Source organism: Gekko japonicus, unplaced genomic scaffold (assembly GCF_001447785.1).
Source record: "Gekko japonicus isolate JY-2015 unplaced genomic scaffold, Gekko_japonicus_V1.1 scaffold1315, whole genome shotgun sequence".
Lineage (NCBI taxonomy): Eukaryota > Metazoa > Chordata > Lepidosauria > Squamata > Gekkonidae > Gekko > Gekko japonicus.
Genome location: NW_015170927.1, coordinates 392,869 through 464,957, shown reverse-complemented (window position 1 = coordinate 464,957; position 72,089 = coordinate 392,869). Strand labels below are relative to the sequence as shown.

Below are 72,089 nucleotides of genomic sequence, written 5' to 3'. Positions count from 1 at the left end.
ATATCCCTTTGATCCAGACTCCATTTTTCATTGTTAGGCTCATGCTAAGATGTGCATGAGTACAGGGATCCAAAATGGAGGTCCTCTGTGAGCGGGAGTCCTGTGGCGTCACAATTCTGGGTTGGGAAATAATTGGAGATTGTGGGGGTGGAGCTTGGGGTTTGAGGGGGACAGGACCTCAGTGGGGTATAATGCCATAGAGTCCCACCGAAAAAGTAGCCATTTTATCCAGGGGAACTGACTTATGTTGCTTGGAGATGAGTTCTAATTCCCAGAGATCTCTAGGCCCCACCTGACTGTTAGCAACGCTAAGAGTAATTGCATTGGTCTGCAGTAGAAGAGCTAGATTTTAGTCCAGTGGCACCGTTGAGACGAACAAGATTTTCAGGGCATAACACAGGGGTCCCTGGCCTTTTTGAGCCTGTGGGGAGCTTTTGGAATTCTGACACAGAGTATTGCAAAACGGCTGCTGCAGGAGGTGGAGCCAGCCACAAAATGACTGCCATAGCTTACCTTTAGTCTCGCATTGAAGTACCTGTGCTCTGGTAGTAGCTTTTGCCAAAACAATGATTTTAAAAATCTGCACAGCCAATCAAATTGTATTGCACTAAAACATCAGTGCTAGAGGAAGGAGTGGCTGAGATTGTGTGTCTGGTCCAAGGTCACTCAGCAATCTTTCTTGACACACTGGGGACTTGGACCTGGGTTTCCTTGATCCTGGTGTGACATTCTAATCACTACACCAAATTGGCTCTGATACCTCAGGAAAGTTCTTAATCCCCCCTTTTGTTTTGTAAAGGAGGGGATATTTTCCACCCTCCCTGTTTCTACTGCCTTATCCCCAATAGATTCAGTAGGGTAGCTAGGGTTGCCACATGTTACCCAAATACACATACGACCCATGTAGCCAGCAGAAGTGTCCTCCTGCTAGCAAAGAGAAAACGTATGTATTATGGAGTATTAATTATTGAGTCCGTAACCTGTGTATATAGGGGTCAAGATACAGACCAACACTCAAAACAACTGAAGAGGAATAAGCTTCTAAAACAAGAAAAAAAAATGTATTGGATTAACAGGGGAAAAACGTTAAATCAGGTAAATGCAAACAGAGGTGCTACAGAAAGGAAACCAATGCATGTGTGAAGTACAAATGCAATTTAAACCCTTTCTCTAACAAACTACCTTTTACTAAGGGAGGAAATAAAAGGGGGAAATTGAAGACATACAAGCTTGCTTCCTGAAGACGGTGGGGCAAACCTGGAGAGTGAAATGAACCACACTAGAGAAGCACAGCAGAATGGCATGGAAAAGTAGAGAAGCCAACCATGCAATTGGGGTAACAGGCCACTGAGGCCAGTATTCCAAAACCTGCTACAAATTGAATGGATGGAGGGATACATTTTTATACATTTTTGCTAAGATTGAGGAGGGAGAAAGGAGTTGGCATTGGAATGTGATAAAAAGTCAATCTCTCTGAAGATGAGCTAATTTGAAAAGGGGGTTTTGTGTGCATTGTGGAGGGGAGTTTTCCTTCTTTTGCACTTCAGGTAAAAGTATCAAGAATAAGTGTTCTTTTAGGGAGATTGAGAGTTTAGATAGGAAAGTAGATGGCTGAGTATTTTACATGATGGACACCTTTATTCATACGTGTTTTTTTACTACTAAGTTTGTAGTGTTTCAAATGTTAACTGCTGGCTTCGGCTGTAAATAAAACTTTATCCTATCATGATGGAGTAGGGGAAGAAATCTTCCTGTCCAGCACTTAAGATAAAGAGGAAATGGGGGAGACCCGTTGCTCATTGTCTTGATTATTTGGGTCATTATTAAGGCCAGACTATCAGGGAGGTCCTTGGAGGAAAAGACCCTTCCCTTGACTCCCACCAGATGTGGCTTTCACACAATTAATGGAGGAGTTGCTTCACATTCTTTGCACGCCCTCAGAGTGAACTCACTGTCATTTTGATATCCCTTTGATCCAGACTCCATTTTTCATTGTTAGGCTCATGCTAAGATGTGCATGAGTACAGGGATCCAAAATGGAGGTCCTCTGTGAGCGGGAGTCCTGTGGCGTCACAATTCTGGGTTGGGAAATAATTGGAGATTGTGGGGGTGGAGCTTGGGGTTTGAGGGGGACAGGACCTCAGTGGGGTATAATGCCATAGAGTCCACCCTACAAAGCAGCCATTTTATCCAGGGGAACTGACTTATGTTGCTTGGAGATGAGTTCTAATTCCCAGAGATCTCTAGGCCCCACCTGACTGTTAGCAACGCTAAGAGTAATTGCATTGGTCTGCAGTAGAAGAGCTAGATTTTAGTCCAGTGGCACCGTTGAGACGAACAAGATTTTCAGGGCATAACACAGGGGTCCCTGGCCTTTTTGAGCCTGTGGGGAGCTTTTGGAATTCTGACACAGAGTATTGCAAAACGGCTGCTGCAGGAGGTGGAGCCAGCCACAAAATGACTGCCATAGCTTACCTTTAGTCTCGCATTGAAATACCTGTGCTCTGGTAGTAGCTTTTGCCAAAACAATGATTTTAAAAATCTGCACAGCCAATCAAATCATCAATGGCCAATCAGAACACTTGGTGGGCAAAAGCCTCACCAGGCCACACCCTCTTTCTAAAAAGAGACACCATGTTGGGGAACCCTGGTATAAGATATAAGCTTTTGAGACTCAAAGGCTATGGTCAAACATACCATTTGGTGTGCTCCTGTTTCATCCGTTGGTATTTGGCATGGAGTTGCTCGATCAGACATCCCAGTATAATCTGTTTCACAGCCCATCACTACACAATCAGACGGCATGTTTGGGTGAGTGGGGGTTTGTTTTGCCATTTTGTGCGCATTCGCAAAAATGAGGAATCAAACCCCCACATGAAGAGTTTTCCATGGAGTTCTCCATGGACCGATTATGAATGAATTTTATTGTTACAGCGCATAGCCAGCAATATAAAAACCATAAAAGTAAATTACAATAGCCAGATGGTACAACTTCCAGAGTACAACAAGGTTAATAAGGGACGGCATTGTACAATCGTTTTGATCACTAAAACCAGACTTAAGAATACGCTGCAATAAAGCACAGTAAAAAAGAATAAAATAAAAATGACAAAAGTAGCAGTAGAAGTTAAAATCAAGCAGTCCTAACCAATGTTCCCTCTAAGCTGTGGAGTCTTGTGAGCAAAAATTCTCCTATGTGAGCTACTGGCATTAAAGTTGTGAGCGAGCGATCTGGCTGCCGCATGAATTAGTTTGCTCTGGAGCCATCCTTCCTGAGCCAGGACAAAAATGTGTGAGCCAGAGGCTAAAAAACTCTGAGCTAGCTCACACTAACTCAGCTTAGAGGGAACACTGGTCCTAACCCAAGTGACAACCAGAACACTGATGAGCTTTTACAACCAAGGAGCAAAATTTCGCAATCTGATGGAGCGCTGTATGTTCAAAGTTAGAAAACAAATTCTCTATCTTATCCTGATCTGAAGTGCCTGCCAAAAAAGATCAATAAGTTTTGTACGAGCCTCGTCAAATAATTGGCACCTCAGGAAAACATGTTCCTGGGATTCGATCTCCCCCGACACACACATACATAACCTCTCAATTCGGGGAAGTTTTTTGAATTTACCCTCAAGAACTGCAGTAAACCGATTATGCAGTTATGCGCATATCGCTACGTTGGGTGGGGGATGGCACCAAGTCAGGATGGACTGAGTGCACGCTTGAGTTATCAGACTAGGGGAAATCTGTCCATGGCCCATCAGCAAGTTTTAGGACCAGACTTTCCTCAGTGTCTTTTAACTCTGTTTCTGTGGTGGGGCAGCTCTCATGATCATCCTGAAGTTGGTGGCCAATTTTCAAGTGTCTGGCTATATTTTCTGTGAAGTTATGCTGCCACAAACGGAGAACCGTAACTTTCATTGCAGACAGAATGGGGGCAGGGGTTTCTGGAGATAACTTGGACCAGGATGTTTCCATGCCCTTCATATGTGGATCAAACGATCCTTCTGATTCTGGTGGCCAGTTTGGAGACTCCTAGCTTTATTTTCTGTAGAGACTGACAGACGGACAGGCAGACAAATCCTTTTATTATTACAGATGGATTTATATTTGTGGCCATCCTAAACTGGGTCTGCTCAGAATCCTACTCAGAACAGTTCATTGGGGCCTACTCCCAGGAAAGTGTTCTTAGGATCAGCCTGTTAGATTATTATCTGTCCTACCTGCAAAGGCAAGGCAAAAATATGTGTTATATTCAAATTAAGACATGTCCACTGTTTTAGAAATGAGGATTCTAGCTTCTTTATGCCTCTTCTCCTCCAAATGCACTAAAATTGAATCAGTATATCAGAGATTCTCTCTCTTTTTTTAAAGCATTGAACCAGCTGCTAAACCTGGACAAGAAAGAACATTTTCTGTTTTATCTTTTTAAATGTGTTTTTGTTTTCCTTTTCAGAACAACCGTGACTTTCACAACTGGAGTTTGGTAAGCTTCAAAAGCTTGCAACATGCTTTTAACATCTGGTTGATCCAATTTTTAAAAAGGGTTTCTTAAAATGTTACTTATAAACGTTGTCCGAAAGTCTTGTTATTCTATAAGAATCTGTGAGAGGACTTTGCCAGGGAATTCTCTTTCTCATCTCAGTGTAGCCAGTGAACTGCAGACGTGTACTCTGTCAAGGATATATTTCAAGAGTGCTCAAAGCCCCTTCAGGAACAAGAACAGTGATATAGTATGTACTGCATTTGACTGGGAGGTTAGAGAGGTCCTTTTAGGTTTCACCACTCAGATTACCACAGTTAAATGTCCCAGGATACAGTTAAGCTATCCGAGGTGTTACAGCAGTGAAATCAATAGCCACTTTTTTATTTTAGCCTCAGTCACATACACACACGTACATACATTTGCGGCCTTTGAAGATAGATGATGATGAAGATGACAGACAGACAGACAAACAGACAGATACAGAATTAATTGGGAACCCCTTACAACTTACTCATGATTGGTTGTAGTATCAGAGGTTTCCATAAATAGCTGAACGTTTTTTCAAAAATGATTCTAGTGATTCTTTTGGGGTCTACAGTAGTTTGACTCAGGTACTTTTTGATAATTTATAGTAGGGTGGGCAACTGACCAGGAGAGGGAAAAAACACAGCCTGAACTGCTCTTCTCCCTTTAACAGTCACTTGATGAGTAGCCATCAGCAAGCAAAACTTTTCACAGGATAAAAATAAACTCTGGCACCGACAAATGGTTACACATCATGTTGCTGTTAAAGGCACAGCTATGGTGGTTAATTTAAAAAATGGCAATACTTTTTCCCATTTTGAGCAGATATAAATGAACATTATTGTCATCTTTGTAGCTTTCACAAATAAGCCAACTGGATAGCAGGGTTGCCACCCCCCCCCCATTGGGGGGGATGCCCTGCCTCTTATTTCATCGGGTGGGGGAGCCTTTGGGTTGATGACATCACTAACAGGAAAAATTGAGAAGTAATGTCAGTCCTCTCTAGGAACTGCCAACAATTTTATGGTTCTAGCATGGAATTTCTGGTGATTTCAAGAGAGGTATGACATCACTTATGGGTTTTCGCTGGAAGTATCGTCACACTGTCACCAGCAGCTGTCCCCCTACATACTCCCCTGGTCTCCTGCTGGTTCCTAGGCCAGGCCTGGCAACCCTATGTACATGGTTGCATAACCATTTACCTGATGTGATTTACCCATGTGATGAGTGTGCCACAGTATTACCATAAATGGCTGTCAGTGCCTCAACGATTAATGTAGGCAATAGCCGTGTAATATACACCACAATGGAGAAGAAGGCATGCTGTTTCAGAGATAGGTTTGCAATTTTTCCCCCCAGGCAGGGTTTCTTGTGCTTTCTAATAGCTGCATGGCAGGCCAGGCTCTTCTTGCTAGAGATGCAGCAGCAGAATATGTTGGGATATGCAAGTGTCATTCCTTTCTGGCAAGAAAGAGTTAACCTGTTTGTTTGTGTATGCTAATGCTAGTCAGTTAGCTTAGATCCAATTAGACGTTAGGTATATATTTCCCACCAGAGAAAGGGAGGTACTATTCCTAATGAGATGGTCCTAAGCATAGGCGTAATCTTCGTGGGGGCGGCGGGGCTTCAGCCGCCACCGAAATTTTCAGGAAGGTGCTCAGCCTCCCCTGGGGGCCACCCTTGCTCCTAGCACAGCAATGCTTCTGGCCCAGCCCCAGCCCCCCCCCCCTGGGAAATTGGAAAGTCTACACCCTTGGTCCTAAGATCAGCTATTGGCTAATTGATATATTGGATAAGAGTACATGTTATTTGTCACCTACAGAAGAGGTGGGGGTTTTGGGAAATGCTCATTATCCTTTGTTCTCATCCCTCACTTTTCTGTTTTTCTTTGTTCTCATCCCTCACTTTTCTGTTTTTCACACACACAAGAGAGAGAGAGAGAGAGAGAGAGAGAGAGAGAGAGAGAGAGAGAGAGAGAGAGAGAGAGAACTAACAGCTAGGCAAGATGGAGCTTAGTTAGGATGTTGTTATTTTTACTCCATGTAACCCTTTCCTAATCTTACACTTGTGTGTTGTTGTTTTTTACTCTGCTAGGTATGGAACAGAAGGAAAGCTCCACCTGTTGAATTTCTTTGAGTCATACAGCTGCTAGGATCATAGGATTCTTGGCAGGAAAAAAAGACAGCAACTTGGGCCTTTCATTGGGAGAACAGTGAGAAATAATCAGTACACACTGGGAATGTAGCCCCCTGCTGCCAAAGTTGTATCTGATTCATTCCAATCAGGATACAGTTTTCACCCTCTCCCCAAGAATGTTTGGACTTCCTGGCTTATACTTCTTCAGCCTCCCATGTTCCTTGGCCATATTGCCATAGTCCTCTGTGAGGTCATTTCTGGAGAGCTTTGCGCTCTTCTGAACAACATCTCCTGGTGGTCCCTGGCCTGAGGGACATCCACTTAGCCTCAACCAGGGTGAGGTCTTTCTCGGCCCTCCCCCTGGCCTGGTGGAACATGCTCCCACTTGAGATCAGGGCCCTGCAGGACCCAGCACAGTTCCACAGGGCCTGTAAAATTGAGCTGTTCCACCAGGCCCTTTGTTGAGGCAGCGGGCGTTCAATCTATTCTGGCCCCCCTGTCCTGTCCACTGCACTGTTTTTTTACTTTTCCCCCAGTGCCCTACTGTTTCTGGACACTAGAGTTTTTAGGGTAATTGTAATACATGGGCTTGATTATCTGCTATTGTTTTTTTGTTTTTATTGTATGTTGATTATATGTTGTGAGCCACCCTGAGCCCATTTGGGGGGGTAAGGCGGGGTATAAATAATTCCCTTCAACTTCTCCCTGAGGATTTTTTTGCCCCTTTTGCAAGTGTATCTCTACAACAACTAGCCTGAGGAAACAAATGCTCTTCAAATTTTGGAGCATTTGCTATCCTTTGAGCCATTTTCAGTGCTGTTCTGTGCATGTTTATTCAAAAGTAAAGTCCTATTTTAGTCAGTGGGGCTCCCTCCCTGGCAGGTGTTCTCAGGCCTGCAGCCTTTGTTTCCTGAAAAGATCTGAAATTGCCAGTGTAATAGTGGGAGATCTCCAGCCACCACCTGGAGATCGGCAACCCTATGACTTTCTGCCCAGTCAGGGCCACCAAGGCAGCAATGCAGAGACAGGATGTTTAACCCTTCCCACATATCCCATTTTTCATACTCAAATGTTTTTATGTAAAATGATTGAGTGCGCTGGTCGCAGACTGTAAAAATAAATTTTATTTGAACCCTTCCCCCATGCAGTTACAATGAATTACAACACACACACCCTGCCATACTGCTGTTAGCCCTAGGAGGGAAAAAGGAAGACAGGGGATGTAGATATTCAAGGGCTAATGGGGGTTGATTTTGTTTAGGGGGGGAAAAGATATGGTGAGAGGGTTAAACCACCTCTACACTGCACCATGGCCTCAGTCCAAATCAATGGGAAAGTCAGAGCAATGTTGTCCCATCAACAGTTTCCACACTAGAGGTGTGAAAAGCCACCCCAACAGCCAAAGTAGCAGCAAGAGGGTGGAGGGTGGTTGGGGGTGGAATCCACATGTTCTGTCCCCACAATACTCACTGGTGTACCCACCCCACCCCACCGGTCCATCATTTCAGCCCCAGTAAAAAGACATTATATTTTACTGAATACAGTCTCTGTGTCTGTTCTGGTGTTTATAGCAAAGGTGAGACTTCTGTATACATTGGTGTGAACCCTAATTTGCCTATTGCCAAATTAATAATCATAACTTCCCCTAGACTAATTAATAATTCAAGGCAATTTGGCTAACAGTAGCCCCTCATCGCAGTCTATTCAGAACCTAAGAGGGAGGTGGGAGAGTTTTCCTCAGAGGAGGCGCCCATAGCTATTGACCAACTCATGTGCCTGTTCAATGTGGACAACTATTATTCTCTCTTATCCAAAGCCATCCTGGCCGTAGACCTCACATAAATCACTGACCCTGGAAAGGGACTCTCAGGGAGTAAATCCAGGCTCTAATAGAACAAGGAATTTTTTCCAGGGCTTTTTCCTCAGAAAAGTCAGTTTCCTTTTTCCAATTTTTTTCGAAAGGTTGATCAAGGAAGAGTGGGCCACATGGGGGCCAAAAGTTCTATTCCTTGACTCCTCACGCTATGGTATTCTTGCAGGTTCCCCTAGTGGATGCTCCGGTAGCAGTGCTACAATCCAGTGGCCTGGTCACAGAGGATGGTGTTGGATCCACATAGGATGGATTGGATAGAAAAGCAGACTATGCACTGCAGGAGTCCCATAAAGCCATGGCAATGACCGTCAGGGCAGCAGCTAACTCTGCCTTAATCTCTAGAGCAGCCATTGTATGGGCCCTGCAGCTGGCCCAGCTCACTCCCAGCAACAACAGAAGGGCAACAGAAGGCAACAACCATGTTCTCAAAGCAGTCACCTTCCTAACAGATGCCTCCATCAACACAGTGGCCTTTGAATCCTATTCCATAGCGGCTGCTCTATGGCCAGGTGCACTCTTGGCTTCGTGCATGGTAAGTGGATCCCCATTCAAAGTCTACAGTAATAGCCTACCTACTCCAGGGTGGAAGGCTATTCAAGAACTGTCTCAACAAGATCCTGGTGGAAACTATTGATAACAAGAGGGCCATGCCCAAGAGTCTGCGGAGGACAATAGGAGATCCTTCCTTCTCATCCCTTTCATTCCCATCACGATTTATCCCAGATTAGACCAGATCCAAAGAGGGCCTGGTGGTCAAGCACCTGAAGCTCCTTTCAAGAGGCCCCCATGCCAATAGATCATCCCACCTTCAGTCCTACAGGTTCAACAAGACCAATTAGCTGGCCAAGCAAGGGAACCATGAGGCCAGGGACATTCGAGTGGGTGGCTGCCTTCAGGAATTCCAACACAAAGGTTTTATGCTAACCATCCAGTCTGGCTATGCCATAAAGTTCCACAGGTTTCTCAGACTGCCTCCTTCAGTCTCCCAGATCTCTCCCACTCTTTCAAAAAAAAAAAAGTCCCTTCCTACAAGCATCACTCAGGAATTTACACTGTATTTTTTTTAGTTCCCAAGAGAAACGGGGACTGGAAAGCCACTCTCAACCTGATGCATGTGAACAGGTCACTTCCATATGGAGGCCCAATGATCCATCAGACCTCCACCTATTTCACAGAAGCCTACTTACACATTTCCATCCTCCTAGGTCATTGCAGGTTTCTCCAGTTTGCCTCCAGCTCAGGGATCTACCCTTTGGCCTAGCACTGGCTCCTTGGGTTTTATCCAAGGTCCTCATAGTTCTAGTGGCCCTGATCTGCCAACGAGGAATCCAGATTCATCCTTAACTGGATGACATCCTGATCCCATTCAGGAGCTAGCAATCAGGGACATCGTCAGAAGTATTCAGCTCCTGGAAATCCACAACTTCACTTTAAACAAGGAAAGGAGCAGTCTTACCTCATTTCAGAGGCTACAATACCTTGGCATTATCATAGACATGCCAGAATATGCTGTACCACCTCACCCTCCTTGAAGACAAGGTCTCCAGGTTTGGAGTTTGCCCAAAAGATCTGATCAAAGCCAAGACTACCCAGCTGATGTTCCTGGGATGCCTCCAGGCTTAATAACCTCCTGCATAGGGACAGTTCCATAGGCCTGGTTACATGTTGGATCACTTTAATGGTTCCTCTGGCTCTATCAACTAGAGATCCTGCAGAGGAGCTACTTAACCAGAACCTAAAAAGGACTCTAAGACAGAGCACAGCCTGGTAAGCTGACCCCTACAATTGAGATGGGCCAATCCTATGTCTCGGACCACACCCTGCAATTTTTCAGATGGCAAGTCTCTTCAGTTGGGGAGCATCACTGCTTGGCCATCCAACCCAAGGCATATGGACATCAAAGGAAAAGTCAATTGACATCAACACCTTGGAACGGAGAGCCATCATAAAAGCACTTTCCTTTCAGGGCAGACATTAGGGAAGAGCACATACTGATTAGGAAGGACAGTTTTTCAGTCAAGTGCCATATCAGGCAGGGGGGGCTCTAGGTCATCTTCATGTAGAGGCCCAACTCATCCGTTTCTGGGCCGAGAAACCCCTATGGTACATCTCAGCAGAACACATCCAGGGACTCCCAAACACCCAGGCAGATTTGCTGAGCAGACAGACCATCGACAAAAACAAATGGTCCATCAAATAGGAGTTCTTCCTAGTAATTGTATCCATATTGGAATGCCAAAAGTTTGCTTCAACATCAAATCATCAAGTATCAATTTTTTTCTAGATACCATCTTCCTTGGTCAGAAGGAGTCGATGCTCTAAGTTCCCCTTGGCCCACGTTCCTACTGTACACCCTAAGCCCCTCCCAGTAATGCCAAGCTCTATGGAAGATGCATCAGGAGGACATGGGGGTGATTTGTGGCTCCAGATTGGTCCTGTAGGCCATGGTTTCCATCTTTGTGGAACTCTTAGTTAAGGTACCCTGGGAGATTTCTGTGAACCCAGACATACTGCAGCAGGGGCCAGTTTGGCACCCAGATCTAGAGTGGCTCCATCTGACCATGTTGCTCTTGAAAGGACCTCTTCAGATGTCACAAAGACCATCATGATTTCCAGGATGGCCTCCACAAGATGCATCTACAATACTACATGGGAAAGAACCTTCTCAAGGTAGTGCCAATGCAAGCACGTCAGTCCCTTTGACCAGGCCCGTAGCCAGGATTTTTCTAATCAGGGGGCATTTAAATTTCTTAGGGAGTGCTGGCTAATCGAAATAAAGGTAATTTCATCTGGACCCTTGCATCAGGCAGCTGCGCAGGAATATCCAGGCCCTTCCCTGCACCCACTGCCACCCAGGGGCCCTGAGTGGAATGGGAAGTCAGGGGGCCTAGCCCTGAGATGCCCCATTGTAGCTACAGGCCTGCCTTTGTCCCTGGCCTGCCCATCAGGGCATTCATCAAAAGCTACAAACATCCACTCTTCGTTTCCAGGTAGCAGCTGTTGCCATGATCCCACCTTATGTAGCTGGCAGCCCTTAACCAGACATCCCCATATTTATCACTTCCTCCAATGGGTTACACAGATCAACCCTCATGTGGTCCACAGATTGCCTTCATGTACACTGAATATAATTCTTTCAGCTTTCACTTATCCTCCTTTTGGGTTCTTAAGGGGGGTTCCCCCTAAAATGGCTGCACACAAAACCCCTCTTCCTCACAGCAGTGATTTCAGCTAGAAGGGTGTCAAAAGTGGGAGCCTTGTCAGCCAGAAAAGGCCTATGTGTCTTCCACAAGGATAAGATGATGCTTAGAAAAGGCCTATGCGTCTTCCACAAGGACAAGCTGGTGCTAAGGTGAACTCAACTTTTCACAGGAGTTAGGAGATTCACCTCCCTTCCTTCGGCCCACCGGCGTAAAGTTCATGGGGGCTGCGGGGTGCCAGCCTTCCCCCAAATTTCCCAGAAGCCCTGCCCACCCCTCGCCCTCCCAAGCTGGCGCCCAGCCACAGGACTCCCCCAGCTCTCCTCAGGGGCTCTTTAAAAAGTTGTGGCCGCGGAGGCTGTTCTCGTCAGCAGCTGCATGCCCGCGGGGGCGGGGGGTGGGGCGAAATGGTCCCTTGCCTCCCTGAGCTCCGGGGTGGTGGCCTTGGACTTTCACATGAGAGGTCATTCTGGCTCCCCCAGCTCTGGTTATGGGCTCTTTTCAGGGTCAGCTGCAAACACCATGGTTAAACTGCCCTCCCTGCCTTTTTCAGGCTCCGCGCTGGAGCCCCGCACCTGAAAAACGGCCTGCAGAGCCGGCCCCACCCTCCTCTCCTTTCAATTTCGGCCCCATTATATCCTATGGGCCATTGAAGTCAATGGCGAAAACATAGGGTATATTCTGGGGGCTGGAGGGGAGGGAGTTTGAGGGAGAGGCTCCAAACTCGCAGGGTAGCTGCTGGAGCCTCTCCCCAAGATACCAACCACGTGTGAAGAACATTGGACTAGAACATTTTTTCCCACCATAGAGAACAATGGAGGGGATAGGGGCAACCTGTTTGGGGGCCACTACCGCAGCCTTTGATCCTCAAGCCTCAGCAGAGGAAATATGCAAGGCAGCAACATGGTCTTTAGTCTTGACCTTCATCAGTCAATATAAACTTAATTTCTTCCCCTCAGCTGATGCCACCTTCGGACATAGAATACTTCAGGATATGGTGGAAGATTGTCAGTTCTCGCCCATCACCAGGACACTGCTATTGGAAGTCCAAGGCGTCCTCCTCCTCAGAGAGAGAACAGAACCTTGGATACTCACCAGGACGGTTCTTTCTGCTCTGAGGTTAGGAGGGCTTCTTGTCTCACCCACTTCCCAAAAAACAGAAAGAACAGAGGAATGTCTACAAAAGCAGGATCCTGAGTCTGACCAAACCTATGTGATCAATTTGCAGGGTAAGATGCCTGCTGGCTCTAATCCTGCTTTAACCCCACTCATATCTCTTCTCTGGTAATCATTGTTATGCTTCACCTGTTCTGGTTGTTGTTTTATCTCTGTTCTGCTCCTTCCTGTCACTGGGTTCATTAGCCCATGAAGTAACCAAACTGAGCTAGGGGTGACTCCCACCCAGGAGACAGGAAGTTGAAGAGTTTAGTCCTGCCTCCCTGAGCAGTTGGTGGGAACCACCCATTCCAAGATGCCCTCCTAAGCTCAGAGCAGAAGGAACCCTCGCAGTGAATATCTTAAGTTCCGTCTTTGCTCTCATTGCTACTGCAAATGCAAAGGCATTTGTAGCTGCAATGGAGTCTCTAAATGATTATTTTCTCCATGCTTTCCCTTCATGATCACAATCCCCCCATCTTGCCTCCAGCAGGCTTTTTGACAGTACTTTTTAACAAATCAGAAGTTGTGTGTACATCAGTGATGTGAAATGGCAGCTGCAAGGGGAAATGGGCAGGAAATGGCTTCAGATGTGGGTAGGGAGGTCAGAAATCCACATCTTCCAGTCCACACTTCTCTCACACTGCTGGCCTTCAGTGTGATCTTTAAGGAAAGAAGGGTTGAGAAGCTGCAGAGCAGAGCCAGGAAAAACCTGAAAGGTGGACAAAAACAGGATGGTGTCATGTGAAAGGGGCCCCCCAAAATAAAAGATACACTGCAGTTTGGGGTGGGTGGGAATGTGCAGGAAAAGTCCTGTCTGTGTGGAAGCAACCATTATGTTGCTATCATATTTGACTGATGAATGTTTGTTTAAAAGTAAGTGACACTGTTAAGTTCATATTATCTATGAATGCCAGCCTCCAGGTGGGACCTGGGGATCCCCCAGAATTACTGCTCATCTCCTGACTACGAAGATAGCTTCCTCTGGAGAAAATTGATGCTTTGGAGGATGGACTCTATGACATTGTACCCCAGTGAGGTCCCTGTCCTCCCCAGGCTCCATCCCCAAATCTCCAGGAGTGTCCCAACCTGGATATGGCATCTGTACCTCCTTATTTCCTGCTGCTGGCCAGAGGACCTGGCAACCCTAATGCGATTTCGTATATTTTACATAGGAACAATGATAGGAAACTAGGAGCCTTCAACGGATTCTGCCCAAGTAAAAACATGCCGGAGTATAGGACAACACTAAAATGCACAAGGTAAGCTTAGGTTAGCACAGAAGAAAACGTGGGTCTATCCCCAACAAGGAATCATAGCATGATCCCTGCAGCCAATGAAAGAGATGAAAGCTATCTCTCAAATGCAATGACTTAAAATCTGTTTTTCAAAGCTCCAGAAATTCAGGGAGAAATCTCTGAAACAGTCATTCTGGTAAATTTCCATTTGCACAAAAGCACTGTTTTTCCACAAAAACGTAGATTGCTTCTGTTTCCAAGCAAAACCCAGAGGGGTCACCGCCTTCTCTCTCTTTCTCTGCACTTGTTGCAAGAAGTCCCTGAGTCATCCCAGCTCCAGCCAGATGCGGCATTAAAGAAGCCCTGCAGGCAAACAGCACGAGTGGGCATGTTGATGTGTACGCCGTGCACATCCTGCTTCGGCAGGCCATTCTGTTAAGAGGAAGAAGAATCCCACCACTTCAAGCAAAAGGGTTGGTTTTTCCAGCTAACTCTTGCACAACAAAAACCACCTCTTACCAAGGGTGCCTCCAAGGAGTGGGAGGTAGAAGGATATTCTCATGCTCTGAGGCTAGCATCCCCTCCCTCTTATTCATTCTGGGACTTTCGCCACTTCCTCATTGTCCTTCTGTTCCCAAAAGCCATGCTGCCTCTCTGCCACTCCCTGCTCTGGCTCAGTCTCCAAAAACTACATCAGCAGCCTCCACTCCCTTCTTTCCGGCAGTTTTCAGACAGTCTCTCGGAAGCCAGACATCTGAGGCAAATGTTCCTCCAGGCCAGTAGTATAGTCTGACCTCGGCTACGTTTATTTTCTTAAGGTTCTAAAGGGCTTAATTTGACAACTGTGAAGTAGATCACACAATATATTAACGTCATTCAGGATTAATAAAATCAGGTACTTGGATGGGAGATCACCTAGGAAGTCCAAGGCTGCTACACAGAGGCAGGCAATGGGAAACCCCCTCTGAACGTCACTTGCCTTGAAAACCCTATGGGGGGGCATAAGTCAGCTCGGACTTGACGACACACAATTATTATTATGGTGTGAAATCTTACCTTGATATGGAGGAGCAATCATAATTCCAGTGGGGTACCTTTGTCACCTTGAAAGATTAACAATATTATGTTCTACTAATGCTGGAATACATGTTAGCCTTTAAGGTGCCACCGAACTCCTGTGTTGTTTTGGGGTTCTGTTTTTTCTTTAATGAAGGATCAATACAGTGTTAAAATTCTAAATGGCGTAGCAGGTGAAATAATAAGAACAACACTATCAATGTAAGTATGGAGGCGAGTTTCCCATATAACCTATGATCTATCTCCAGCTATGTGACCCTTGTGTGCAATAGTGAACACACTGCTACACAGAACATACAGCCTCAAATAAGATACCCAATACTCTGACACCAGCATTCACTTCTTATGAGAGGGAAGGACAAGGAAGCCCTGGTCGCCATTTTTCTCCTGAATGATAGGCATTTTGGCTTGGTAATGATCATTATGTGTAGTGCAGCCTAATTAATTGTACGTAGCAAAGTCCTTTTTTACACGGAGTGTATCCACCGGTAGGGTTGCCAGCTCTGGGTTGGGAAACCTCTAGAGTTTTGGGGGCTGGATCCTGGGAAGAGCAGGGTTTGGGGAGGGACCACAGCAGGGTATAAAGCCATAGAGTCCATCCTCCAAAGCAGCCATTTTCTCCAGGGGAATTGATCTCTGGAGATCAGTTGTAATTCTGGGAGATCTGGCAAACCTACCAGTGAGACACATAGCGTACTTTCTAAACACCCATGGAACTGCTTTATCCTGAATCAGACCATCGGTCCATCAAAGTCAGTATTGTCTACTCAGAGTTGCAGCAGATCTCAGGCTCTTGGGTCTTTCACATCACCTACTGCCTGATCCTTTTTAGCTGGAGATGCCGGGGACTGAACCTGGGAACTTCTGCATGCAAAGCAGAGTCTCTTCCGCTGATCCACAGCCCCTCCCCTAATCCCCTTCTGGATTAAAGCAATACTATTGTTTTTTCAAAACTCTATATTAAGGATAACAATAAATTGCCTATGAAGCAGGGCCCTCCCAAGGTATTTCACCACCCTAAGCAGACCTGCCCCATCGATAGCTGGGATAACACAACTCATAGTGGACAGGACCTCTGAAACGCAACTTGCTCCTGTGCCACTGCCTTTGTCCACCTGTGGTGGCCCAAGCAGCTACTTGAGTTTCCTTGGCAGTGTGTAGTGGACAATATCGAACTTTTGCATTATTTGTGCATTTTGCAGTTCAACATTTGCTGTTTCAAAGGTAATCATCAGTTAGCAAAAATCCCACTTATAGTTATTCGGTAATTAAAAAAAAAAAAAATCTCAACAAACCCGTACATTGAAAAAGAGGGGGCTTCAGGGAGTATATAGTATTCTAAGTTGTTTTAATTTATACCATGATCCTTTTACTTTACTTTACAATTCCATTTATATACCGCCCTTGACCCCTAGGGGGTCTCAGAGCGGTTTACAGATATACTACTTATGTAGTTGTTATCCTAACCTAGGGCCACAAATTCGAAGGGGGGGGCTGCCTACCGACACCCAAGTGGCCCGTTCTCTCCTCTTTTTTACTGATTTCCCGGGCGGGCTTTGGATGCTGTTCCTGGCGCCTCAGGCTGACCGGCGACTACCTCCGGCAGGCTTCTGGTGGGCTCCTCCGACGCACGACCGCTTCTGACTGCAGCTTCCGGCTTCCGTCCCTTAGGCTCCTGCCATGCTGCGTCGTCTCGCCGTCGCGTCGCCTCAACTCCGCCTCGATCCGGTTCAGTCACCGCATCCTTGGGTCGCCAGTTGTTCCACCACCATTGTTGTTACCGCCGTTGCTGCCGCCACTGCCGCCAGCACTCCCGGCATGCAACTAAAATATGTTTACCAAGAAATCGGTCTTATTGATGTGTTTTAGACTAACTTCCTATCTAATACCCTTATGATAATGACAACTCTAGAAGTCAAAGTGTTTCAAAATCATGAAGAGGTTTTAAGCAACAAGGTCACTGAAATACAAAATGTGTGCATCTTAGTATTGATCATGGTTTCTTGTAGTGTTTTGCTTTATTTTTCTTGTCAGTCATGCAGGCATGAAAATGTTTGAGAGCAAAAGGATTCTTATGCATATTTATAGGCATCACAGAAGTATCTTAAGGACTACACCTACCTTACTGACTATATGGTGCTCAACCATGAATTATTTCATTGGGAACAATGGGAAAGGCTCTTAATACAGTATAGCCTTATTAAGGATTAGATGTCAAGAATAGAAATAAGAGGTAAATCTCCCATAAGCTTCTCTAAAACATACTTGCATTGTGTGGCTTCTCTGGACAAAGTGCAAATAATGGATGCTATGATGGTAATGCAACATAAGCTCAGCTCTATTCTCTTTGATAAGGAAAGCAACATTTGAGCTCTCGTAATCAAACAGGATTTTCACACCAATGGCCACTGTGCTCTTGCATTTAGAGCAATCCATGAAGAAATGTATACAAAGTAGTTTCAAAGATCAAGAAAGTTGTATACTCAGGCGATGTTTATGAGAAGACTGGCTAGATTGCATTTCATAGGGGAGCACTCAGAGAGGATCCTACAGGATGCATAATACCATCAATGGCAGAGGCTCACTTTGTCATACGGAGCTGTGGTTTTGCAAAAACACAAACAGGTAAAGCACTGTTTACAGAGCCACAAAAAGAGAAGGTAAATGTTTAGCCAAGACAGATAAATCTACTGTGGTTTTAAAATTTGCCCAGAGCGCTATCTTCTATAAAATTCATGACCTGATGTTCCATTCCTTTGTACCTGCTAAAACCATGAGGAGAAGGGATTTAAAAAGCATCATGTACCACACTGCTCCTTCATCTCATACTCGCCCACTGCTAGGGACTTCAGTGTGGTATACCAGTAGGAGAAAGGCAACAGGATCACTGCTGCAGCCTTCCATGTGTACAGACTGGGAAGAGTTGTGCTTCTCACCCCTTTCACTTATAAGGAATTCCTGGTATTCCACATACAAAATACTTGAATATTTTGGATGTCTTCTATAGCAGCCATGCCCTGGTAAATCCCAATATTAGTTTGTTAACTGTTCACTAGTGAATCGGTTATAATTAAAAATAAAACAATAAAATAAAGATAACTAAAAACATCAATAATATGAAGTCACAGGAAGCACCAAAACAGCTCATGTATGATTTAAAAAATTTAAAACAGCCAGCTAATAGAATCAGTCAATATGACCAGAGTAAAATTATTAGAAAATCACAAGACAGGGACCCGCGATACTCGCGGGGGCCGGTCCTTCCCCCCCCTTTGCCGGGCTCGGTGGTGGCAGCGGCGGCAGCGAGGCCGGTCCTCCCCCCGCCCACCCGGCTCCAAGGAGGCGGCGCGGCGGCAGCGGCGAGGTCAGCTACAGAGCGTTCTGTGCGCATGCGCACGGAATGCTCTTGCACTTTCGGGGGGATTTAAACATCCCCCCGAAATTTTTTTCTACTTTTAGCATTTTTGTGCACACGTGGGGACTGGCCCACGTGTGCACAAACCTCCCCCTCCCCCCCAAGTGCCCCCGGAGCGCTGATTTAGTGATCCACACTCCGGGGGCAACTTGTCTATTAGATATATAGATGTAAGCATCAAAACATATAAAAAGCACGTCAACAATTAATAACAGCAGGGCCAATTACAAACAACTATAGATAAAGCCAATAGGGTTACTAAAATACAAATAAAAACCACTAAAATCAGTAAACTAAATAATATGATCAGGTCAAAAAGATCAACCAAAGACCTAGGCATGAATTTACTTGTCATGACATAGAATCAAATATAATCCCAAACTAAGGAAGTATTGACCTAATGCAGCACAATTAAGGTTCCCAAGGTTTCCTCGGTAGATTTGCTGGGAATTATTTTTTTTAGGAGAGTCTTCGGAAGGGCAGAGTTTGGAAAGGATATGATGTCAAGGGTGATGTTCTAAATTACCTAGTCTCCCCAAGACTCTGTGATCTCTATGATCTTTACCTGGGGTAGATAAATAGGAGGTAAACCCTATGCACCATCCCTTTAAAAATTATCAGATCCTTGAAAGTTCATGAAGTATATGAGAAGTAGGTTATACAGCATTGCTCATAAATTCAATGAACTGTATTTTTTTGAAAACGGTTGCCTGCGTACAGGAAAGGAACACCAAATGAAACAAACAAACAAAAAAAGCCACTGGTGGAAGACAGTGATAATGGGGGATAGGCAAATCTCTCCTTGTTAGTCCCAAATGTTTTTGTGCCACAGTGAATATTATTACTGCCATTATTACTAGAGTAAAGGAGCTAACATTTGCATTAGGTCTGTTAATTGTCAACTGGAAGCCAGCTGGATCATCCTTGAAGTCCCTTGCAGCTTTTCACAGGGGAATGCTCAATCAAAAATATGATTAAGGCTTAGTCTTCAGTACTTAAGACAGTTGCCACTTCTGCAATGTCATTTTTGTCTCTCGTTTGTCCCTATTGCTTTGGGTTTCCCCCCTGTCCCAAATGTATTTTGCTCCTTCTGGGACTACTAGAGAGAGCAAAACACACTGGAGAAAAAAGCCCTAAAGCAATAGGGACAAATGAGTGACAAAAATAACAGTGTGGAAGTGGCTAGTGTAGTGCAGAGCAATCCAGGAACTACTGTTTACTGATACAGCACACTACAACGTGAGGTTGGCCTGAGCAGGAAACCTACTACTCTTCTCACACTAGACCTAGGAACATAAGACACGGTATGAATTGGTCTAACTTGATGCTATCTACTGTCTGGAAGCCAGAGTCTCAGGCAGAAAAGGTTTTTCCCCAATGTCCAGTATCTGAGATTCTCTAAGTGAAGATACAAGGGACAGAAGTGGGACCTTTTGCATAGGAAGCAGAACCTCTTGCCTCTCCCATTAACCTATGGTTCGTGTCCACTTCTGTCTCTCAGATTCTGTTTAAAACCCCAGACTTCATTCTAAAGGGCATCTACTGGCTAGTTCCTAACACCACAACTATTACTCATCCACCAGAAGTTGCTTTAATTACTAGGAAGCACCCTCTTGCCCTGAGTATGACCCTTCCTGTTGGAGAAAACCATACAAATGTTTTCAGCTTCTGAAAATGAAGTAGGCACCTCCCTGAGCTTGCGTCTCTATTTCACTGAGATGTGAGGCCTTCCTTAAAATGCACTGTTAACACCCAGACTTCAATAAACACACAGTATTCATCACCAGACAAAGTTGTGCCTTAGCACCTGGGAAATGAGAGATTTGTTCTGTACTAGAAAAGCTGAACAATCTGCCAACTTGCTGGTCAGGACAACCTGTCTTGTCCAGAGTTCAGATAATCAACTGATGCAGAACTAAAACTGCTGCCTTGTTCCTTGTCTCACCTTCCGGGTGTCCAGATAATCCATAACACCCTTCTTTCTCCTTTCAGGTATTCTGATGTTCAGCTTGTAGTAGCTGCATCTCAGGAGCTATATTGAACTGCAAATTCTGCACCATTAAAGCTCTACATGTATTGTGACCAGGCAATAGCCATGTGTATCTTCCAGATCACACACCCACACCAGCATCAGTAATAATGTAGTACTGGAGAGGGAAGTAAATGTAATCCACTTGATCCATATAGTTGTTGCTTACATCTTACCTCTGGCTATGTCAGGGCCTGGCCATATGGAAGCATGTTTTCAGTGGCAGCCATGTCATAACAATAAAATATGTCATATTTCTTTTCCCCTGAAGATGAGCCTCAAATTTCCATCTTTTACATCACTTATTTAATTTAATGAGTGGTTATTAATTTATTTACCTCCTAGAGTTCCCACTATAGCTTGTCAACAGAGTACGGGTGGCCTTACATGACTAAATATGAAAAAACCCTATCAGAGTTCTTAAAAAAGATTAATTTGAAACGTTTTATGATACAAATGGAAGGAAAATATATGGCTGTTGATGACAGAATTCCCCTTTCTCAGCAAATATATACAAAAACCCTCTCCTCCCACCATCAGTTCCTACCATACACTCCCGAGGTGGCTGATATGAAACTGTTGGCTACCATCACATGACACAGCAAAGGTCAATATCCTATGTCACACAGCAGGGTAAATATCCCGACACTGGTCTGGCTTCAGTTACATGGCCACAGACCAGCAAACTAATTTCACCTGAGTTGGCAGAAAGGTATCAGCCGGGAGCCATTTTCTGTCCCTACTCCTCAGGGCTGGATAGGAAGGCATCGGCCATGCTGAAAGAAACCATCTCTGTGTGGCATTCATTTTCTCTTCCTCTAAGTGCACTTCTCGTCCTCAGAATGCTTAAAAGCCTCTAGCATCACCTCAGAAGTTTAGGAGAAAAATGACCAAGCTGACACGAGTCTTCTACTGCTTTCTTCCTGCACTGAGGCGGCCAAAGTTGCAATTATCTGGTTCATTCTAGGGCTGCCGGCCTGGAACACGCCATGACAACGTGTTTCTCATTTCAAAGCCTCTTTTGTACTAGGACACAGTTCAAGGGATCTTGCAAAGCCTGCTGAAAACACTCAGCACTTGCAGTTGCGTGCTTTAAAGATGAAGGGACACTGTTTCTCCACACAGTTTCACTGCCACAGTGTGTGGGAGTAGGGTGGGAAAGTAAAACATTTTATGTAACAAAAAAAAGTGATAATGCCATTTGAGGGTTATCCTCTTGAAGCATATTGCTAAAACATGGTAACATTATCAAACCAGTACGTCTCATGTCAAAATGGGGATCTGAACCCAGCTCTCTGAGAGAGAGAGACACTAACCATTATACCACTCTGTCTCTCAGCTGAAGGCTTCCTGGTTTCAGAAATCTTGACTCAAACTCTATTTGGCTGTGATTCTGAAATGCAGGCACCTGGAAGAATTGAAAGCTGGTTTCCTCACCACAAACCAGAATGATTTTTGTGGTTTAGAACCCTAATCTGTATAAGAGAAATAAACACCTGTGCATCCATGTGCTGGCATTTGGGCATCACAGCAAACTAGTATTTGATTCAAGATTTCTGAAATTCTGTGAGCCCTGGTCTATGCTTTGGACACAAGGACAGGAAGCTTCTGAAGCACATGCTTGTACATACCATCTGGGAGTGGCTAAGTAGCTTCTAAGTAGCCAGTTTGGTATAGTGGTTAAGTGCGCGGACTCTAATCTGGAAGAACCAGGTTTGATTCCCCACTCCTCCACTTGCACCTGGCTGGATGACCTTGGGCAAGCCGTAGCTCTGATAAGAGCTGTTCTTGAAAAAGAGCAGTTTCTGTCAGAGTTCTCTCAGCCCCACCTACCTCCCAGGGTGTCTGTTGTGGGGAAGGGAAGGGAAAGGAGTTTGTAAGCCGCTCTGAGACACCTTTGGGTAGTGAAGGGTGGGGTATAAATCCAATCTCTTCTTCTTCTTCTTAAACAGGTGATGAAAAACTAAAATTATAAGTACTTCTCAATTACATCTAAATTCCACTGGATAAGAATACATCTTCTTTCTGGGAAAGAGCTTAGGGTTTTGGGGTGGGGATACAAAATGTCAAACTAAAATTTAATAAAATATATCCGTTATCTATTTTGCCTCTTTTGAACCCCCTCCCCTCACATCCACCAAAAAGATTCTATATTTGTATTGATTCAACTGTATTACATATAATCACAAGCCAAGACAAATTTTGGCTTAATGTGTTTGTATGCAGCTGTTCTAGGACAGCTCCCAAGCTGCTGAATAAATAGGAATAAAAGAAGCCATTGTGAGTGTGTGCAGGCCTGCAACAAAATATTTTCCCTTCTTTCACCTTAAGTTCCTCACCCTGTCACACACAGGCACTGCGGAAACAAGGAGAAAGGTATGGCATGGATAGCAATAGCATTGGGAGTCATTTGGTATCTGAGGCCAGGTCTGGAAAGAGAAGAGGGAAGAAGCAGAAATCTAACTGGGCGAGGTGGGGGGGGGGAGACAGCATAGCAGACCTCAGGGTATCTGTGTGTGGGATGGATGATGAAGGAGGGAGAAGGTACAATGTTCCCTCTAAGCTGTGGAGTCCTGTGAGCAAAAATTCTACTTTGTGAGCGGCTGAAATTCAAGTTGTGAGCCAGCAATTTGGTTACTGCATAAATGAGTTTGCTCTGGAGCCCTCCTTCCTGAGCCAAGGCAAAAATGTGTGAGCTAGAGGCTAAAAGACTGTGAGCTAGCTCACACTAATTCAGCTTAGAGGGAACACTGGAGAAGGAGTCACAGAACTGAGGCAAGTCAGTCTGTTTGGTTTAATGGAAGCATAGGGTCAGGTTCCCACTCAACAATGACAAGCCTTGGACAAGCCTCTCACCCTGAGTTGCCAACTCTGGGGAAATTCCTGGAGATTTGGGGGTGGGACATGAGGAGGGTGGGATTGGGGATGAGAGAGAACTCAACAGGCTTGTGGTACCGCAGTGCCCACCCTCCAAAGCTGCCATTTTCTCCTGGGGAAGTGACCTCTATATTCTGACGATCAGTCGTAATTCCAGGAGAACTCCAGGCTCCACCTGGAGGCTGGCAACCTTAGTTTCATATAACCCCCACCCCCCGCAGTTGTAAGGATGTTACTATAATAAATGAGGAAGGAAGCAAGAGGGGTGGTGGTGGTAAAGTTCTTGGGGGAATAAAGGTTTGCGAGAAGGGAGAAACAAAGCAGTTCTGTAAGAGACACTCTATGTAGCATTTGGCATAGAAAATTTAGCTGCTTCCTTCCATCCGGGCATATTGTAATGTACCCTGAAGCTTCTTCAGCACTGGGTGGGCCACTGGGTGGTTTCTCAGTGATTTCAGACAGGCACAAGTTGTAAGGTAAGAATATAATTAGCACCCATCCCCACTGTCCCCACGGATTACTGCACGCGGCGTTATAGTATATGCCGTCTAGTTCCCACATGTGCTTTCTGCACAGCCACATTTGTCTCTTGCAAGAAAGTGTCCCTGTATTTTCTGCGATTCCAGGAGTTTGCTTGGGGAGCCCTATTTATGGGGCTGAAATGCCGCCGAAAGAGTTATTGCCGTGTTATTCAGCTCGCCGTGCCAAGCCCGCATGGGGATTGGGTTTCTACTGAAAGGGTGCCAAGCACGTCTGTTTCCAGGAACCAGCAGCCGTATTTAGCCTCAGGCTGCACATGAAAGACTGCAGTCGGAAACGTGACATTGTGTCAACATTTGAGGCAGGTCAGAGCTGGGTGAGACCATGAAAACAAGCCAGGGGAGGGGAACTCAACACACCCTGTCTGAACAGTCCAAGTGCGGAGGCAGTGTGCGAAGCACCCCCGTCACAAGCTGATAACTCCAGCTGCACAAGACCCTCTTTGATGATTTCCCTCCCACCCACCCCCCTCCTTCTAATGTGAGATTTGTTTTTCTGCCAGGGCAGAGTATGCTCACATGCCTAAGAGCGTTTTTTTTTTGGGGGGGGGTGGACACTGCTTCAAAGCCAAGGAAGGAGAACATACAGGAATAGGGAGGCAATCCAGCATGCACATTTGCATAGCAAGTTATATAACAGAGTGTGCTTATGTAGGACTTTCCATGGGAAGAAAGCAGAGTGCCCTGCGAATAACATTCATGCCTAATGCCCTCAGACTCTGGTGTGGCAAGACGATTTCTCCTCCAGATTAAGACATGTAAGGGGTCCTTTGTCAGCCCATCTTTCATTCTGCATTAACACCTTCCCCGTATCTCTCGCCAATACCAATTACACTTATGCATGCCAGAGCATTTTCAGCTTCTCTTAATGTGGATTAGTTAGTACCCAGCCCAACTAAACTTCCCTTTTGTTCGTACAATCTGGGTAGCGACTGGTGGATTTTTCCATGCTTTTAATTCATGTTATGCTGTCATGTGCCTGTTAATCTGTATTCTTTATGGCAGAGTGAATGACCTTAGATTGTTCTCACAATCACTAATGCATAATAGAATTGCCTATTTCTTCCTCTGAGGAGAAAAAAAATCTCGGAAACAATGAAAACCATCTGTCCCTTTATCACTCCTTTCCTCCCTGATTGCAGGAGCAAAGGACTTATTGTGTTAAGGCAATGATGACTTGCCCAGTTATGCTCAGTTTGTGCAGGGCTGCTTTTGTTTGTTGACTAAGGAGGAGACGGCCATTGCTAGAACTACAAGCACTCTTGCTTCTGGGATGCAGTTGACCTGAATAGAATGGCATTTCCATTTGTGGAAGCGGAGTAGCAATTCCTGATGACCCCCCTCCACAGCACTGCAGGCTCCTGCTTTGCTACCTGTGCTGTTCCTGAAGGTCTCACAACTAGGAACTCAGCGACCTGCAGCTGGAGGGGGAAGCAGGAAAGTCCCATTCAGGAAAGTCCCCGTATGGTTGGACACTCCTTTATCCCAGAATGCCATAAACTGCTGCTGTTTGTACCACTTGTCACACAGGATTGCCATGCCATAGCTAGCAACCACAGGGAGAAACGGGGGTGGGGTGAGGCTTGCCACACCACCGTCACGTCTGGTTAAAAATGGAAGCAACATCTGTAGATACTCTAGGATTTACAATTTTGTAAGATGCTCAAGTGTCCACCACGTGTTTTTTTTCTGGAAGTGACATACACATGCTGGCACGATGCTGGCGTGGGCTCCTTTCCCCTGACTATTTCCTCTGCTCTGGCAATGAGCAGGGACGCCAGGCTTGGCATCCACACACTTGTGGCACCCATCCTGTAGGCTGACCATGAGTAGCTTATCTGTCCCATTTTTATCCCATTCTTCCCCCAATGACCTCAGAGCAGAGTACACAGCCCTCCCCCCTTTTATCTCCGTAGGTCATACTAAAGAGAGATTGACTGACCCAAGGTCAACTGGTGAACTTCCTAGCAGAGTGCGGATCCAAACCCAGGTGTCTGAATTCTGGGCTAATGTCTGAGCCCTGACAAGACACTCATACTATTTAAATGAACTAGTTACAACCCTTTACTTGACTGCAAAATTTTTAAAAACAAGCAAAGCTGTGGTCCCAATTCTGCGAGTCACTGCTTGATTTTATTACAGTAGCATCAAGCAACAAAATTTCTGGGCAGAACAAGAGCTGTTGAAAGGCAAGATTAATTTTACAAAATATTGCAAATAATTTTAAACCAAGCATTTTGAAACATTGTGCAGCATTTTTTGTTCCTAATTCATCGGAAGGTCTCATTGGGCAGAAGTCTAAGAGCTGCATCGGGCCTACGTGGTCAGCTGGATGCTTGACTTTTTTTTCCCCTTTACATCACCTCGCACATATGCCTGTACACACGAACACACATACCCTCCAACCACCACACTGGCCTTATCAAAAGCTTGTTATAAGCCCCTGTAGTTTCAGCAGCAATCCATCAGGAGGTTTTCTGAACTGTGGCCAATATTAATAATGGTTTGGTTTATTGGCATTTACGCATCCTTTTGGCACAATGGCAGTGTCATGAAATGGCAAGATATTCGGGGAAAGCAAAAAAATAAATAAATCCTGGGTTTTAATATGGATTTCTTGTTTTATACCCTACTTAAAGACAGACTGCAAAACAGACTCAGCACTTTCAAGGGGCAATTAAACAATACAGGAAGCCAAGAGGTATCTGGAGCAACCAGCTGGAATCCCTCCATTCAAAGAGGTGTACTCCAGCTACACCCAGACAGCACGTTGGAGCATGCACAGCAGCCTGAGCACAGTAGTGACCTGGAAAATAAGCCTGGCTACCCCCTCAACTGGTGCATGTGTGCCATCTTCATCAAGCCAAGCCCAACCCTGCCACTAAATCAAAAGTTGCTTTATTTCATTGAATTTTAGAACACTGCCATTTAAATTACAAAACTGGGCTTTACATACCGAATTGTGTGCAAAGTCTTGTAGAAGGAGGACACGGGGAGTTTTGTCTGAGGGTGTCCTTAGCCACGAGAAATGGGTATACCCAAGAAGATCACTGACATCTCTGGTTTCTCTTTCTCAAACCATGCAATGGAATCTTAGAATATAGTCAGAAAGGCTCAGTGGCCCACTCCAGCTTTCCTTCCTACCTCTCTGGTTGTTTGGGGGAGAAGGGATTTGCTTGCTTCGCTAGAATGCTGGGAGTAGAAACTGGCACAGAATTAGACATGTGACTGGACTGATGGTGTGGGGAAGGGGGAGGCCATTGGCAATGGAAAATAGTGTGGACTTAGAACAACGCTTTGGATAAGTATAGGGAACTGTGACCAATGTCTTATTATTAACACTAATGTGGAAATTAACATTTCAAGACTGTGCACATATTCAGTAAAATTACAACAGCCCTCAAAGGCAGACTAGAATCACTTCCAAGTTGATAGGCTGAGGGAATAGTGAGTACTGAGGTGAGCCTGAGTGAGACAGAGGTGAGATTTGGCCCAGGAATTTCACAACTCACAATCTTGGACACCCTGTTACCACAGTCTTTCACGATCTAACGTTTCTCTCCAGAAGCTTCTTTATAGGATTCTTGAGCTTAAAAATAAAATAAAATACCGGGGAGGTCCCTTCTCAGTGAAAGTTTTGACTAAAATGTTTTTGGCTGAGATAGGCTCCTGGGGAAAACCCCACAGGGGTAGGCGCACTGGAAGGAACGTTCCGTGAGGAAACCCCCTTCACAAAGATTCCCTATTTTGTTTCTGTAGCTACAAAGTTGGAAAAGATCAGGACACGGCTTAGTTTTGTGACACATGGCTGTTTTTTCTACCCAAGTGTGCTCAGTTCTTCCACTGAGGGCCTTATTAAGAATATCGTTAGGTTTTGGTTGCATGAAATCAACATATCTAATTCTCAGTGTGCCCCGTCTGTAGATACTTAAATCTGAAGAATGGAGCCATGAAGAGACTAGATGGATCTTTCTACAAACCTGATAAAAGTCCCAGGTTTTCAGAAAACCTGAAATCTAAAAAAAAAGCACACGAGGGACTGGGGGATTAATTCTCCCCCTTCCCCCCCAAGGAGTGCATGTAGCTTTAAGAAACAGCTGCCCTCAGTGGCTGCTACTAGGCAACCACCACAATATTGCTGGCCTTCCAGCTGTGGTTTCCCTTAACAAAAAGCAGAGGGGAGAGCACAGGGCCTTTTGGCATTTGGGAGAGGACTCATCAGGCCAGGCCCAGCAGCAAGCACCGGGCAATTTGCTATCTCATAGCTTGCATGACTTACCGTGAACCCCTGTATGGTGTAGTGGTTAGAGTTTTAGACTAGGATCTGGGACACCCAGGCTCAAATCCCCATTCTGTCATCTTGGGTCAGTTACATATTCTCAGCCCAACCTACCTCACAGGGTGTGATGATAAAAAAAGGAGAGGAGAATGCTGTAAGCTGCTTTGGGTTCCCTTTGTGGAGAAAAGTCGGGTATACATGAAGCAAGTAAATCATAAATATAGCTGAAGACGGGGTGGGAAGGAGAAAAGAAAGCATGGAAAGCTGAGGATACTAGGGTTCCCAGGGGGAGGAAAATGGAAAATAGTTTGGGGAGAGGGATACAGAGAAAAATGAGATAACCTCTGCAAATTGTTGTGGGTTCCCACAACACAACTGAGCCTGGCCAGGCCCATCATCTGGAACCATGTTATTTTTTCCTAGGGAAAGGCTGCCAGGGGAGGGAAGGAGGGAAAGCAGATAAAGGCAGATAAAGGTACATTGGCTGGTGGGTGGCAAGGAGGGAAGGAAGCAGGTAAAGGGGAAAGACTATGGGGGCTTTCAGGAAAGGCACAGAGGAAATATGAGATACCCCCCACAAGTCCTTGCAGGTCAGTCTCCTGCTTGTATAATTACTATTATCTTCAGCACAGCACTTTCATAACAAACATTGTTAAAGTACAGTTTATGAGCAAGTTGCTCTTATTCTGAAATTAATTCAGGAGGAGACAACTGTTTGAGTGACATCTTTGAAATGTGGGGATGTTCGTAGAACTTTAAAAAAGATTGTTACATTATGCAAAACTGAACAATCAACAGGTTCACACGTTGCAAAGTAATCGATGTATCACTTGTTTTGTGTTTATTGATCACTGACAATTTTTGGCAATGTTTTACTCAGGAGTTAGTTGTTAATTACTTATAGTTATTTGGTGTTCTTTCTATCCTTGGGTAAACCTTTGGGTTTCATCCAGCAGTTCATCCACAGAATGTGCTGATGGTTATTCCAGAAGTGTGGAAGGGGTGAGTATGAAACCATGAAGCCCATGCCCAGAACTCATAAGAATATAAGAAAAGACCTGCTGAATTAGACTAGTAGTCTATCATATTTTATTTAATTTTTATTTACTTTCAATTTATATCCCGCCTTGCCGGTGCAAACTGGCTCAAGGCAGCTTACACGAGTTAAAATGCAGTAAAACCAATAAATACATTAAAATTACAATAAGAACCAGAGAGCCAGCATAGTGTAGTGGTTAAAGTGTTAGACTAGGATTTGGCTGTTTTATAGAGTTGCCAGCTCCAGGTTAGGAAATTCAGGAAGACCTTGGGAGTGGAGCCTTGGGAGAGCAATATTTGGGGAGGGACCTCAGTGGGTTCTAATGCCATAGAGTCCACCCTCCAAAGCAGCCATTTCCTCCTGGGGACCTGATCTCTGTATTCTGTAGATCATTTGTAATTCTGGGAGGTCCCCAGGCCCCACCTGGAGACTGGCAACCCTATGAGAGACAGGCTCAAATTCCCCATTCTGTCATGGAAGCTTGCTGCGTGGCTGTGGGCCAGTCACACACACTCAGTCCAAGCTACCTCACAGGATTGTTGTTGTAAAGAGAAAACGAAGGAGAAAAGAACAAAGTAAGACGTTTTGGAGCCCCACTGGGGATAGTGGTGGGATATAAATGAAATAGACAGACAGACAGACAGACAGACAGACAGACAAACAATAATATTATTTCACACAGAGGCCAACTAGTTGCCCTGGAGAACTTGACTGCTTTGGAGGGTGAACTCTGTGGCATTATACCCCACTGGGGTCCTTGTCTTCCCCAAGCTCCATTCCCAAATCTCCAGGGGTTTCACAGCCCATATCTGGCAACCCTCCCCTCCATTGCCAGCTGGTGGCCAATGGGGACCTAGCAACCCTAAGAACCAAACCATCTTGTGCACATAAAAAGAGGCAGTACCCTTTTTTGGGGGGGGGGTCATGGTTGCTAGGGTAATTACGTTGACTGATTTGTGTAAAGCACAAAATCAGGTGCCATTCATTCCCTTTAAACGGCTGACATCAGATAGAACATACTGCCTATATTTTACACCCGTGCAATCAGTGGCATCTGTTCAAGACCTGATCACAGGAACTGATGGCAGGGTCAGCTGGGTTCATGAGCAGAGACAGAGACACTAACCGTTAAGTCTCAACTCAAAAATCTCAAACTGATTCCCCCCCCCCCATTTCCATTCCACTGTCTAATGAACCTCTGGGGCGAAAAAAACTTATATATATTGCATTTGGGGTATATTTCTACCCCTAGCCAATTTCCAGTGATTTGAAACAATGAAACTTGTGTTTTTAATCTAAGATAGTAGAAAACTAACAAATGTTCATGAATTTTAAAGGAAAACACTTTAAAATCTAAAATTAATCATTTCCGTTTTTTAAAAAACTGAAGGTATTTTCTTCTACCTCAAGAATATATCTCTCTGTAGAAAAGGGTCAACAGGAAGAGTAATCATGTTGTCCTGAAGGGCGATATCTCTTCGGAGTACCTTAAAAGGCTTTCGTGGTGCAATATTTTTTGGGGGGGGGGGACTCATGGAGGCTTTTTTTTAACCCCAATATGTTACATGAGCTGGAATTTAAAAACTACCCCAATGGCAAGATGCCTATTCTTCAGTGATTGTTTCCTACCCCCTGGTGCTTTTTTGTTTACAGAAAGTCAACTGTAGTTTGAAGTCATTGTTTACTGCTGTACAGGTGACAAGGCCCTAAGAGGAAAAGGTTCTATGGCTACCTTTCTCTGTATTCTGCAAAAAAAATAAATAATTGTACACCTAGGGTAGCTAATCTAGCCAGAGGTTATTTTCAAGATTAATTAAATATATGGCCTTTTCAAATTGGAGATGGTGGCAGCAGCAGCAAATGGGTGAAGGGGTGATAGCAGTGAGAAAGTCTGTGAGACGTGTGAGTCTGCAAACGGACACACCCAAATTCATTTGTATGTATCCGAACAGCTCTCCAAAGAATCAGCTCCCTGCTCCTAAAGTGTGAGCCCGACCACTGCATGTTAGAACATAGCTAATCAAGAATCAACATCTATTTTTAGGCTAAGTGCGTGTTTTGACCGCAACATGGAAGTCCATTTAAATTTCTCCACCTGGCAATTTTCACCATTTCTCTGCAGCAACTTGTAAAATGAACTGAGAAATGTAATGTATGCCATTGGAACACTGCAGCTATCAGGGCCCCAGACTTCAGGCTGGGTCCAGTGCCCCATAGGTTAAACAGAAAGGCCTGAAAATCAGGCTGTACTTTTGCATTTGGGGTACACTATCATATAAAGCCCCCCCCCCAGTAAGACCATTAAGTCCAGGGTCTCAAATTACTTAATTGAACTGCACTGGACACTCCCCCCCCTTTCCTGTGATTTCCAGAGGCACAATGGGAAAGAAAAGTCGCCTGATCTGCACCGTTCACAAGTGTCTCATCAAACACTGACAGCTACCATGTGGAACAATTTAAAATAACTTCCGTGTTGTGCTCCCAGCCATCAGAATAACCTTCTAAAGAAAACTCATCAACACTGCATCAGTTTATGAGGAAAGTCTTCTTTAGACACCATAACCCTCGAAAAATTTTGAGGAACCGTAACAATTGGTATCAGTGCATACGCAGAGTGAAGAATAAATCTGCAAGCCTTTAATGTAAACCATATGAATGTTGCAACCTAACATGACCCACCCGCTATAAACTTAATCCAAAGTGCTTGGCATTGTGCTAGCACCCAGCATGGTCCTCAATTCTGTGCAATCCTGGAGTACTTCGAAAAAAATGGACAGTATGAGCCTATGAGACAGTACAAGCAATACGGTGACTATTTTCAAAAATGCAACTGGACAGACCCACTGAAGCCAAGTGGCATCCTTCACTGGCAACAAGGCAGGGGATTTCCACTCTGTTCGACTCCAGTATTCACACTCTTTAAGAATTTAACAGCAACGGAAGAGCTTTCCTAGCTCCTATAAAATGGGGTTCAAGTGGTTCTCTCTCTTCTGCATATATACCCTATAAAAGCAAACAGTGTTGGCTCATATAGAGTTGGGGTTGAGTCCCTTTAGCTAGTGCAAAGGCTGCCCAAAATTTTATTGACTGCTGATTTGGGCAGGCACTTCAACAGGGATAAAGCAGCTTAAATCCAAGAATACCGCCTTAAGTTTGGACTCTGGATCAGGGTGCCTCTCTATTTCTGTTTAGCACTAGTCTCTGTATGCAGGCAATGCAGGCAACCCATTATTGTGATCAGGCAGTCCCTCAGACACAAACCGCAGCGGTACTCCTGTTCCACAGGAAAAGAATTTTATTAAGTATTTTTTAAAACAACTACTCAACATTTAATCTGATAAAAATATTTACAACCTTCAGGAAGGTTCCAAAAATATAAACACTCTACCTCTCCCTAGAGAAAAACAAAACAGTCTCCTCTTTAGAAAGAAAGAAAAACAAACAGAAATACATTCATATCTCCTACTTTCTTTGTACTGAAGTAGTTTTACAAATAATAGACTTCTGAAACATTATATTTTACATATCCATATATCTTTCTATGTACACATTTATATTTATAACAGATTTTACAAATAAAGGCAACAACTGTGTACAAAAAAAAATCTTTTTTAACAAACAATAAAATAAATGGTCAGACACAATCTGCAGTTGAGCATAGTGCATTCTAGCAATTGGTGCAATAGTGTAAGGAAAGTTCATAGGACAGCCACTCTATGAATTTCTCAGAACTACCAAGATGACACCATCATTTGATGTTGATAATTACTATTCTAAACAGCCAAATCAGGTGGCGTACTCATCAGTGCAGAACGTATGCAGTTTGGGGGGAGATGTCTGGACTCAGATGGACAATGACACCGTAATCTGGTGCTGTACTCCATAACTGTGAGCACAGGAAACGTCTCACAGAAAGATGGGTATGTCTTCCTCTGTGACATTCCTACAGTGAATAGGGCAGTCTAGCTATGGTAACTGCACAGCATGGGCTGGTCTCAATCAGTGTGGACCACCTGGGGAACACAACTGTAGGTGGCAGCAGTTGTCTACAGGGATATGAACAAACAGCAACCAACACCCCCCCACACACACACACACACATCTGCCCTCTCGAATGAGAGCCCATGCCCAGCTCTGACATTGCCACCTGGACAAGAGACCTGCATTTGCTTCACCAAGAATGTACTGCTTATTCACTTCCACAATCCTTAATCCACTTGTACAGAAGATGCTTCAGGCAGCAGCTTCCAGAGGAGAAAACCTCCACCTTCCTGCTTCCAAATTCCATATATTTCAGTTTGTTTTAAAGTGCTTTATTCTGAATCAAGGATGAGATTTGAACTGCTAGTCTGACTTTTTTTGTTCTCTTCTTTCACCCTCTGCCTTCTGAACACCAGGGAAGAAGCAGGGAGGATGGTTACGGATAGCTCAGGAGGGGCCGGGTGAGCCTTTCAAACATTCATGGGCCCCAGGCAGCTGCCTGGCCTTGCCAAAGTGCTGGCACCAACTACGCAAGAGAGATCTGGGTAAGCCCTCAATCTTGGCAATGGTAACGTTTCCTATGGGCTTCACTTACAGAGTAGTTTGGATTGGTATTTGGGAGAAAGCAACTCGCCAAATTATAGGCACAAAACTCCCGCATGTAACAGTCAGCGTTCGATTTCTTCATATATTCTATAATACAGGGGACAAATTCAGAGCTGATGCCTGATAACGTGACTATGCTAATAACTTCGCAAAACAGGACTGGATCCATAGAGTGAGCAGCTGGTGGCAGGCGTTCCCCTATAAAAGTATCAATTTTATCCCATTATTCACCAGGCAGACCTGGATCATGCCCCAACCTGCCTCTTTAGTCATTCTGCTTTCCTGCTACAGGCTAGTCCCAGAGATTCCTGTCCAGCAGCTGCAAGAACCAACGTCTAGTATGAGAAGCAACATCTCCACCCCAGACCAGTCCAGCCTAACAACTCATATGAAATAGAGCTGCACTTCAGATTTAGTAAATTCATTCATTCATTTTGCACTCTATAAAAACTTCCAGGCAGGGGGGGGGGGGGGGGGGAGACACGCTGTGAGAAGCCAGTCTCAAAATCTCCCTGAATCACTTGCTGTGCTCTATCGGCCACTGACTGCTACCGGCAGGTTTAACGCCAATGCTTCAATCGCCATTTATGCATGTGTGTGTATATGTGCACATGTTTACGTTAAGTTAGAGATTGTCAATATTAGCAGGAGCAAAACGGGGAAGCCAGTCCTTGGCTCTAAGCCAAGGGTCCTCGCAAGTAGTACCATGATGTTTTTTAATTCACAGACCCTCAATCTGACAGCCCTGGCCTTGATAGCTCAGGCTAGCCCAAGCTTGTCAGATCTCGGAAGCTAAGCAGGATCAGCCCCGGTTGGTACATGGATGGGAGACCACCAAGGAGATCCAGGGCCACTACACAGAGGCAGGCAGTGGCAAAGCCACCTCTGAATGCTTCTTGCCTTGAGACCCTTACAGGATGGCCAGAAGTTGGCTGTGACTCGACAGCACTTTCCACCCCCACCAGAACTGACTAAATGTTTTACTGCACCTCCACTGCTTCGAAATTTAATCTCAGCTAGCTAAAGTCAGGTGTTGATCTGAAGATGGCAAAAAAAGTTAACAAGCATTTCAAAACATTTAACTGCAACCTCCATCTGAGCTCTTTCCTAAACTTCCTGGGCAGTCAAAGCAAGGGAGGATTTAGTTTACCTACATGGACACAATCAGTGACCTCTCCACTCCACTGTCCCAATTCAAACAACTGAGAAACACACCCCCCCAAAACTCAACCCTGCCCCCCAAAAAAGATCCCAACAGGAATCCCCCCCTCCCTGTATCTACTCTTTGGTTTCCAAATTCAAAGGAGACATCTGCCTCAAGGCATGAAGCAGAGCAGTAGAGTCCATGGGGGAATGAGATGGGACTGGAGAAGGGAGCCTCTGAGACATCAGTAGAGGAGAAGAAATTTTATCAGGGTTTATTAACCCTGAAAGAGCTGCAGTGGATGCTGGGAGGCTTGGATACAAGACGGGCATGGAGGCTGGATACCAACACTTCTCCAACATGGGCAGGTAGGCTGTTGCAGAGGGTGGGATCAAATAGAAAGGCAGGCACAGAGGAGGTTGATGAGGGTGAGGGCCCAAGAAATTGCTTGGGGAGCCAAGGACGTCACTACTGAAGCGGCCTTCATCCTCAGATGTTTCCATCCTGGTTCTTTTGGCAGGGGGGTCCTCATTTTCTTGTTTGATAGAACTGAGTCTTTCTTGGACAGAGAATTTGAGCTCAGTGTCCTTCTTGAAATACTGTGGGTCAGATTTGGAGTCACATTTTTCCAGCTCTCCCCCATATCCACTGTCCGTGTCTGTGTCACTGCCACTCTGTTCTCCACTGGAATGGGCAAAAGTCCTCTGAATCACTGGCACACAGTTTCTCCCATGTGCCTCAGCCACTTTGGTCAAAGAGCCAGAATTCTCCTTCAAGTCCATCAGTTTAGGCACAGCCTCTCCAGATTTTCTGCTGGTTCCACTCTGAAGAACTTCAGAGGCCACTCTTTGTAGGTGGCTAATGAGCTGGGAAGATTTCAGTTCCTTGCTAGTCTCGTGTTTTGCCACGTATTGCAGCACTTCTTTGGCACACATCTGGAAACCAGATCGAAACATCTCCTGGCTAGACTCAAGGCTCCTTGGTGGCAGCTCATCTGAGGGGGGGGGGAAATCAGCAGGGAAAAGAGTTCAAAGCTTAGTATCAGAAAAGTGATAAGTAATAACAACAATTACACAATTCTTTACAATTTTATAAAGCCACATGTTTCTGGGCCAACACTTGAGAAAGAAGTTAGAGTAGCTAACTTAAGCTAGAATTTCAACTGCCCTAAAGTCAACAGGAAACCTTCTACTGCAGTGGAATTTCACCCTCAGTCTAGTCGAAGCATTTAAATCTCACAGACAAAAGTCACAGAAAACAAATTGGTTTTTATGATGGAAGTCTTCAATGCACTGCATGGCGGTGGGGTGAAAACAGAGATGCAACATAATACATTCATTGTTTGGTCCTTTCTAGAATTGCACTCCACTCAGAAAGTGTCTGAAGAGAGTTGACCTGGCTACTGTCCTACAGGCCTCCGTGACATTCTGACTAGATCACTGCAGCACACTCAAGGTGTCTTCAATGTGCAGTCCTTGATGCTAGTTTGGAAGCTTCAGCAGGTACAGAACATGCAAACACCGGTCCCATCTCTTTAGACCTTTCAAAGCAGAAGAATTTTCTTCCAGAAAGTCTATGAATTGGCTAAACTGATGTTTTAGTAATTACTGCTGTCCTCTGTTTTGCTGCTTTTAACAGTGGGATTTAGAGGCTGTAGTATCATTTTGCCTTTTTTTTAAAAAAAAAATCCCTTATTCCCCTTATTTTTATGTATTATTAGCCATATTCAGTGACTCCTTTAGAAACCAGAATATAGATATTAAAAATGAACAACTTCTATAATTATCTTGCAAGCTTTAGGACCACAATCTTCAGTCCACGAAGTTCAATGAGGCTGAGTCAACTTAATTGCAAAGAAGCTGATCTAAGGGCTGTGTTACACCCGCCTGGCACAGTCCCCCGCACCGCAGCTATGACGTCTAGAGGAGTTCATTATTACAAGGATCCGCCCAACCATATGGAAATACTCCAAGCCACTACTAAATTTCCTGGTGGTGGCTGGCAATGGTGTGGAGATTCTCCTCATGATAGCTGTGATTCATACAATAAGCTGCTCTAGATCTGGCAGCCAAATGTTGCGTGGAGTCAGTTTGCAGAAAACAGACTGCACATTCTAAGGTAGAGGGATTGGGCAAAGGTGCAAGGAGAGGACACGGCTTAGCAAACGTTGGAAATACTAGCCGGATGGTATGCTGAAGAAGCAGGTTCTGAGCAGGGCTTTGAGGGAGGAGAGGAAAAGTGTCTTGCTAGTCAGAGGTGGGGAGGCTATTCCAGGCTTCAAGGCTGCCGAACACCATGTTGGGAAAAGCTGTTCCTGCCACAAGTCCTCCTCCTAACCCGAAAGTGATACCGGGGAGGTGGGGGGGGCGCTTGGGTTGGCAGTCCAAACTTTTAAAACCTGATCCAATTTCAAATAAAGTTCTAGTTTTGAAAGAAAGGCAGATGACTGACACAAAAGGGGCAAGGGCTGAGTGTTATGTGCCTTCTTTCTACAAAACCAGAGGTGAGGAAGATTCAGGGGTCCCACACCCTTAGTTCTATTGAAACCAACAGGACTACTCCATTGTCGGTGGTTATCAAAAGAGAAGCCAGCCATTCAAAGGACACGGTTCCAGAAACAAGATTCACGGCAGTCTGCCGAGAGGCCCTGTCAGGTTCACAGAATGATCTGAGGGACTCACCGGCATGTAAACCTTTCTGCAGGGCAATGATTTGCTGCTGTTGCTGTTCAATGAGGCTGGTGAGTGCTTTCACATGCTTCAAGGTAAGTTCAAGAACAACGGCCTTTTCCAAGTGACCTAAAGTCTGCAGGGGGGGGGAGAGACATAAATAAATGGTTGAGTCCATCAGTCTCAGCGCCTGAACACCAATCTGAAAACAACTGCACTGAATGTCGGGAGGGTTCAGGGAGGAAGGCAGGCAGGCAGGAGCCGGGTTAAAAATGGCAAAACTGTTTTTTTTAAATCTCAAGTGAGAACGTATTAAACAAGCTTTTATAAAAAGAATATAAAAGAAGCTTATCGTTTCACCCTTAGGGATACGTAAGAGAAAAACTGAGCTAAGGTAAATGAGTTTATTTCTCTCCTCAGCTGCCCTGCTGGCACTGTGACATTAAAACAGGATCCAAACAGAAGGGGTTTCTTTGACCAAAAGAGGAGTCCAGAAAACTGAAGCAGGTAAAAACAGTCTCCCAAATGAAAATGTGGATGGTTTGCGATCTGTACTTAAAAACAGTTCATCTTACAAAGGCAGATGTTGCCATCTTTATACCCAGGCTGCACAGAGCCATGGAGAGGAGCGTTTGGATGAACCAGAAGTCTAAAATAGGATCTGAAGCATCAACATAGTGATATGGGAACAGGGCTCCACCAATTCCTTATTAAAGGCCAACTAAAAAAATACATCTTTGCCCTGTTGATCCTAGTGTATCATCTACTCCAGTTCACGCATGTAGGTTGTTGAGAAATTCATCACCTTGGTAACGAAGCCAAGTACTGGCAGGAGGCTCAAAGTGGCAATCCTGCCCTCAACCACAACCCTTTCCACGTTGATCTGCAGTGCTCCCAAGAAGCCTCTAGGTGGCACTTTTACCTGTACAAAAACCCATTAAAGCTAACAGGCTCCCCTAAAGGAAGAAGAGTTTGGACAGTGGCCAGATTTTCACTTACTGTAAGTTTGAGATGTTCTGGTAAAAGATCTTTCAGCTGGGCAATGCACTCATTAATCCTATCGCGTCTTTTCTTTTCTATCAGTCTGTGGGGTAACTTGTAGGTCTCCTAGAAGTCAAAGGGGGGAGGGCATAATTACATCATTTCGGATGAAAATTACCCAGACAATCTTTTGTAAAAGACTTAGTCAAAAAGTCATACAGGTAGACGGAGGAAATGTTTTTAAAAAATCAGTATGAAAATCCCTGTAACTAGCACAGACCTAAAGTTTTCTATAAGCATTTTTATAAATTTTAAAAACCTCCAAGAAAGCATTTTATGCAAGTATAAATGAATATTATAAGAACAACATACATCTATTAACAAAATACTTCAAAAATGTTGGGACATTTTATCATCGTCAAAAGATACCAACTCATCCTCCAAAGGTATATTAATGGAGAGGAAACCTTTAAAATAAATAAATTCCAGACTTTTTCATGCATATATTTTACAGATTAACTTGATCTATAACAGAATCCCAAGCGTGCATTTAAACTGTCCTAAAATTAATGCAAATTATTAGCCAAGGATGCAAAGAAATACTCAAGAACATCTTCATTTACCTTACTGTCGTCACCTCTTTTTAACCCTCTTCTGGGCTTATAAACTTGATACATGTGAGCAAAATCCAACCTGTAGATGAATATAAAAACCCACTGGTTAACAACAAAGAGGACCACCTTCCCTCGTCCAAAACTTATTAAAACAGTAGAGGCTATGATCCAAAAGAAACCCGTCACCCCAACCCGATTTGCTCCGATGAATTTGACAAAAAGGTTTTTGGGGAAAAAGAGAGAAAATGTTCTCTGCATGCTTGGGTCGTCTTACCCCGGCATCTCGTTGCTCTCTAGGGCAGGCAGCTTGCCCAGGCAAGGTGGAGGAGGCTGGGCGCTGGTGATCCTTTCCATTTAATCTGCACTTTTCCTGGCTTCCTTTTTTAACCCAAGATCTCGCCTGGGGTTAAGGCGGGATGGCGGGTCACAGCGCTTACTCTCAGCGCGGACAGCGACGAAGTCAGCTAGAAGGCAGCAGGATCCGCTCTGCCAGCTGGTGGGCACCAGAGACGTCCCCGGCCAAGAAGAGTCGCAGGGCAGCGTGACTCTCTCCCGACGGCCCGGGCAGACAAGGGAGAGTTAGCGGCCGCCGCTTGTCCTGCTGTTGCTGCTGCTCCTGCTGCTGCAGTGGCTCATGTCCTTCCACTTTGCAGCACTCGGCGGCTGTAATGGGGCGAGCCGGAGCTGGCGAGTTGAGAAGTAATTGGAAGGCTGCAGGCTGGGTTAAATGTGAGCGAGTGGGTGGACTGGAGCTACGTGTTCTACCCTGTGACTCCAGGCACGTCTGGCTGCTACCGGAGGGAGGGACACAGACCTGCCTCCCCCCCCCCTCCGCCCGACATCACATGAGCCTCACGTGTTGGACAACGCTTCAGCCTCTCCCCCCCTCCCGCCGCTCCTGGCCACACAGGCAGGCGCGGGAAGGCGAAGGCGAGCCCAGCCGAGCGGCAGGCAAACAGGCAGGCGTCGCTGCTGCTGCTGCTGGTGCCGCCGCCGCCGCCGCCGAAACGTGATGGGGTGATCCCTCTCTCCCGCCGAGGCTTGGCTCCTCTCTTGCGGGCGGCGTGCGTACGTGAAAGGCCCTGCGGGGCACATGGCTGGGAAGAGGAAGCAGGTGGGCAAGCCGGGGTGGGGTCACGAGGGACCAGGAGGAGGAGGAGAACTCTCTCTCCCCCCCTCACCACCACAGATAACGTGAGAAGTGCGGAGGGGGGGAGGGGAGGGCCTTGCCTGGAAATCGCGCCCTTGACCCCAAGTGCGCCAGACATGCGAGTTAGTCATCGCCGAGGGAAAGGCGCTTCCAGCGCTGCTGCCCTCATGGAGCGGCTGTGGGAACGACGCAGGAGGAAGTCCCCGGCTTGATTCTCGCCCCCTGGTATGACCTCACTTTTCGTGGCCACCGCTGCTCGGCTCACCGGTGTAAAGTGCTTTTGAACACTTTAAAGTGCTCTCCCGAATACCTGCTACTTGCTCCGAGACATTGTTCTTCGTTGCGTAGGGTGCCAACTCTAGGTTGGGAAGTACCTGGAGATTTGGAGGATGGAGCCCGGGGAGGGAGGGCTGGGGCCTCAGTGGGGTTCCGCTGTGCAAAGCAGGCGGGGACTAATCTCTTATCTCTTGAAAATCAGTACTGATTCTGGGAGGTCTCCAGGTCCCACCTGGAGGTTCGCAACCCTAGTTACTAGGGCTAAGGCACGACGTAAAAGCATATTTGTTTAGTGCATATTTATCCCACCCTTCATCCACGCAGGTCAGGACCCCATACAAGTTGCTCTTTTATCACTCACTATGGAGCTGCGGTGGCTCAAGTGGTTAAGACTCTGAACTGCAGACTGTGGAAGGTCGGTAGTTCAGCAGTTTGAGACCCAGGTGCCACATGACGGAGTGAGCTCCCCTCTCTAGTTCCAGCTCCTGCCAACTTAGCAGTTCGAAAGCAAGAAATTGCAAGTAGATAAATAGGGACCACTTTGGTGGGAAGGTAACAGCATTCCGTGCACCTTGGTGTTTAGTCATGCCGGCCACATGACCACGGAAACATCTTCGGACAGCGCTCTTCGTCTTGGAAACTGAGATGAGCACCGTAACCCTACAGTCGGATTCGACTGGCTTTCGAGCAAGGGAACCTTTACTTTACTTTTACTTTTATGATTCTGTGAAGTAGATTAGGATGAGAAAGAATGGTTTACAGAGTCACCAAGATATGTGGAGATTCGAACCAAAGCATCCCTGATAGAGTTGCCAACTCTGGTTTGGGAAATTCCTGGAGGTTTCAAGTGGTTCCTCAGGCAGATGGTACTTGGGGAAAGGAGGACGTTCTGGGGATGTGATTTCACTCCTTGTTGTAGACTCTATGGTAGACCTCAGAATCTGCCCTCAGAAGATGCCTTTTCCTCCAGGGGAACCAACCTTCGTAGTGTGAGAATAAGATGTAATCCCAGGAAAGCTCCAGGTTCCACCTGGAAGTTGGCAACCCTAGCCCAGTCTTACAACACCACAGGCTCTCCCTCCAAGATATAACTGCCAAAAATAGGGTATACCCTGAAGCTTGCCCATAAATGAATCTGCCTTCTACAGAATCAGACCATTGGTCCATTGAGATGAGTACTACCATCTACTCTGACCATCCAACAGTTCTCCAGCATCTTATAGAGAGGTCTTTCACATCACCTCCTACTTGATCCTTGTAACTGTTAATTCTGAGAACTGAACCTAGGCCCTTCTGCACACAAAGCAGATGCAATGGACTCTTCCCTGAATTGCGGCAATGGGTTCAGAAATAAGCAGTACCTTAGTAATAAATAGTAGAGAAGCTCAAACATGACTTGAACCTGCATGCTTTAATCTTGGCAGCTTTGGTCCCTAATCACAATTGTATGTGTGGGCCAGGCTGCACTCTGCACATGCCCTATACATTCTAGTGCTGAGTCTTAACGTTGTAATTGCACAACCCTAACTTATATCTTGGGAAGCTACTCCCCATTGTGTTCTGTAAGGAAGCGTGTTCTTCAGGAACATGAAACTCCCCAAACCCACTATAACCTTTTAATAGCATCTGTAATGGTGGCTTGTAGCTTGGGGAGTGGGGTAGGCAAGTATATATCTGTCATACATGACTAGACACGCACAATTCTTTGGTTCCTCCTAATATAGACACATAGTCCATTTGTAGTTTTGTAGGAGAAACATGCTTTCTTTTGGTGGGCTAGTGGCAAAAAAGCTAATTCTTTGTCATATGTTGAGAGGCCCTGCAGTTTTTGGCTTGACTTAAGAAAATTGTCAGTCCATTCCTGGTAAAATGTCAAAATAAGCAGTACCTCGAACTGTGTTGCTTTTATCACTAGTTTACTATTAGACCTACTTCAGAGAGTCCCTCACCCCATAAGATTCATGCATCTTTGATGGTAGCCACTTTGAACAGGAAACTGGATGGGGAGAGGCTCTCAGTATTGAAATAAATACATTCAGCTTAGGAAAATCTAGCAATGTTCTTTTTGAGCATCCTAGGGGAGCATATATTTTACTGCAGATGGTTTCCAAAAATTGTAATTGCTTCTGTCTTGAACGAAAATGGGTGGCTGCAGTATCTTGCTCATCCAAGGTTTCCTGTGAGTAGCTATAGCTATAGGCTACCCTTGCCCAAAAAAGAGAAATAGATTCTTGAACATGAAAAGCAATTGCAAGATACAGGCAAAAGAGAAATGGTTACCATGCAAGGTACACTGGAAGCAGACTCAAAGGTAGGTTCTCCAAGATAAATAAGTACAAATGCAGTTCCATTGGAACAGGCAGAGGTGTTCATTTTAAATTTAGTGCCATTAATACTATGCCTTTCTAACATGTCCTGCAGAATTCAGTCTTGGGAAAAGGTGGGTTGAAAATGTTACTGGCAAATCAGTTTCAGGGCTTACTGGCATCTTGAGAGGAAGTGGAAATGCAGCATGAACGTCAGAGGGCTGCAAGCAATCCTTTGCAGATACCCTTATGAGTAAGTCCCATTTGTGGGACTTTGAATAAAAACGTGTTAATTGCCAGAGAACACTGACTTATTTTTGTTGCACATTAGCCTGTGTCTCTCAGTTTCACTTTCCCACTTTAAAAATGTAGTGATCTACCTCTCAGGTTCATCTGAAGGAGATTAAGAGTGTGTATCCTCAGTACGGTAATTGATTGATACAAACATATAAAATGATAAGCGATGGCAATGATAGTAACTTCCAGAGGTGGTTCCAGAGGTAAGATACAAGCATAAAAGGACCTCTGGAGTCCTTTATCGGAGAAATAGAGATAATGTTAATATGCCTGTAATTTATCTATCTCAGGAGAGGGTTGTTTGCATTAATTGGCTCCAGTCGGTGAAGTCGCTAAACATGAGCAGTGAGCCAGGTTTAGGCGCAGTAGAGGCAGATTGTATTGGCTGTGTGCCCCTGACTGTGATATATATATCGTACATACATATATATATATATATATGTAATTAAGTTATTCGTATTGAATGGAGCAGTTCTAGGTGGAGGCAAAGCCATTAATAAAATACAGTGCAGAAAAAGCATTCTCCTTTGACACACTTTCTCTCGCAACTTCCCAGAAGCAGCAGGCCAAGAGAATTTCTGGGACAGGTGGACCTTGGACCCACAGTAGGTAAACTCTGTACCACCTACCCAAAGAAGCTTCCTCCCAGCTGTGGTGTTGGCTGAACTCCAGTGAGCAAGATGTATAGCATCTGCTCTCCATGTGTTTGGCTCTCGTGCAGAATGTGTGCATTTAGTGTGGAGCTTCATAACATCCTGCCTTGAGCTTAGTCCAGTGTACTGGGCATAGACCTTTTATTACGCGCAGTGGGGATGTGGGACTTTGAGCTTGTGTGCCAAGTCAGGCCATCTCTTTCTTTCCATCTGGCTCCTTGCAACTCTGCAGGATGACAGCTGCGTTTGAAATCCACGTGGTTCTCTGTAGGCTTGTTGGGCATCAGGATGTGTGGCAAAGCAGCCAGGCAACCGACTGCACTGTGGCTGCAACGAAGGTTCGCTGCATTCCAAACTAGTGGGAATTCATCAAGCCCCAGCCTCTGTAGCATCCCTGTGAAAGAGTATTACTTTGAAGGCTTAAGAGGTTTTGGCTAGCCCTGTCTCATCAGATCTCAGAAGCTAAGCAGGGTCGGCTTAGTATTTGGATGGGAGCAATGTTCCCTCTAACACCCCCCCTCCCACTGAGTGGAGCAGCTCACATCTTGAACAGAGTATAACTGCTGTAATGTTAAAATGGGCAATGCAAGACCCTGCGTGGCTCCAAATTGCTGCTGAGCAGGGCTTCCTGTGTCAGTGAGCAACCATTCACATGCACAGCTTAAAGGGAATACTGGATGAGAGACCTCCAAGGAATACCAGGGTCATAACGTGAAGGCAGGAAATGGCAAACCACCTCTGAAACATCTCTTGCCTTGAAAACCCTATGAGATCACCATAACACCCAGCCTTCTTGGGGAGGGGGGAAGTTTAGTGGTGGGCCTAGGCATGATATTAAGGGAAGGACGCGGAGACTGCGAATGGCTTGGTGCCCTTCCAGCCTACGGCTCATCCCAAGCATGGCTGGCAATGGGGCCAGGATTGATAACCCCCCTCCGTCATTGGTGTTGTGCAATGCCAGGTCCATTAAACAACAAAATCACAACCCTTCGGGATTTTGTGTTGGAACATCAGGCGGACCTGGTGTGCGTGACCAAGACCTGGGTGAGGGAGGGTGAGACGGTAGCTCTCACCCAACTTGCCCCCCTGGGTTATTCAGTCCACCAATCACGGACTAGGGGGCGGGGGGAGGAGTGGCTACTTTCATTCGGGAGGCTTACTCCTTCAGGGCACTCCCGCCCGTGGAGATCGCAGGCTTAGAGTGTGTCGGCGTGATGCTGGAGGCTGTGGAGAGTGTGGCGATCTGGCTGGTGTACCGGCCGCCTAGTGCACCGGTCATTAGCCTGCCATCCCTGCTGGAGGCCGTATCAGGCTGGGCGTTGGATCACCCTAGACTGATTGTCCTAGATGATTTCAACGTCCATGCCGAGGATGCGACCTCCAGCCGGGCTACGGACCTTATGTCACCCATGGCGGCGCTGGGACTCTCGCAGTTTGTATCGGCCCCCACGCATCGGGCTGGTCACATGGTCAATTTGATCTTTGCGGTGGGGATGGCGGTGGATCAGATTTCTGCTGAGGCAGTGCCATGGTTCGACCACCTGGCCCTGAAGGCCCGTCTGAATGTTCCACTCCGACCTTTGGTAGGCGGTGAGCAGATTTATGCTCGCCCGCGAGCCCAGATGGACCCGTTGCAGTTTCAGAGGGCTCTGCGGGATCCGAGACCCCCTGGTGGCTCGTTGGATGAGCTGGTGGAGGACTGGCAAGTCCTGCTCTCCGCAGCCATTGACAAGATTGCTCCCAGGTGCCCTCTCCAGACTCGACTGAGGCGGGCTCCTTGGTATACCCAGGAGCTGTGGCTGATGAAGCGAGAACTGAGACGACTAGAGACATGGTGGCGTCGTGTTCACGATGAGGCGTCAAGAGCATCTTATAGGACGTTTATGAGATCCTATGAGATGGCAGCTAAGGCTGCTAAGAAGGATTTCTTTGCAGCTGAGATTGCATCTGCAAGCTCATGCCCGCCCCAATTATTTAGTATGATTCAGTCCTTGATAGACCTGCCACAGGGCAGGTAAAATGATAGGGAATTGGACATTGGCTGTGATGCTTTTGCGAACTATTTCACAGATAAAGTCCTGACGATCTGCCGCGACCTCCCCGCCACGATTGAGACAGTGAGTGAACTCGAGGCCCCTTGCGAGTCTTCGGTTCCGGGGTTAGAGTGCTTTAGCCCACTCAGCCTGGACGAAGCTGACAGATTGCTTGTTTCTGTGCGCCCAACCACATGCAACCTTGATCCATGCCCCTCCTGGCTCATTAAGGCGAGTCATGAGGGGTTTCGAGGTGCTTTGTGGGTGATTGTCAACAAGTCCCTTATTGAGGGACGATTCCCCGGAGAACTCAAGGAGGCGATCGTCCGCCCTCTCCTAAAAAAGCCATCTCTGGACCTGGCCGAATTGGCCAACTATCAGCCGGTGTCCAATTTGCCCTATTTGGGCATATTGATAGAGAGGACGGTGGCGACACAGTTACAAGGCTTTCTAGATGATGCTTCAGTCCTGGATTCCTTCCAGTCTGGCTATATGCGCCCCCTCGCCCAGATTGCTCGGAGTTATGGGCTGGGGTGTCATCAATATGCAGATGACACCCAGCTCTATCTAATGTTGGGCGGCCGGTCAGACTCCGACCCGGATGACCTTCGTCGGGCATTGCAAGCTGTGGCTGGTTGGCTCAGGCTGAGTCGGCTGATGCTAAACCCGGTGAAGACAGAGGTCCTGGGCTTCGGTCGGGTCGGTTCAGGGCTGGGGCTCCCTCTCCCGGCCTTCGATGGGGTGCCTCTGGTGCCGGCACCAGGGGTTAGGAGCTTGGGGGTGCTCCTGGACTCCTCTTTAATAATGGAGGCCCAGGTAGCAGCCACTGTCAAGTCAGCCTTTTACCATCTGCAGCTGGCACGGCAGTTGGCTCCCTATCTTGATCGCGATGACTTGGCCACAGTGATCCACACAACGGTCACCTCGAGGTTAGACTACTGCAACACTCTCTACATGGGGCTGCCTTTGTCACAGTTCCGGAAGCTGCAGCTGGTGCAGAATGCAGCAGCCAGGCTGTTGATGGGTCTCTCTAGGCGGGACCACATCCAGTCTGTCCTGAAGGCGCTGCACTGGCTGCCAATAGCGTACCGGGTCCGCTTCAAAGTGCTGGTTCTTACCTATAAAGCCCTACATGGCCAAGGTCCAGCTTACCTAAGGGACCGCCTTTCCCCATATGTTCCCCCAAGGGCACTACGGTCTGGGGCAAAACATCTTTTGGTTGTCCCAGCCACTAGAGATGCTAAATATGCTGCGACTAGGCTTTCTCGGTGGTGGTTCCTATCTAGTGGAACAAGCTTCCGGAGGAGATCAGGGCCCTGAGGGACCTTATGCAGTTCCGCAGGGCATGCAAGACGGAGCTCTTCCGCCAGGCTTTTGAGTAGGAGCCGCCACCATCACTGTACCACCATCGCACCGCCATTTTTGGCGATGTGAACTGGCCTTGGGGGATGGAGAACGGACAGAGTGAAGACTGATCAAGAAGAGAAAGTAGTGCCTTCTGAAGCATTGCATTGGAGTCCCCATCTTGGATGAAAAATTGTTGTGAGCACCGATTTTAAATGTAAATTGTAACTTGATTGTTTTATTTGTTTTTATAGTTATGTATGGCATTTGCCTCTTGTTAGCCGCCCTGAGCCCATGTGGAAAGGCGGTATATAAGTCTAATAAATAAATAACAACATAATATAAGTATAAATAAATAAATAAAATAAAAAAATAACTCAGCTACAACTTGATGGCAAAAAAAAAATTGCTAAGAGCAAGATACAGGGATCAAAACGCTGCATAGTATGATGATGAGTCCCAGTGGTACAACAGGCTGCCCTTGTTAGTGACCTGAATTCAAGTGGCATCTGGGATAGGAGAAAAGAAGCCGGAGTGCATGGGTTGTGTTATTTATATGCAGGGGCCAATGAGGAACTCCAAATGGAGGGAAAGGCCCAAGATGCAGCAATGAAGGAGATTTTGCTCCTTTTGCTCTCCCGTTCGCACACACTCATTTCTTTTCGGGTACATACACGTCTTTTCCTTCTCAGACACCCACACATACACAAACGGAGGAGTTTATTCTTGTGTCCTTGTACACAGGGCTGGTTCCAGATTTTGGGGAAGGCCTGGGCAGAGAGTTCCCAGGGGCCCCCTTCCCACCCACTCATCCATATGTCTCACTACCTGCCTTTGTGTCCTTCCCTGCCCACACTCACAGCCATCTCCACTGCCCGCAACCCTTCCCCTTGTTGGTACTGGGCAGTGGGTGCAGCTGGCTGCATGGATGGCGGAGCACTCCCAAGTGAGCAGGCATGGAAATGGCATGTTGGGGAGTCGGCAGCAGTGGGCCCCAGCAGCTGCCCCACCTGTTTGTGCATGCTGATGCACGCAGAGAGAAAAAAATCTCCCCTTTTCCTTCCCAGTTGCATGCCTAGTTTAATGTGCCCAAGTGGGTTTTGGAACTGCGTTTACCAGATACTCTCACCGTACACATGCATCGCAAGGTAGGCAGTTTAAAGCATAGTTTTATAGGATGTTTATGATGCAGCTGAAGACGGGGAGATGTGTAATGAAAAACATCTTGCTTGGTGTGGACCTCCTGAGCCCAAAGTGGGGCTAAAAGGTCTCTTTTCTTTGTTTCTCTTTCTCTGAGGGCTGCATGACATACTGCGTGGGAAATCCACGATCTGTCATCTTAATACTTTTCTTTTTAATTAATGGAGTCAAGGGGGGACAATTTTCTAAACTGAAATCATCTCTATTGTGCCTTCCCTACGGTTGCTGTTAGCTGTGGTGGGGAAATAAGGCAGGCACCTGAATCCCCCCCCCCCACTGGGGCTAATAGCAGCTTGGGAAGTGCCTCTATCAAGAATATAGTGCCAGAGAAGAAACTCCCCTGCATTGCAGTTCTGATTCAAATTACCTCCATCTTCCCCATGAGCCGCTTTCTGACATGAAAGATATGTCTTGGAGATCCACTTGCAAGATCTTCCCATGTAATGTAGTTAAGCCCAGGTTGCGGAATGGACTGTATAAATCTGTTGTTTTTAGAAGAGCAAAACCAGAAGAATGTAAGATGCCAAGAAGAAAAACAGCATAGATTATTTCAGTTCAGAGAGCCATCTGGTATACTGAGTGGAGGGTTGGACTAGGATCTGGGTGTGAATACAATGAGTATATCCTTACCATGCTGGTTCTGTGTTTCTCTTGATTACAATTGAAGTTTATATAATGACATTTTACCTAGTACTTCCTGCATTTTATTGCCCCTTAACCCTGTTGATTATTTTGTGTGTTTTCCATAACTCATCTAAAATGACAGTTTAAAATGCTCCCTCTAAGCTGTAGTCTTGTGAGCAAAAATTCTACTTTGTGAGCTACTAGCATTAAAGTTGTGAGCGAGCAACTTGGCTACTGCATAACTTAGTTAGCTCTGGAGCCGTCCTTCCTGAGCTGAGACCAAAATGTTTGAGCTGGAGGCTAAAAAAACTGAGCTAGCGCACACTAACTCAGCTTAGAGGGAACGAAGTGGGCTCAGCTTCTAATCCACAAAAGTCGTTGCTGGGATAAATAGGTTGTTAGTCTTTAGGATGTCACAAGATTCCTGTGTATTTTCACCCTGTGAATGTGTATCATAATTTCAACTAGCAGACTATTTTGTCTTTCAGGAACTGTGTCAATTTTTGCACCATGTTAAACGAGGTGAGGCCTGATTGGTATATTTACCAGATAAGATAACAGAACTTTAGCACAGAATTTGTCCAAGATTTCCCTGTCTCCTGAACAGGGTCAATCTGACTGGCAGTGAGTCAGCAAATACAGTGCTGTAGATGGGAACATCTGATAGGAGAGAAGGTGGGGAACTAATATCAAAGGTCAAAGAACTGTGGTGAAGCATAAAAAAAATAACAAAAGTCATATTTTATTAGGACCAACCAAAACACTATAACAGCATGCAAGCAAAACCGCTGTTTTTATGATATTTGGGCTAGTTATAATAAAAGTTATTACGGGGCCCTTCTTTTTGGATTTTGCTGGGGGCCAATGCAGGTGCATATGATCTTACCCTGAAGCCCTGCACCATGTTAAAACTGCTTGGAATACTGGAAATACAGTTCTCTCAGCACTGCAGCTGAAGCTACATTTGTCTCCCATCAAGCTTGTGGAGGAATCCTTTTTAAATGAGTAGCAGCTGCATGGCTGGTAGATCCAATCTTTCAGTGTCTAACATGTCATACAGTAGATGATTTACTGTGTGGTTGCACTGACAGATGATCATTGGCTTACTGTACTCCTACTGCTGTAGAGTTCAAACCTGGCCAGTGTTGGTTTTGTATTAAGTTAATACTTGATCCCATAATTAGGCCAATGTTACATTTGTGTTTCAAAGCTTATTGCTTGAGAATCTTACCACGCTTCATAAGGTGGGCTCTGCTGGATTAAATGTCATCATACATTGCTCCTTGGACTGCAAGGAGATCAAATCAGTCAATCCTAAAAGAAATCAAACCTGACTGTTCCCTGGAAGGCCAGATACTGAAGCTGATGCTCAAATACTTTGGCCACCAAATGAGAAGGGAGCACTCACTGGAGAAGACCCTGATGCTGGGAAAGATTGAAGGTAACAGAAGAAGGGGATGGCAAAGGATGAGATGGTTAGAGAGTGTTACCCATGCAATGAACATGAAATTGAGCAAACTCCAGAGGATGGCAGAAGACAAGAGGGCCTGGTGTGATGTGGTCTATGGGCTCACGCAGAGTCAGACTTGACTACGACTGAACAACAACAAATACCTAGTTCCAGCCAGTGTAGCAGGAGACACTCTTTCATCTCCCTATTCCAACTGCTGGCCCATCATGCCTTGCAATTACACTTGAATACCAATCCATCATATGGTGCTCAAAACAGCTTTTCTGCATTACCTGCTAACCCGGCTCTAATGGTGCAAGGCAATTACCTTGCGTACAAGGAAAATAGTCTTGTCAGTTTCTCTCTACAGTGGCATGAGAGCTGTTTGTTTTTCAGTTAAAATATTGTTATGTGCTCCAGTGTTCATACATGACCTTTTTAAGAAACAGAAAAAACACCTTCAAATGTGCTTGGGAACACAGAGGGGTGAGCAGGATGGAGAATACAACTCTACTTGATCGCAGGCTTAGATTTTAAAAAAAATCATTTGCCTTTTTATGTTTCATTTGAGAAGGCAATCTCTATGTGTGTCCATTGGTCTCAAGAAGGCCAAGCCAACACCACAGGACCAATGTTCCCTCTAAGCTGTGGAGTCTTGTGAGCAAGAATTCTACCTTGTGAGCTACTGGCATTAAGGTTGTGAGCAAGCAATTTAGCTACTGCATAAATTACTTTGCTCTGGAGCCATCTTTCCTGAGCTGAGACAAAAATGTGTGAGCCAGAGGCTAAAAAACTGTGAGCTAGCTCACACTAACTCACCTTAGAGGGAACACTGCACAGGACATAGTGGTGAAGCTGCAGGAATTTAGACATCTCTTGCCCCTCCTTCCTCTACCATTTTACACATGCAAGGAAATTAGGTGGAACAATCAACTTCACCACTTTGGACTGTGGGTGAAAGATCATGGAGAGGATCACATTTTGGGATGCTCCTGTGTAAAAAACTCCCGAAAAACTGGAAACCAATAGCGAGCAACGTTTAATGCAAGGAGCATGCAAAGATGGACCCCTCGCCTGCAGTCTGAATAGGTGCAGTCCATTCTGTCACCTCACAGCTTGACTACGTATGTGAACTACTGTGTTTCCCCGAAAATAAGACACTGTCATATTTATTTTTTCTCAAGAAGACACACTATACCACAAATGCATAGAAATCCTGCTAGGGCTTATTTTGGGGGTTGGTCTTATTTTTGGGGAAACAGGGTATGTAGGGAAGAGCATGTTTGGTTTCAGAATTGGGGTTCTCCGCTCTGTGGCACCTTTTCTTCATCCCTTTTCTCTATTTCATTCTGTTATCAAACCAGAAACTATTACCAAGCCAACAAGAACTTTTATGTAGTGCCAGAAAGGTCTGATCTGTGGTCGGTGCATGCAAGTGATTTTGACCCATGAAACCCAGAACTCTCAAAACTCTGTAAATACCAAAGTTGTAGGAATGAAATCCACTGCTAAATGACAAATGTAGTGGCGCAATATTAAAAATATAACACTTATTAAAAGCAAATTAGTGCTAAGGAAATTTGTGCTGTGATACGGTTGCACTTGTACCTGACTTTTCTGAGATCCTCTGGGGAGGCATGGCTGCAGGAACCCCTCTTGAGGCTTTGTGAGAAAGGCAGACTATAAATGAAGTAAATATGTAAGTAAGTAAACAAATGAAGCATCCTTCTCAGCAGCCATTTCTAGATTTTGGAATTCTTTACCTCAGGAGTTCTATTTCGCTCCTTCATCATAGCCCTTCCTGTCAACTGAAGACTTTAAAAAATGGACTTAGAATCTTATCTTTCTTGCTTTCAAGATATGATGTCTTACACATGAGCGTGATTATATTTATGTTTTGTTGTTGTTATTATGAAGAAGAGATTGGATTTATGCCCCGCCCTTCACTACCCAAAGGAGTCTCAGCAGCTTACAGTCTCCTTTACCTTCCCATCCCCACAACAGGCACTCTGTGAGGTAGGTGGGGCTGAGAAAGCTCTCTCGAGAACTGCCCTTGAGAGTACAGCTCTGAGAGAACTTGTGACTGGCCCAAGGTCACACCAGCAGCTGCATGTTGGAGGAGTGGGGAATCAAACCCGGTTCTCCCAGGTTAGAGTCCGCGCTCCTAACCACTACACCAAACTGGTTCTCTGACCCAATTTGAACGTATTTTTAATGGAACATTTTAACATGTTCTAATCAGGGCTTTTTTTCTGGAAATAGAGGTGCCGGAACTCTTAAGAGGAAAATTATGTTTTCAATCTGTATAGTGAAAACTCATGAACTTTTAAACATTTTAAAAAGAATTTTGTCAACGAGGTTCTGGAACTCCATTTTGGTGCGTTCCCCCAGAAAAAGCCTGGTTCTAGTAAGGAAAAAAAAATCAGTTGAAGTGTATGCCACAGAGTTGAAGTCAGACCCACACTTTTATATTCCATGACTGGAGCTGCTGTGACAGATCCCGTTGGTCACAACAGTTTCTAGTCAGGAAATGGGGCACTGAAGTTGTGGCTTTTGAACTGCTTTTCCCATTCACAGGAGAATTGCCAAAATGAGCACAGTAATAGCCCAGATAATTTTCAGGCCCTGTGGAATGACTGAGAGCCAAACCAGAGGTACACTGGGAGTTCCATGTTCAAAGTTTCCAGCAATTTTTAAACATAATGTTCAGGTACCATTTGGGGTGGGGAGGGTCACTTTATACCTTCTCCCTGTGCTGTTTTCCTAATCTGGAAAGCCCAGCAGGGAACTCTCAGAACATCTCAGGAGACAGGTATGGCATTGTTGAGGGATGGCCCTACTGTCGGCAAAAAGCAGCAACCCCTTTGTTCATAATCAGTCCTAATGTAAAGTGTCTGCCACAACTACAAAGGGGTCTGCATGCCCATCCTGCAAAGATGCTGCAGATTACCAAAAGATCAAGTTGAAATATTATTAAAATACAGGAACTGCTTAAAAAAAACCCCTTGTCATTTTAATTTATACTCTTTGGAATATCTAAGCTGTTATTAGAATCACAAAAGAAAATAATGGAGAGAGAATAAAATCCTGAAATTGCTTACTCATAAATATTTCCGTTTGAAGTCCTTGGTTCTGCCTTTGAGTAAGAGGCTTCAGAACTGTTGATGGGCTGCTAGAGTCGCATAACGTGGCTTGTTTTAATGAACTCCCAAGTCCCAACTATATTACTTCACTTAGAATTCCATTTAGTTTCACCACCACCCGCCCCTGATTGAGGCACATCCTAATGTATGCCTGTAAGTCAAGCAAAAAAGCAGTTCATATGCATTTATTTGGTGTAGTGGTTCAGTTTTTGTTGTTGTTGTTCAGTCGCACAGTCGAGTCCGACTCTTCACGACCCCATGGTTAAGTGCATGGACTCTAATCTGGGAGAACCAGATTTGATTCCCCACTCCTCCACTTGCACCTGCTGGATGGCCTCGGGCAAGCCATAGTTGTGTCAGAGCTGTCCTTGAAAGAGCAGTTCTGGAAAGAGCTCTCTCAGCCTCACCTACCTCACAGAGTGTCTGTGTGGGAGAGGAAAGAAAAGGAGCTTGTAAACTGCGCTGAGACTCTTTTGGGTAGTGAACGGTGGGGTATAAATCCAATCTCCTCCTCCTCCTCCTCTTCTAGCAATCCTTAGCTAGTCTACTCAGAAATGAAATTTACTTTATTCAATGGGTGTACTCTCAGGAAAGCACTCTTAGGATTTCAGCTCACATCAACATTTGTGGCAAAGTCTTCTAGCTATTACACATTATATTGTGTCTGTCACTTTTTAAATTTCCAAAGTGCTGTATAAATGTTACTAGGAAGAAGACCTGTTGTGGAAATGGAGACAACGAGCTCTAGAAATAGGCTGTGGGCAGGTGGAGGAGTCTTTTTAGCATCAGTTTGCCAGGCGTGCTCTGAGGCTGGCCACTTTGAGCGAAGAAGTGGCGCCTTCCAAGACGAACTGGCCAGGGAGGAGATTCATGTTGGCTGCAGAGGCGCCTCAGTGGTGTCCCACTGATGCCCCCCCCAAAGTGGCGCAATGCAAAGCGGGAGTGCGGGCAGCCGAGGAAAGGGAAGTAGCAGGCAGGGCGGGGGCAAGAGTTCTGTGCGGGGGTTGCTCCATGCAGGGGTGTGTGTGTGGCTGCAAGACTGCACTCCAGCGGTGGGTGAGGGATAGGCAGGCAGCATGGTTGGCAAAAGGGGTCTCCTTGGCTGCACTTCCTCCCCCCCCCTAAGCAGCCCATTGAAGGCTGTAGCGAGGTTTTGCTTCAAGTGGTGCAGCTTTGCTTCCGTCCTAGCAGAAACGTCATCATCCTCCATCACAGTGCGAGATAAAAGGGAAGGGCAGGACTGAGGCAGTGCAGCCACCAATGGGTAGAGGCCCCTGGTGAGCAACACATCAGGCAGCCAAAGGCTGTGGGGGCATGTGGAACGTTCAGGCAAGAGGGAGAGATTGTGGCCATCCATCACAACAGTCTTATGAAACAGGTTATCTTTATTTCCATATTAGACCTGTTGGGAGAATACGCTTGTAATAGTTACTTGGCATGAGCTCATGGCAGAGGTCTGAGCTGCAGTGAGGTCTCCTAGAGCCAAAGCTAGCTTTGCAGCCACAGGATCACAATAACCAAAGCCCAGAATAGTTCAGGGACTGAGGTTAACAAAGACAAGTGTATTGACCACCTTTGATGTCCAAGAATTACAATACGTTCTGGGGAAAGGTAGGGGGGAAAAGGAATGTAAAAATATTTAAGCTCCAGTTTAATATGCTGCATATCTTCTCATTACAATTTCACAACTGTTTCATCTGTCATTCTTATTATTTTTCACTTAGTCATTTTCTCAATACTTGAGTTTTAACCAGTCATAGAACGCCCTCCAGGGTCCCCATAAATTCTTCTTCCATTTTTCCTTTTAATATATTTGTCAACTTGTCCGTTTCAGCAAATTCCATAATCTTCTGTATCAACTCACGTAGTGTTGGAATTTGCAGTGTTCTCCATGCCGTTGCAAATTAAATTCTGGCAGCTATTATAACATGTAAAGTAAAATATGATTCTTATCTAACTTGTCTGCCATACATTTTACAAAAAATATCTCTGGCTTAAAAAATATTGTGACATTAAAGATTGACTATAAGAAAATATGCACTTCCAGTAGTCATTCCAGTACGGCGCGCGACGGACGGCTTGCAGGAACTCCCGTGCTGTCCGATCCTCCTTCGCCCCTTTTGGAGCCCCCCCTCGGTGAGGGATGGGCTCCACCAGTTCTCCCAGAGAGAAAACCGGTGCAGAGGGCTTGTTTTGACCCCTCCCGCACTTGCCAATGCAGGGGGGTAATTGCTACCACCCTGAAGCAGGAGCGTCGGGAGGATTACAGCATGGCTTCCATGTCTGTAACTAGCCGCAGCCTTCCAGTTTTTTAAAAAAACTTTGTTTGGATTACAATACTACCAGGGCCGACTCACCCGCTAGGCAAACTAGGCATTCGCCTAGAGCGGTGGGCCCTGAATGGGGCCCTGCTTCTACCCCGCGAGAGCGGCGGTGCGCCCCCTTGCCTCCTTACCTCCGGATCACCTTCATCCCGGTCAGTCTGCCGGTGCCTCCAGTGATCCGAGGAGAGCTCCCTCCGAAGCACTGAGAGCCCAGCCGGGGCCAAGGATCCCCCCCCCGGCGGTGGTGCTTTCCTTCTACTCCCGACGGAAGCTGTGGGCTTCTCCGTGCCGCTCCTCTCTGCCGAGCCTGACCTTGGAGGCCATTTAAATGCCTCCCCGTGCATTCACTGGCTCGCCCGCCAAAGTGGGCAAACTGAGGAAGGCTTCCAAATCTCCCCCCTGCCTTCCCTGGCCACCCATCAAGGCAGGCGAGCCAGGAAAGGCCTGGGAGGGTGCGGGGGGGTGTTTAAATGCCTCCCCGTGCTGTCCCTGGGGCCAGGGTCACTTTTCCAGCGAGCTCCTGAAATGCCTCCCCTCCCCTCCCCTCCCCTCCAAGGGACAGCTTGCCCAGGCACCTCACAGCTTGCTGAAAAGGGGGCTGAATGGGCCATTTTGGGGGGTGCATTCAGCTTGGACGAACTGAATGCACATCCCTACAAATAAGCATTTCAAAGGGAGGTTCCAGAATGAAATTGCTGAATGAGAATTTATTGGGAAATCTCACTATATTGCCAAGACTTGCATTTTTAAAAAATGAAGAATTTCTCACCCACTACAGGCGCTAATTAGATTAGGAGACTGTGTCATCGCCAACAAAAAGACACTGCTTGAATAATTTTGATTTTTACCAAGAAACATTCACATCCTTTATCTCTTATATTTCATGGCCTTCATATCTGCCTACCAACTAAGGATACATCTCATGCATCTAAAGAAGTGTTCTCTAGTCTATAAAACCTTAAACCACAATAAATGTGTTAGTCTTGAAGGAACCATGAGACTCCTGCTTGTTTTTTATGCAGTGGTCTAACAGGGTTACTCCCAAAGAATTTGTTTTAGAAGTGAAAGTAATTCCCCATGTTATACAGCTTTGGAAGACTGTTAGGTAAACACAAATTTGAAGCCTTGCTAAGCGCACAGATCTAGTTGTACAGTTATCTGTATTATAGCCAAGGCCTTTGCTCCCAAATAATTTGTCTGTGGGCCAATTCACACTAGCTATTCACATGATGAAGTATGGCACATCTCCATCATCCCCAGTCATTTCCTAATATTAATCTAATATGTTTAGACTGAGACTCCTTGCCTTATTGAGGACTGAATTCTCAGTTGTAGAAAAATATGGATTTCCTGGAGTTGTTTGCATCTTACAGACAGTCAATTTCTTGAGTGGGGAGAGAGCTGGAAAACACTGTCAGAAGGAATGTCCCACAATTTTAACAAAACTCTTCATGAGTGTTCCATGGACTGGATCTAGTGAAACTCTCCCCCCAAGCCTATCACATGATACTGATATGCTGCCCCTGAGAATCAGTAACAGTTATGGTCTATAGCAGCCCCCAGGAACAGTTATGGTCTATAGTAGGAAGTGGAAGGAAGGCGGTATGGTATAGCCTGATATTGTCAGATCTCACAAGCTAAGCAGGGTCAGTACTTGGAATGGAGACCACCAAGAATGACTCTGTCAGTTGCATTGAAACCCCTTGCTGGGGGTTGCTATGTTGTCTGCAACTTGGTGGCATTTTACACAAACATAGTGGGAAGTAACTTTCAAAAATTGCCACTTTCTACCAGCAGAAGTGGTAAATGAGATTAGGATCTAACCACTGTTGGGATTTAAAGTTGACCTTAAGTGAATGCTTAAACATGTTTGAAGAGAGCGTCCATGATATGTACTTTAAGCTGAAGATTGAGCTGAATCACATTTTTCTGAAAGTTTGTTGGCCTGTAACCTCTCTCTTAAAGCCACCATGGGAATGGCCATACCCAGTTATCTGGAAAATCTGTAGGCTGCATCTGCATGTTGAAGCTGCTTATCTCCCCAGTGCAAGTGACCCTTTGGACCTATTAGGCAGGAAAAGTGCAAACTGCAGAAGTCACTCATGTATCTATTCACCATTTCACCCACAATGGAATAGTAAACTTGAGTTTGCAACCATGTATATACTCAGATCCCTGATGGATATACTAGTCTTAAGGCATGTTTGGGAACATGTTTGTTGCATTCATATAACACTTTTTTAGATGTACACTTAAAGCATCTTAGAGTTGTGAAGAGATCCTATGTTTCTCCACGCATCCTACACTGCTATAGTGCCCCTCTTCCTCTTTAGAACATTTCATTTTTAAATCTGTTATGGGTTTCATCTAACTTTTTTTAATATCTCCACAGCATACAGCTTTAGGATTTTATAAGAGTCTGTCACCATCCTTTTTAAATTAAGAAATTTTAAGAGATTCATGCAATAATACAGCTCTAGGTTCTGTAACTTTTAGAAAAGTCAGAGCTATTATATGTCACACAACTCGTGATAAAAATGGTGAGAACTGGCAACACTCAGTTCTGGCAGTTCAAAGGACTGTTTTAGAATGTTTATGTGTAATAAGATAGGAACATCGTGTTCAACACTGTCTTGGTTTCAGACTCCATTAGCAGATAAAGATTTGATATTAGATGGCTGAAGCTAAGGTGATCGTATTCTTGAAAAGTTGGGTGTGGTGACGGTAAGAGTGGGTGATGCCTCCTAGACATTTCTTCTCATATATCGGGAGGAATGTTCCCCAAATTCACAAACTGAGTATTTTAAAAAAATTGTGAATGATGTAGGTAGTGTAACCGATGGAGAACTGCGTGATAATGAGAGGACTTGTTTTAAAACACCGTGTGTGAGCATGCGCGTGCACCATTTGTCATAAAGCTATTTCTCCTCCTTGGTCTCCCTTCCAACAGTTGCATTTTGGATTGCTGGCATTAGAGGCTTTAGAACGGCCATGCCAAACAGCAGAAGCCCTGTGGCAGTTAAGGTTATCCAGAGTAGGAGGAGTGATATGTAAGTAGGCAGCTCCTTAGCACATGTTAGATCTATTCTAGGGGCCTAATTAATGTGCAGGAGTAAGAGTTTAAGATGGGGATCTAGTTCGTTCTGATGTAACACGTATTTTTGTCTGTACAATGCAGCACTGAAAGTGAGGCCGACTCCTTTGCTGGCCTTTGGCCAGTTGGTGCAACATTCTTTTCTCAGAGCCAGCAGGTCCAAGGCATCTTTGAGTGCAGAAACAGGAACACTATGGGGTCAAAAGGGGCAAAACGTATTGTTATGAATTATTGTTGTCATTGTTGTTTCAGTAAGACCATACTGGCCTCATCACTAAGAACAGAGAGCTGGAAATTAAAGCATATAAAAGCTCATCAATCCACTGGTGTCAGTGGTATAGCACAGCAGTGGGTATCAGTGGCATTCTGTGCAGAAACAAGCCTCCATATGGATCACCTTTTTTGTTGCTACAAAGGGGAAACAAACCTGTGTTCTCCACCTGGGAAGTGTACACATGGTACTATATGGTTGGAGCTGTCTGCTGTGGTCTGGCTTGACTCCTAACAGGATAACAGTGTTGCTGATTTACCCATGCTTTCATCCTAAGACTCTCCGGCCTTGCCTGTATCCAGCAGTTATATGGGGTACATAGACTGTATACCCATCACGAATCCACCAGGCTCCGTCCTCCACCTTCAGTAAATGTGGCACAAGTGACATGATCTTTGCTTCTGATGTGATTGATCTCTGGCTGTGGATTTCAACAAAACAGCACAGGAAGAAATCACAAGAACTCTGCAGCCTTGTTGTTCCCAGGCTTCTGAAGGTGTTGTTCTCTTCTTTGTGGGAGAACTGATGCCGAGGATCCCTGGCTCCCCCCCCCACACACACACACACTATAGCTGGTCTGTGCTGTCAGAACAGACGGTGCCATCCATCTGTTTGCTGGGAGAGGTCCCATGCTGTTTTTTCTACCACGGGTGTGTGGACTGAAGAGCTCAAAGAAAGTGGAATGACGAGTACCTCAACCACATGGGTGACATTGTACTGGTTTGGAAAATGCCCGTCAACAGTGGGCTGAGAGCACTATGAAGGCAGATCCTTACAAGCTCATCACTATGTGCAGGATAGGATCCTGGCCCCTATTCATATAAATTCAGGCATGCACACGTAGGAAGAAAATTAACTGTAGTTTATAGCCCTTGCTGGCTGGCTTCGCAGGCTTTAATTGCTGTAACCTATGCCTCTCTTAACACAGCCAGAAGAACTCCTTATATCAAGTTTCAGGGGCACATGTTATTCTTGTCACTACCCCTGCAGTGCTTTAAAGGTCCAGTCACAAAAAAAGTGAGTAACATCCAGGTGCAATGGAGAAAGCACATAAGAAGAGAGAGATTATTGATAGAGGGCACTAACCTCAAATGGACAGATGTGGGTGAAATCTAAGAGGGGAGCGGCAATGAGAGCTACCACGATCCAGTGAACCAAACAGGCTGGCTGTCAAGAGACCTAAACTAGGGCAAACAGCAGAGTATCCCATGACCAGCTTATACTACAAGAAAGAACTATCAACAAAGGTAGATTTTTTTCCCCCCTGCAAAAATTGTTTTAGACTCATCTGCTGTGATCCTGCCATTTCCCAGCCTGCTTTTTAGACTAGCAGGAATCAGCACAGGGGTTGTCAGGCCTCATATGGCTTCTGCATCTCACATATGCTGAATAAGTGTTACCTGATGCTTGAACTTATATTTGTGGCACTGCCAGCAACTATGGATGAGAGCCGGGCAAGTTAAGCCACAGTGTTTGAGTTAAATATGGCTGACACCTTGAGCTGGACCTTTTAAAAGTAGCATCGTTCCATTTGAGTAAAGACATTTAAGAATGGAGTATTAGGGATGTATTTGGGCCACTTCGTTCATTACTATATTGTTTAATTACTCATGGTTTGATTTCTATTTGCTGTTCTTTATTTTCACGAGGGTAAAATTCTCAGGGCCTATTCCTCTCGAGTCAGGGATTCCTGCTGCCAAATTTCAGGCAGATAAGAAAAACATTCCTGTTTCACAGACAACTGAAATTCTGACTAGCACAGGAAGCTGAAGGAGGTGAGAACTGGAATGTAGGTGAGCTCTCTACCCTCACCTGGGATGTTCAGCTGTAGAGGGAGATGACAAGATAAGTCCTCGCAGTCAGTTGTGCCCCACCAGAGGAAGACCCAGAGATCTAGTCCATCAAAGACAAGCAGAAATAGGTGATGGGCTCCCCCTGACTTGCTAAGGGAAAGGGACCTGCCTGGCCAATTACAGCAGAACAGGCCAGTCGGATAAGCGTAGCCAGACATCTGTCCTGAGATAAGGCTGGCTGGGCTGTGGCCCATGGGAGGAATTACAGGGGGCAGGCCTGGGGGGAGAAAAGGGATTGCCCTAAGAATGGGTGGGAGGTCATGCTAAGGAGGGGACTGAAGGGAGGAGGTCTTTGTAGCCTGAGGCCAGGGCAGCCACATTTTCCCTCCCTCCTGGAAGTAAGTTAGAAAAAAGGCAGAGGAGGAGGCAGTGTAGTTCAGTGGATGGAGAGGACAGGCTGATTTGCATCTAAGCCAGGCCCATAGCCAATAAAAAGAGGTTGCCAGCTGGATTCTACGATCTCATATCCTTGCCTCACTCTTTTCCATGGACCCATTAACTAACAATGGGCCCCTCCCACTGGGGATGCCTAGAATGAAAAAATATATATCCAAAGCATACAGGCAAGGGGAGCTAAAGCCTCCTGCCTCCTGTACTTTACCTTCTTGTACTCTGGAGCCTGAAGCATTTTTCTCCCACTGAGATTCCAGTGCCAGAAATTAGCCAGGCACCAAGCGCTGGGGTGAGGTACAGGGAAGGACAGGGTTCTTTATTTCTCCCTAGGTTTCACAGCCTGCTCAGTAGTTAGTAGAAGCAAACTGGTTGCCTCCTGCAGGGCAGGTATGCTGCTTTTTAAATTGGGGAAGGTGTAATAGCCTGGATCTCTCCATCTACCCACCCTATCATCTGTGTTGCCTGCCTGCCTGCCTGCCAGTGGATGTAAGCAAAGCTTTGACCTTGCCTAGCATGTGCAGCCCAGATAACAAAGTGGCTCATGCAAGTGGGTCTGTATATACACAGCCTTGGGACAGCCTCCCACAGCTACTAAGATGATGCAGAAAGTAGAAACATTCCAGGAACCACTATGATCCCTTTCTGCTCATGGGAATGTATTTTATTTGAAATGTTTCAAAACCCTGCGTTTCTCTCACAAGTGGGATCCAAGGTGGGTAACAAGCGAAAAACATTTATTATTTAGAAGACGAAATCATGATTCGTTCTCAGAAAGATATCTTAAGCTCTTGGTACAGACTTAGAGGAAAAATTCACACCGTTCTGAAGAGAATTAGAAAGCCTACTGTGGTCTCTCTTTGGAAATTGTGTTGTTCTTTCCTGTACCCTCTGGTTCATCACTGTCAGCTACACTGCCATGGGGGTTGGGGAGCTCAGTCTGTGTCTGGTTAATTGCTAATGCATTCCTTTCTGTGCTTGTTCTGCTTTGTGCCGAAATGCTTTATACAGATGTGCAGGAGGGAGTTGTATTGTCTGGGTTTCTCCTAGGTGCCGTGGGAGAGTGTTGGTTCTCAGCTTTAGCTACCTAACGGTCTCCAAGCTTTATCCCACGCGCGGGAGGGTGCCTAATTGGCCAGTGCTCTGGGGGGGTGCATACGAATACCCTATATCCTATTATGCCCATGGGACCGCCGCCATTCTTAACAGTGCTTATGTTACTGCATCTATAGCTCTGCAATAAAAGTATTACCGTTCCTGAATGTGTGTACTTCGTTGTTGGCTGTGGGTTCTGACAATCACCTGAGGTGATAATGACTACTGTATTTCTGAAGAAGGAAAGTTGGCTCAGCATACGGGGTACAGATGGTCTACTGTCTGCTCCCAACTCGACTGGTTCTTTCCATTTTTCTGTAAAGACCCCACTAGCAGCCTCTTTATCCACAACATCCCCATTGCACGTTACATCATTTTATTGTAGGACTTTGTATTTGGGTGTTGATAAAAAGTTTCCCTTTTTTGGTGGCAACATCCTGGATTGTTTTGGTAATGATTGATGAATGGAGAACTGACAAATAATTCAAGTGTTCTCTGCCCACTGCCAAAGGTTCTGGTCTTAAATTAATCTTCGCTTGGAGGAAGTTCTGTATCTCTCCACTCTTCAGCAGTGATATTCACTGAGGGGCTCAGGAGCCACATGTGGATCTTTGACATGCCACCTCTTCCAAGCACGATTCCCCAATGTGGCACCCACACTTGGTTTCAGGAAAGGGGACATGGCTCTTGTCTGGTGGGGACTGAGGTTGGCAGTTGACTTCCATCCTTGAATAGCAAAGCTGCAAGCCTCCCTGAGGTGCAGGCCTCATGCTCTGGATGGAAGTAAATGAGCTCCTTGGTTGACAGTAATTGTGAATGTGACTTTCCATGATTCCTGGAGTGGGTACCACAGCATTTGAATGAGAGTCAGTGTGATAACATGAGCTGATTGAGTGCCTTTCACCTACAGGAATGACACTAAGGATGTGCTGTCTTAGCACAATTCTCCAAGTAGTGAAAAACAAACTATATATATTTTGGGGTATTTTTGTATTTTGTGTGTGTGCGCGCGTACACGCGCGCTCGTGCTTGGAAGTCATGGTGGCCTCTGGTGACTCCTACTGGGGCACAGAGGATGTAAAGAGAAGTGGATTGATAGCTTTCCCCTAGCCTCCCGGCCCTGGTATTCTCTGGAGGTCTCCCATCCAAATCCTTTCCAGGGTTGGCCCTGCTTAGCTGCAGAGCTCTGACAAGATCAGGCTTGCCTGGGCTATCCAGGTCAGGGCAAAACAAACTATATTTTTTGAATGGTACAACAACTCTTAAGTGGGGCACCTAGTAGAAGGCAGGGACAGAATAGCCATCTTCATCTATTTGGCTCACAAATGAACTTAAGAGTCAGCCCCAGGATGGTACCCTCACACTGACATTAGACCTCTTACACTAAAGAGGGTAAAACAGTGCCTCACCAAAGCAGCCCAAAGCTTTCACTTCATCACAGAAACCAGACCTTGGATTTCTAAGATGTGTCAAAATGATGAGTTCCTTTTATAAGAACTGACTGAATCAATGTGGTATATCATAAGTTTGATATATCATCATTTGACTCTGGGGATGAATGGAATGCATTCCATTGTTGAGGCCATATGGTGTCTGGGTCGTCCCCCCCCCCTCTGAGTCAGCACTTGTGGTCCTCACCCAGACATGGTTTTGAGAAACAAGCATTATTCCTATTGATCTCCAAAGGGTGGATGGATGTGTCCTTTTGACTTTGGCTATAGTCCAGCCTAAATTTATTCCAGTAGAGTCCAGGGGAAAATGGTACTGAAAATAATGTCTCTTCCCATTTTTATCCTGTATATATCTGAGCGTTATAGAGCAGAATTCCTCTTTGGACCAACTTTGCCTTTGTTCTCGACACCCTGCTGGTAGACCAGCAGGGTTGAGAGCTGCTGCAGCTGCTCCTGCTGCTTATCAGTGACACAATGTAAACAGAGCACATGTCAGTGCATGGAGGTGATAATTGCTTAGAAGAGCCTCTTACTCGGAAAATGGAAAGAACACTAGCATTAGATCATTCCAATCAGAATCTTTTGAATCAGAATGCCATTTTTAAAAAAAAGTTTTGTGGTTTGGGAAAGACTATGAATCTGCCCATATTAAGTAAGTATGTATGTCAGGATCTAGTTCTTTGCAATATTAGAACAACTTTATGTTCTGATAATAAAGAGAACGGCCATGCCCAGGATATTATCTGTAGGCAGATGACGTAGTAACCTAACCAAAGATATGCAAGGATTGGGTCACATCAGCCTGGAGCGGATACTGCTTGGGAACCTCACGTACACTGCTTTGCGTTCTATGAACAATGGGGGGGGGGAATTAAAAAATAAAAATAATGTGGAAAAAAATACGTTAATGCCTTTTACGACTAGATAAGCATGACTAGGCAAATCCCAGCTGCCAGGCACCCTGTTGCCTATAATTTCTATCACCTAGTATTTTTGACAAATCTTTAATGCCTTACTGTTTCTGGCTTAGCTGCTGCTGCTGCTCCTGACAGCTGTTGTCCACTCCCTCACTAGTCTCTGCTGCTGTAATCAGAGGGAATTGGCTAGTTTCAGAAAGTTCTGTCCTGCCACTAAAAATGAGAATGGGGTGGAGCTTTCTGAAATTACATACAAATGGGATAGACTGTGGCCTGAGTCTGCTCAGGGGCGGGTGGGCATGGGATAGCAAGGGTGAAGGCTCACAACAAGCTGGGAGTTGGGCGTGGTTCCATCCTTCTTCCCCAAAATCAGAACTACACCAGACAAGAATTCAGCCACAACAACAGTAGTTTTATTCTTCCCTCCAACAGTTGGATACATCATAGTGTGTTCCCTGGCAGAGTTACCTCACTCTAATCCCATGCTCTTTAGCCAGGGCCCCTTAAGTTCCCTCACTCCAGGTTGTCAGCCCTGTGTGAACCCCTCAGGCCTAGCCTGCTTCCCAGCTCCTCTGAACTACCAGTTTAAGTTCTCTCCCCAGCAACTGGCACTGCCCCTCCTCCCCAGGTGTTCCCAGCTACCATTCCCTCCCTGGCTACCATTCCAGTCACTCACTATCCCAATGGTATCCCTTCTCCTTTAACAACCACCACATGGATTAGCCATCCTCTTCTGGCTGTTAGTGTTCCCGACCACACCTGGCCAACAGGGCAATGTCCCCCTCTTTCTTCTAGGGGGAACATCTACTTGCTTCACTGATTATGCCTCCTTGTGACCATGGCATCTTCTGACCTCCAGCTCTACCACACAGACAGAGTAAGCAGGTGACATGGCTGCTCCTTTCGCATCTAGTTTGATTCGACATAGTATTCAAATTGGATAGCAAACACTAATGTAGTTGAAATCAGTGAGAATAGTGGTTGATGAGACTACCTTATCACTTAGCATTCATATAACATTTTTGAGTGTTCAAAATGATTCAAACATATTATCTGCAATCCTTGGGTTGGATCCAGGCAGCTTTTTTCACTTAGTCTGATGCAATTTCTCTCTACTATATTCTCCAACCCACATGGCTTTTATTCATGCAGATCCCATGATCCCCAACATGGCCTTTTTTGGTGGTCGAAGGGGGCCTTTCCTTCCTTGTTCACCATCAAAAAATCGTAACATGTAACGATCCTGCTGTGTAGGTGAGTATTGTCATCCCCAAATTTCAGAGGAAGATTGAGGTAGGAGATCCTTGACAGAAATTGAATTAAGAAGAACTCTATGACTTGTGTCTTAATATTATGCTATACCAGTATTATGCTGTGCCTCAGTATTGATTTTAAAACATCTGTCCTCAAGATCAGGGTTCCCCAACATGGTGCCCACCAGTACTTCGTCTAGCACTTGCCGAGCTTTCAAAAAGGGGGGCAGGTCCTTTGTTATTGGCTGCCCTCATTCAAATGAAAGGATTTTCCATGGATGCAATAGCAGCAGCACCCACTGTAGGACCAGGAGGACCTGTAAGCATCTAGACTTGTGATTCCATTTGCCCTTCAGACTTTTTTTCTTTTTATTCCCCCCTTTCTTTCTACCTTCCTTCCCAGTCCTTTATTTTATTCCCCTTTCTGTTATTCATTGGCAAAGTGAGGAGAGATGTGTTGTGCTTAGCTCTGTTTCCTGTGTCAGCCATTTGGGGTTTTGCTCCACCTCCTGTGGCAGCCATTTTGGGGTGATAACCTTCCTCTCTCAAAATTCCAAAGGTGCCCACAGGCTCGAGAAAGATTGGGGACCCCTTTTCTAGATCCAAAGCCCTTCCCCCCCAACACCTTTGGTACTAAGTGCCTAACTTCACCCTTCTTTAAGGCTTACATTTTCCGCTTATTTCCCAAATCCCAAGCTTCATTGATTGCTTACAGCATATGGCTCTGCCAACTTGCAGTTATGCAACAGTGTCATCATTTGAATGATATAATCCTTTTTATAAGATTCAGTAGGGTGAAAATTAACAGTAGTCATACAGTGCTATCAGACTGTCGATTTGGCAGACAAGGTTGTTTTTCTGCCTTAGAGAGCCAATTTCTGCAGAATCCAAACAATTAGCTACTATGATCATTCATATCTAATCATGAGACTTTGGGGCTCCCCCTCTTTTTTTAAAAAAAAGTGTGACTCACTAGCACGTGTTGTGTTATCCAGGCTGCAAAAGTCTGGCTTTTTTATTTCCTTTTCCCCCTTCTTTGCCCACTTTTGATAAAATTGAGAATTAAAGCTGCAAGAAATGAAAGACTATCAAGACCATTGTAAACAGAGTTATGCAGTGCTCACTGAAGCCATTGAACTTAGAAGGGTGTCGGTACGTAGGATGGCACGGTCAATGACCTAAAACATTATGAGGGTGTGTATCTCTGGACTTTGTTAAATTCTTTTTGTATCAAAATGAGGTCATTGAAATCCTTCATAAGACCCTGTGCATTGAACAATATTGGGGAAATGGCAACAGTGATTGCAGAATTTCTTCTGTGCTACCCAAACATTCTTGGTTTGTAAGGATAAAATATTAATCTGATCAGTTGCAGTTCTTGTCCTGCAGAACAGCCTTGCTCAGGGCATGATGAAGACCCCCACTCTGATGGCTTTCAGGCAGGATTGTAAACCAGAGTTATTTAAGAGGTCATATGTGACCTTTCAAGGGTGTGAGTTCCGAACAGCACTATGTATCTGGTCCGGCTCTACATTTGTTGGATTTTAAATGTGTGTTGTTGGTTTTTTTGTTATGTATTGGGACTGAAACATCCCAGGATTGTTCTACCAGAGACTGGCTGAGCTTGGAGCCCAAGAACAATAGCCCACCAGGACTCTGGAAGTAACCAGTCAAGAAGTAATGTTATGTAAATAGCCTGTCATTGGGAATGGCGTGTGTTTGGGTGTGGCAATTGCATGCTATTTAAACAGGGCTGTGGCCCTGGAGTTTAGTCTTGTTCTTGCTGAAATCACTAATAAAGTAGAGCGGATCACTGGACTTGGAGTCTGCTCATCCATAGAACCCACTATTTAACATTAAAAAAAAATCTTGTTATCTGCCTGGGATCCCAGTGGCACATAAATATTTTAAATTAATAAATAGTGTGTATATAGAAGAACACTCTTAATGTGACCTGCACTGAGCTTTCCAAATGTTAGATGCAAGTATGATAAACTCACAAATAAATGACCTTCAGCCCTATGCAGAAAAGGCTAGTGTATAAAAACATCTGTATTCAGCTTTTTAAGTTGCTGGTGCAAAAATGCAAAAAATGAACATGGAAATGGAATGGGAATTTTGGCAGGGACAGTTAGTAAGTTAATCAGTTCAGATGATAAAGTCAAGTCTAAGATGTTGTTCACATAATTGTACATTTCCTCCTGTGAACCCAATGTGGCCTGCAAGCACATTCAGTTAGCTGTCTGCATCTCTTTGGTTGTTATCTTGCCATCATATGGTCTGTTGACTTTCCACTTGCACTGTATTCTTCTCATTAGTTTTCATGTGGCATTACACAGACTTCACAGAGGCAATACAATGATTATGGTAACTGCTCATGGACGCTGGGAAAGAATCACATAGAATATCACAGGAGATCTTCATGATTTGCATACATACACCAGCCTCAACTGCATTTTACATTGCTAGATCTAATAACAAAGTTGCTGGTACCCATGCTGATCATGAAAGCTGCAAAACTAAATGGCCCATAAACAAGGTATGAGTCTCTACACACTTGGAATACTCTGCCTTAAAGAAACAGTAAACATCCTGATGAGGTATGCTCCTAGACCACAGAATGTTGAGAGCAGCTGAGCCATTTTAAAGAAGGATGAGAAGCAAAATTAGCCTGTGCAATGTTTTAGAGTTTATAGACTCCTGGAGGAAGGATTTTGGAACCTGAGGCATTACCAAATTGTTCCCCAGCCCTGTGATTCCTTGCTAAACTTTAATTTTCAGCCTTAGGTGACAGCTGTAGCAAAACCCAAGAATCATGCTTTCTGACAATTCGGCCAATTGCCAAGGTGCACCCAGAGACCTCCTCTTCATCATCCAGAGGGATATTTTTTCAATAGATCTCCTTTCTGATAAACCTTTGGACTGTCTCAGCCCAGAATGAATTTTGAGCTTGCTTTTACTGCTATTTACTTTCCTATTCAATGCAAAACAACCATGTGGTCTCTTCACATAAAGTACAGAAGCAACATTTCCTGTTCCATGTGAGTCCTGCCACCATAGTTTTAATTTTATTATTTAACACGTGCCCCGCTTCCATAACCCATGGGAAACACAAGTGATAGCCAGTGGTAGCTGGGTTTCATTTCTTTTGGATGAGGCAGCACTGAAGATTTAGGGCATTTCTGAGCTCAAATGGAAGCAAAGAGGAGCTCCTAGAGGTATCTGATCTATTACACCACATCAGAGAGATGAAGAGGTGCTTCATCTTTGATCAGTCACCTCATAGCCTATTTGTTCTACTTCACAACCACATTTATTTTAGCACTTTCATGAAGCCTTCGTGAATCCTGCTCTTTCTCCAAGAAGTTCAGATTGGCATATATAGTTCTCTGCCTTTCGTTTTATTCTCACAGTGATGTTGAGCGAGTTAGTGTGAGAGAAGGCGGTAACTGGTCACGGAGCTTCAGGACTCAGTAAGAACAATATCTCCTTAATTCTAGTTTGATGCTCTGTCCATTACACCGCACTAGTTATAAATAATATCTATTCACATCGTTCATGTTCAGGCATGGTTTCTGTGGCTTCTTCATAGGGTTGCCAGGTCCCTCTTGCCACTAGTGGGGGATGGAAGGGTAGGGCTGCCAGATCCAGGTTGGGAAACTCCTGGAGATTTGGGGATGGAGCCTGGGGAGGACAAGGACCTCAGTGAGGTACAGTACCATAGAGACCACCCTCCAAAGCATCCATTTCCTCTAGAGGAACTGATCTCTGTAGTCTGGAGATGAGCTCTAATTCCATGGGATCCCCAGGTCCCACCTGGACACGGGCATCCCTACTAGGGTTGCCAGGTCCTACCTTTGTTTTGGTGGGGGACTCCTGGGTCCTTGTTGGAATCTTCTGGTACGATGATGTCACCCGGAAGTGATGTCATCGTGTTGCTGACGTTGGGGGTGATGCTCTAGATTTTTTTGGCAAACTGGTTTTTTGCTCTCAAAACCATAGAGTTTGCCTTAAAACTAGAGCATTACCCCCGACATTGGCAACGCAATGATGTCACAACTGGGTGACATCATTGCACTGGCAACACTGACACAGGAGGATGCTGTTTGGGGTGGGGCTTCCCCTGCCGGCCAACTGTCCAGTGGTGGATTGGAGCCCCCCAAATTGGGGGATCCTGCCCTGACCAGGGAGATGGCAACCCTAATTCCTACTTCTTCATTTGTAGGAGTACCACTGGCCTAGCATATATTGGTTATCTGCTGTGCATAGAAACTGTGTCAGAGTGTGGATTATTTCTCATTCCAGACAGACATAATGAGAAACTCATGGCTGTATTATTTATGGTGATCTACACTGCAACATGCAGCAGTACTACCAGGTTCAAATATAAAAAAACCCAAAATGCTTTCTCCTGCCCCATTCCTTTTTTGTCAGATATAATTTATAAAAAACAGAACTGAAAAGGAAGATGGAGGGGAAATGCAGCACGGTGGAGCTGATTAGAAAACACTACAGGTTCTCATTAGACTGCAGAACATGTAATAATTACTTGAGGAAGCATTATGAATGACAGGCATCATTTCCCTTAGGATCCCACAGTGCCTATAAACCTGTTCATCTGTGTGTTTGCCACAGGCCTTGAGTATTGTACAGTTAAAAAGGTCCTAAACGCCAGTTCTCCCTACTCAGGGCTGCTTTGGGAAAGACAATATGGTTGAGAAGGGCTGCTTCAGCTGCTCTTCCTCCCCAAATAGAACACATGGTGACAGACTTGAACAAAGCAGGAATATGCCAGGGGGAAAGCCCTCAATGTCACTATGGAACATTCTGGAATGTCTGTTCCAAGGAAAGTTATACAAGTTGTAGCACAAGTGTTTAAATGGAGTAGCTCAGGACAAGGACTTATGTGGTCAGATGGCCCATTCATTCTTTTTGTGTCAGCCTCTAGTGGACTTAACAATGATTTTACTGTGTTCTGGTCTTGATAACATTATGTGTGGCCTACAAAAGGTATATATAAGCCTGCTTAAGAGGCAGACGATTCAGCCTAGTCATGGTGACTCTTATGTCTTTCGCTTATGGTGGTTTCTTTTTGTGACCAAGACATCTGTTTTTAGTTCTTCAAGCATAATATATGGTTTTGCACACCAGCATAAGAACATAAGACGAGTTCTACTGAGTCAGACCAGTGGTCCATATATTCCAGCATCCTGTCTCACACAGTGGCCAATGAAAAAAGGAAAAAGAACTGTGACAATTTAGCGCTTGGTAATATATTCATAAATCATAATATGAAGATCATTGTCGAAACTGCACACCATTCCGGAGACCACCGTCTACATTCACTATATATATTACTTATTTTCTGTTATTGTATGTTATGATTTATGAATATATTACCAAGCGCTAAATTGTCACAGTTCTTTTTCCTTTTTTCATTGGTCTTATTACTGTGCCCATTCTTGTAACTATTCACACAGTGGCCAACCAGTTACTCTGGAGGGCCAAAAACAGGACATAGAGACTGAAGCTTTCACCTGGTATTGCCTCCTGGTGCTGGAATTCAGAGGTTTACGACCTCTGAATTTGGAGGTTAACTTTTAAAGCCA

The 72,089-nt window shown here is 45.3% G+C and overlaps 1 protein-coding gene across 1 annotated transcript; it reads right to left on the bottom strand.

Moving 5' to 3' along the window:
- Window positions 1-34,778: 34,778 nt before the first annotated feature.
- BHLHE40 (basic helix-loop-helix family member e40) lies at window positions 34,779-40,188 on the bottom strand. The gene is made up of 5 exons (XM_015418816.1): window positions 39,631-40,188; window positions 39,366-39,435; window positions 38,761-38,868; window positions 37,774-37,897; window positions 34,779-36,086 (listed from the first exon to the last, which is right to left on the bottom strand). The coding sequence occupies exons 1-5, from the start codon at window positions 39,708-39,710 to the stop codon at window positions 35,227-35,229; spliced, it is 1,242 nt and encodes a 413-aa protein (XP_015274302.1). The 5' UTR covers window positions 39,711-40,188; the 3' UTR covers window positions 34,779-35,226.
- Between the last annotated feature and the right edge of the window lie 31,901 nt (window positions 40,189-72,089).

Bases quoted from the DNA above. Each gene is read 5' to 3' on its own strand.
- BHLHE40 (XM_015418816.1), bottom strand. From the start codon at position 39,710: ATGGAAAGGATCACCAGCGCCCAGCCTCCTCCACCTTGCCTGGGCAAG. The intron at 39,436-39,630 runs GTAAGACGACCC...ATTCATCTACAG, and splicing joins GAGAGCAACGAGATGCCGGG to GTTGGATTTTGCTCACATGT. The intron at 36,087-37,773 runs GTGAGTCCCTCA...CCCCCCCCTCAG, and splicing joins GCAGAAAGGTTTACATGCCG to ATGAGCTGCCACCAAGGAGC.